Raw genomic sequence first — 72,089 nt, forward strand, 5'->3', positions numbered from 1 at the left:
TTGGGTTTTTGTCTACATCTTGTAGTCAGGAAGACTTGTAGAGCTGGTGTTGGAGCAGTGTTTTGTTCAGCTATTCGTTAGTCTATGAGGTGAGTTTTCCTCACTGTACTAACAGGGTCGAAGGCACCAATGTCGACCCTTTTGGATTGTTATCCTGGTTTATCGTATGCTCGTATGTTGCAGTGATCTATTAGATCGGTATCCTAGTAGATAGGATGATGATATGCTGAGTGATCTGTTAGATCTACATGTTATCTATTCTGGCTATATGTTTCTAGTAGCATGTGTTGATGTAGTGTGATTGGGTTGAGACTGTGTTGCCGGTCAACAAACCCAGTAATATTTATATCGATATGATATATGCCTGCTTATCTGCTATGTTTATGTCGACATATGTTGAAACGACCCAAAATACAACCCAAAATTTTCAATTTTTATTATAACAAAACCATGAAACTGAGTATCACATAATAAAACCATACGTTGCGTGTTTCAAAAAACCATAATAAAATACTGTGAGAAAAACTGTAACACAACTGTTTCCAAACATATCAAGAAAACTGAATCAACTCCCAGGACAAAATTGAAGTTGTGGTGTGTGCGATGCCATCATCCCGAGCTCTTCCCTTTGCTTGCGGAAGTACCTGAAACCAAAACTGAAACTGTAAGCACGAAGCTTAGTGAGCTCCCCCAAACTACCACATACCATACAATACATAAAAAGCACATACTGGGCCTTGCCCACTGACTGGGACCCCGTCCCCTGCATCGGACCGAAGTCCGGACTAACTATCTGGGACCCCGTCCCCTGCATCGGACCGAAGTCCGAAAACTGACTGGGACCCCGTCCCCTACATTGGACTGAAGTCCGAAACTGACTGGGACCCCGTCCCCTACATCGGACCGAAGTCCGAAACTGACTAGGACCCCGTCCCCTGCATCAGACCGAAGTCCGGACTAACTGAACACGGCATAGCATAACATATCATCTAGCATAACACATAAATCCTGTCTGAGCCACGGAGGCGTCAAACATACTAATTACTGCATTGGACCGAAGTCCAGAAACTACTGCTAACTGAACGGGTCGGCATTGTGGCCTTAGACCCGTTCCTACTGGAAGGAAACTCACCTCGTGAACTGGCTGCTGTGTGTATGGCTCTGGAAGCTAACTGCTGCAGCTCCGATATCTCCCCGACTACAAATCCATAAACACACTCAATCAGATGCTAATCACTGCATTGGGTAAATGACACTTTTACCCCTGGTCATAGTCAACTCTCCCGGTCAAAGTCAACCTATAGTTGATCTGACTCGCCGAGTTGGGCCGCCAACTCGCCGAGTCCCTAGTCTCACTTCTCAACCCTACTCGTGGCTACTCGTCGAGCATGGCATCGACTCGACGAGTACCCTCTTGATTCAAAAGCTCAGGCAATCTACATCCGACTCGCCGAGTCATATGAACAACTCGACGAGTTGTTCTTCGATCTAAGAAGATTGTCTTGGACTCGCCGAGTTGTATGAACAACTCGTCGAGTCCCACCATTACTGAGTCTACCCTCCGACTCACTGAGTCCATCCTACTGCTCACTGGCCTCCACTCGGAATCACTCAAAGGGTAAAGATCGGGGACTAGCGGCCTGACTCGCCGAGTCACATGCATGCAGATCCTAAAAACTCGATTCTGATCAAAACCACCGCATACAATATATAGATCTGAGTTTCTAAGGCTGATTTACCACGTAAAGTTTCCAACTTTACGTGTACACATGCATGAAAAAGGAGATAAAGGCTAAAAAGGCACTTAGAAGAGTAGATCTAGGGTTATCATGCAAAATGGCTCCATAAAGGTGATGGATCTACGGTTTTGGAACTAAAACATGGCTAGATCCGAAGGCTAATCAATCTAATGTGATCTCTCTACCAAGAACAAGCTAAGAAATGGCTAAAAGAGGCTAAATATGCTTGTTAAAGAGAAATCAATCATAGAAACAGAAGGAATTCGGTTAATACCTCAATAAACTCTGAAATGGGTGCAAGACCTTGAATCTTCTTCTTCTCCTTTGGATCTAGCCTCCTTCTTCTCTTCAAAACTTCAAGATTCACACAAGAAATGCTCACTTACTCAAGGAAACGATTAGGGTTTGCTAAATGATGCTCTGAGGGTGAAGGGGACGAGTTTGGGGGCTCATAAGGTGGTTTAAATAGGATGCAAACCCAGGGATTTAGGGTTTCTACCTGGCAGGCAGACTCGCCGAGTCCCGAATATAGACTCGCCGAGTCCCGAATATAGACTCGCCGAGTCGCCGACTAACACGTGCTCGAAATCTCGTCCCTACTCGACGAGTCAGGCCATAGACTCGTCGAGTCCCTCTCAAAAACTTCTAAATAAATGCCACGGAAGCAACGTACCAGGAATGGGGCGTTACAATTCTCCCCCACTTGTCTCAGACTTCGTCCTCGAAGTCTGCTACGGCTGAATCTGCAAATAACTCCGGGTAGTGCTCTCTCATTTCCTCCTCAGTCTCCCACGTCCACTCAGACCCCTTCCGGTGCTGCCACTGCACCTTCACTAACTGAATTGCCTTGTTCCTCAAGGTCTTTGTCTTCCGGTCCAGAATCGCGACCGGCATCTCAATATAATTCAAGCTGCTATCAACCTGAATATCCTCTAGGGGAACAACTACTGACTCATCCACCAAACACTTCCTCAACTGAGACACATGGAAAGTGTTGTGGATCTGGCTAAGCTCTACTGGAAGATCCAACCGATAAGCAACCCGACCCACCTGGACCAAAACCCTAAAAGGACCAATGAACCTAGGGCCCAGCTTTCCCCTCTTCCGAAACCTGATGACACCCTTCCAGGGTGAGACCATCAGAAGGACCATATCGCCCACCCGAAACTCCAAGTCTGAACGCCTCCTGTCGGCGTAGCTCTTCTGCCGACTCTGCGCAGTCTGCAGTCTACTACAGACCTGCTAAATCAACTCGGTCGTCTTGAGCACCACCTCTGTGCTCCCAACGACTCGCTGACCGACCTCGCCCCAACAAATCGGGGTCCTACACTTCCTCCCATAAAGCATCTCAAAGGGAGGTCGATCAATGCTCGCATGATAACTGTTGTTATACGAAAATTCCGCTAACGGAAGATACGTATCCCAACTGCCACCGAAGTCTAGAACACATGCCCTGAGCATGTCCTCGAGAGTCTGAATCGTCCTCTCGCTCTGCCCGTCCGTCTGAGGGTGGAAAGCGGTGCTGAAATGGAGACGAGTACCCATCTCGTCGTGAAACCGCTTCCAGAATCTGGATGTAAAACGGACATCTCGGTCTGAGACCACCGATACCGGCACTCCATGACGTGCCATGATCTCACGCACATAGATATCGGCTAACTTTTCTGCCGATATACTCTCCAGGATCGGGATAAAATGAGCACTCTTCGTCAATCGATCCACTACTACCCAAATCGAATCTACCCCTCGTGCGGTCCTAGGAAGCTTGGTGATAAAATCCATGGTGATGTCCTCCTATTTCCACACAGGAATATCTAACGACTGCATCTTGCCATGAGGCCTCTGGTGCTCCGCCTTGACCTTCCTGCAGGTCAGGCACCTCTTAACATACCAGGCGACATCCCGCTTCATGCAGGGCCACCAATAATCGGGTCGAAGATCTCTATACATCTTCATCGCCCCTGGGTGGATAGAAAATCGAGACTTATGAGCCTCATCCATCAACACCTGCCGTACCCCACCCCAGTACGGTACCCACACTCTCCCATGAAGCATCAGCAATCCCCGACTGTCATAATCAAACGAAGCTACTCGGCCCACTATCCTCTCACACTTTTGCCTCTCCTCCTTGAGGCCCTCAACCTGAGCCTCCCTGATTCGTTCCAACAACAGAGTAATCACTGTCATCCTCAAACACAAATCTCTGATAGGGGCTGCCGACACCTTGCGGCTTAGGGCGTCGGCCACCACGTTGGCCTTCCCTGGATGGTAAAGGATCTCACAATCATAATCCTTCAGCACATCCAACCACCTCCTCTGCCTCATGTTCAGACTCGGCTGATCCATAAGGTACCTCAAACTCTTGTGATCCGTGTAGATAGTACAACGGACCCCATAAAGATAATGTCTCCAAATCTTGAGGGCAAACACAACCGCCCCCAGCTCTAAATCATGGGTAGGATAGTTAGCCTCGTGAGGCTTCAACTGTCTCGAGGCGTAAGTTATCACATGGCCTCACTGCATCAACACTGCTCCCATACCTGTGATTGAGGCATGACAGTAGACTACGAAGTCCTCTACTCCCTCTGGCAAGGTAAGGATCGGAGCCTCGCACAATCTCTGCCTGAGAGTCTCGAACGTTGCCTGCTGCTCAAGCCCCCAACGAAATACCACCGACTTTTTGGTCAGTCGGGTGAGCGGCACTGCTATCTTGTAGAAATCCTGAATGAACCTCCGGTAATACCCTGCCAACCCTAGGAAGCTCCGAATCTTGGATGGAGACTTCGGGACCTCCCACTGCATCACGGCCTCTATCTTGGCCGGATCCACCAAAATACCCTCCTGGTTGACGAGGTGACCAAGGAACTGCACCTCGCGCAACCAGAACTCGCACTTGGAGAACTTTGCGAAAAGTCTCTCCCTCCTCAAGACTTCCAGCACCTCCCTCAGGTGCTCCTCGTGCTGCTCCTGCGTCTTGGAATACACCAAGATATCATCTATGAATACTATCACTGACCGATCCAGCATCGGTCTACACACACGATTCGTGAGGTCCATGAACGCGGCTGGAGCATTGGTGAGCCCAAATGGCATCACCACAAACTCATAATGACCATACCTGGTCCTGAAAGCAGTCTTCTGCACATCCTCATCCCTAACCCGCATCTGATGATATCCGGAGCGTAGATCAATCTTGGAGAACCAAGACGCTCCCTGAAGCTGGTCAAACAAATCATCTATCTCGGAAGTGGGTAACGGTTCTTCACCGTTACCTTATTCAACTCCCGGTAATCTATACACATATGGTGCGACCCATCCTTCTTCCTCACAAACAGGATCGGCGCTCCCCAAGGCGAACTGCTCGACCGAATGAAACCCTTGTCTAGCAGCTCCTGCAGCTGCGTAGACAACTCCTGCATCTCAGGGGGAGCTAGACGGTACGGTGCCTTGGCTATCGAAGTCGCACCAGGAATCAGGTCGATCCTAAACTCAACCTGCCTCTCAGGAGGTATTCCCGGTAAATCCTCGGGAAATACATCCGGGAAGTCTCGCACTACCGGAACATCATCAACTGTCGTCTTGCCCTTCTCCCGGGCATCCAAAACATAAGCTACATAACCAGCGCAACCCTGCTGAAAATAGCGTCTCGGTCTCGCGGCGGAACAAAAGGTTGGTCCGCGCTGTGGCCTCTCGCCCTGAATCACTAACTCTCCCCCACTGGGAGTGCGAACCCTCACTAGCTGCAGCTCACAATCAATCACCGCCCCATTGGGACTCAGCCAACCCATGCCTACTATAACCTTATTCCCTCGCAGGGGAATAGGAACCAGGTCCACCGAAAACTGCTCGTCAAACAACTGAAGAGAACACCCTCTATGCACTCTGGCGACCCTCACGGTCCTGTCATCTGCTATCTCAACCTCTAGTGGACAATCCAGCTTCCCTGGAGCTTTACTAAATCTCTTGCTAAGCGCTAGCGATACAAACGATCGGGTAGCCCCCGAATCAAATAATACCATAGCAGAAATGCCGTTCACAGAGAACGACCCTATATAAAAACATATAATCATAAGTAATAATCAATCAATAATAATAAAGAGATTAAGGGAAAATACATACCCGTCACCACATCAGGAGTCGCTCGTGCCTCCTCTGCTGTCATCTGAAAAGCCATACTCTTCGCCACTAGCGCCTCAGCTCGGCCCTGCCGGCCATCTGTAATCCTCAAAGTAGCAGGGGTAGGTGCAACCACCTTCCCTACTGCGGCTAAACTCGGGCACTGGGACTTTTTATGTCCCCTCTGATTGCACTGAAAGCAAATCAGATCTGATGCCGTGATGGCAGTAGCAGGGGTCGTACAATCCCTGCTCAAATGCCCATTCCGATCGCACTTGAAGCAGTCGGAACTCCCTGCCTTGCACACCCCATCGTGCATCCTCCCACACTTGCCACATCGACCGTGGCTCGGCTGAATCCTGGATCTGTGATCTGAAACCTTGGGCTTTTTGCCCGAACCTCCTGAACCCGAAACTGCCTCCGGTTTCCTCTTCTTCTCCATCTCGAGATCAATCTCCCTCTCTCGGGCCCTAGCAATCATGTCATCTAGCGTTTTACAGTTGGACCGACTCACAAACTGGCGGATATCGCTCCGCAACATCTCATGATAATGGGCTTTCTTCATCTCCTCATCGGCTGCATACTGAGGGACAAGAAGAGCCCTCTCCCTGAACTTGGCGGTGATCTCCGCCACGGTCTCTGTAGTCTAGGTGAGGTCCTGAAACTCTCTGGCTAACTGCTGCACCTCAATAACCGGTGCAAACTCCGCCCTGAACCTGGTAGAGAAATCAGCCCAGGTCATGGCATCTAACGCTGCATCATCTCCAATGGTATGTCCGACCTCTTCCCACCAATCCCGTGCCCTGTCCTTCAGAAGACAGGACGCCAATCTAACCTTGTCCCCATCGGGACACCTGCTCGTGCGGAACACGTTAGCCACATCTGCCAACCATCTAGTACTCGCTATGGGGTCCCGCGCCTCGTGATAGTCTGGAGCTCCACATGCCCTGAACTCCCTGAACGTAAGTGTGTGCGACCCCATCATGGCCGCCACCTCGGCACGGAAGGTGCCCAACCTCTCATCCATCAGCTCTAGGATACCCTCCTTGATCGAACCGAAGATCACAGGAGTCTGCTCCAAAATGATACGGGTAATCTCTGAAGAAAGAAACTCTCTGGTCTGCTCATCCATGCGCTCGTCCCCCGAACCTGATCCCGATCCCTCCCCGGCACCTCCACTGTCGGCTGCTGGTCTAGAACGCAAAACCACCATTCTGAAACACATCATAGCAACATCAGAAAACTGAAATATCTCAAGGGATCATTGATACTACTACTAGCTCCCTGGTCTTGTCTCAGCCTTCCTTGATTCGAGTACGGATCCTCTGCTTTCAGTAGTACGGGCCCATACTATCTTCCACATTTATCCGTACTTTCCTCAAGAACTGCCTTGACTCCACCAAGTCACTTCTACTACTACTGATCTCTTCTACTCTCATCCTAGGCTTGCCCTAGGGAAATCTCTGACTCCACTCAAACCAATCCTCATCTGCTGAAGGCCTCCCTGCAATGCTAATTAGCCATCACTTGAATACCATCACATGTGATGAGGCTCGGATAATCCTTCGAGTAAAAGGCTCATCCCTACAACGGTTGGACTCAAACAAGAGCTGCACAATAGGTCCAAATCTAACACTCTGAGATTATTCAACCCTGATCACATGTGACGTGACGTATTCACCTAACGGCTAACTCTCATCACCAAGAGTTCTACAAAGCACGAAGCAAGCAGCATTCGGACACCGGAAACTACTCAAGCAAATCTACTCTCATAACGAGGAACTGTACTAGCATACAATGCTAAGCTCGTGCTACCAGGCATAACCTAAACAGGCTATCCTACTGCTGTCTATTCAATACTAGCATGCAATTCTCATAAAGCTGAAACACATATAGCAGGCACATAAGGCATCCTCCTAGATCCTTAGTCCTATACTAGCATGCTGTTCTACTGAAACTGGAACAATTAATCATAATAAAACTTGTATGGGTAATTTGGGAGTACTTACTTGAGCTCGGCTGATCGCATGCACCACACCCTTATCTTGTTTAAAAATTCTTTTCTTTCTAAGTGCTTTTCAAAATCTTTTTCTTTTTTTTTTTTAAAAAACATTTTACCACTTCCTTAGTTTGAGTTCAGACACACTCGGGAGTGCGCCCGAATCCCTCAAACCAAGGCTCTGATACCAACTTGAAACGACCCAAAATACGACCCAAAAATTTCAATTTTTATTATAACAAAACCATGAAACTGAGTATCACATAATAAAACCATACGTTGTGTGTATCAAAAAACCATAATAAAATACTGTGAGAAAAACTGTAACACAACTGTATCCAAACATATCAAGAAAACTGAATCAACTCCCAGGACAAAACTGAAGCTGTGGTGTGTGCGATGCCATCATCCCGAGCTCTTCCCTTTGCTTGCGGAAGTACCTGAAACCAAAACTGAAACTGTAAGCACGAAGCTTAGTGAGCTCCCCCAAACTACCACATACCATACAATACATAAAAAGCACATACTGGGACCCCGTCCCCTGCATCGGACCGAAGTCCGGACTAACTATCTGGGACCCCGTCCCCTGCATCGGACCGAAGTCCGAAAACTGACTGGGACCCCATCCCCTACATTGGACCGAAGTCCGAAACTGACTGGGACCACGTCCCCTACATCGGACCGAAGTTCGAAACTGACTAGGACCCCGTCCCCTGCATCGGACCGAAGTCCGGACTAACTAAACACGACATAGCATAACATATCATCTAGCATAACACATAAATCCTGTCTGAGCCACGGAGGCGTCAAACATACTAATTATTGCATTGGACCGAAGTCCAGAAACTACTGCTAACTGAACGGGCCGGCATTGTGGCCTTAGACCCGTTCCTACTGGAAGGAAACTCACCTTGTGAACTGGTTGTTGTGTGTATGGCTCTGGAAGCTAACTGTTGCAGCTCCGGTATCTCCCCGGCTACAAATCCATAAACACACTCAATCAGATGCTAATCATTGCATTGGGTAAATGACTATTTTACCCCTGGTCAAAGTCAACTCTCCCGGTCAAAGTCAACCTACAGTTGATCTGACTCACCGAGTTGGGCCGCCAACTCGCCGAGTCCCTAGTCTCACTTCTCAACCCTACTCGTGGCTACTCGTCGAGCATGGCATCGACTCGACGAGTACCCTCTTGATTCAAAAGCTCAGGCAATCTACATCCGACTCGCCGAGTCATATGAACAACTCGACGAGTTGTTCTTCGATCTAAGAAGATTGTCTTGGACTCGTCGAGTTGTATGAACAACTCGTCGAGTCCCACCATTACTGAGTCTACCCTCCGACTCACTGAGTCCATCCTACTGCTCACTGGCCTCCACTTGGAATCACTCAAAGGGTAAAGATCGGGGACTTGCGGCCTGACTCGCCGAGTCCGAAGAACGACTCGCCGAGTCACATGCATGCAGATCCTAAAAATTCGATTCTGATCAAAACCATCGCATACAATATATGGATCTGAGTTTCTAGGGCTGATTTACCACGTAAGGTTTCCAACTTTACGTGTACACATGCATGAAAAAGGAGATAAAGGCTAAAAAGGCACTTAGAAGAGTAGATCTAGGGTTATCATGCAAAATGGCTCCATAAAGGTGATAGATCTACGGTTTTGGAACTGAAACATGGCTAGATCCGAAGGCTAATCAATCTAATGTGATCTCTCTACCAAGAACACGCTAAGAAATGGCTAAAAGAGGCTAAATATGCTTGTTAAAGAGAAATCAATCATAGAAACAGAAGGAATTCGATTAATACCTCAATAAACTCTGAAATGGGTGCAAGACCTTGGATCTTCTTCTTCTCCTTTGGATCTAGCCTCCTTCTTCTCTTCAAAACTTCAAGATTCACACAAGAAATGCTCACTTACTCAAGGAAACGATTAGGGTTTGCTAAATGATGCTCTGAGGGTGAAGGGGACGAGTTTGGGGGCTCATAAGGTGGTTTAAATAGGGTGCAAACCCGGGGATTTAGGGTTTCTACCTGGCAGGCAGACTCGCCGAGTCCCGAATATAGACTCGCCGAGTCGCCGACTAACACGTGCTCGAAATCTCGTCCCTACTCGACGAGTCGGGCCATAGACTCGTCGAGTCCCTCTCAAAAACTTCTAAATAAATGCCATGGAAGCAACGTACCAGGAATGGGGCGTTACATATGTGTGTGTGGTCGGGTTGAGGCGGTCCTGCGTTGTGTTGAAGGCTAACAGACCCATGGCGGCCTAGATAGACTGAAAGCCGTGAGAGGTGGACCAGTCAGGCCGAAGGCCCGACGAGCGGTCCGTATAGACTGTAGTCCCTGCGAGGCGGTCCAGTCATGCCGAAGACTTAGGTGTGGTCCAAATAGGCTTTAGGACATGCGAGGCGGTCTATTCATGCCGAAGGTTGGCATAAATTGTCCCTTGATTATAGTTTATATTGCAGTTTGGGATTGTTTTTGGTATACGGGTATTTTATGGAAGCAATTATATTGTCTATACACGTGTTGCTCATCGTGGCTGGTCTGTCACTGTATTTCATGTTTATCTGTTTTCATTTCGTATTGTCCGTCTTCGTCTCCATTCTCTTCCTTTTCATTTCTTCTTTTCATCACAGGTAAAATTCTCTCGCTGATGTTTTTTGTTAATTTTTTTTGCCTGTCTTTGTTTGTGTTGTTCGGATTGTTTTGCGTATACGTCTTCTTCGTATAGTTGGTCGTCGTAAGAGGCCTTATGTCGATGTTGGATCGTCTTTTATTGGAGCTGGAGTTGGTGCATCTTCTGTTGGGTAATGTCTTTGGTCGTGGTCGGACGTCTTGACGAATGCAGTCTTCCGATGTTCTTCCTCAGTATGTGGACTGTGGTGACTGTCATCGCGTCTGTCAATTTTGTAGTGCGTATTTCTAATTTGCCTAAAGGTTTGTGAAGTTATCAATTGTTCAGCATCCTAGACATCATCATTGTTGCAAAGGGGGTTTGGTTTTCCTTCCTTATCCATCTAGACTACCTGGGGAATTCTTTGCACTTTTCGATAAGGATACTTTTTTGCAGGACATTAGGGCTTATAACAATATGTTCTCCATGATGTCTTTTGGTGAAAATGTGGATAAGGATGTGAATGATAATCGTAGTCCATATGTGTTGATGATTTCTAGACAGATTAGCCACAAAATTATTATTATTATTCACTGATGCCAAAGATGGGTGGTGATATGCCGCTTAACTTAGAAGGAATCATGAACAAAACCATCGATATGGTACATAGGTCTTTCTTTTATTCACCTCCTTCTTCCTAAACTCAAAATTAATGTTAGCTCAAATCAAATATCGATTGAGATTCATAAATGTTTTTCAATTTCAGTTGTGATTCAAAATCATCAACTTCTACAATACCTAGAGTTCGAATTATCAAATATTCCCAATGCTTACATGGATGTAGAGAAATGAAATGTTATAAATGTGTATGTAACAAAATCAAGTCACATTGCGACATTCTTTATTTATTTAAACATTAGGGTTTTCCTCCATTTGTCTAATTCCTTTTAATTTTATGAGATTGTTGTTTCTTATATTTTCAGATAAAATTCCCAAGTTTTACTAACCTTATTTGATCATTTCGTGTGTTGGATAAGGGGTTAGGGGTCAAATTTTTGGTGTTTCCTTTCTTACTTTCAGTTTACACATGCCAACTGTTTGACATAATGTTTGTGTGAAGGTTAGACTTTCTTTTCACCGGATGTTTTAAATGTCCATATACGTAATGTTCTTTTTTGTCGCATGAGTTAATGTTATCAAGAATGAACATAATGACAAGCCCCATGATTTCTTTGTATGTTTGCTTCATTAAAAGTCAACTGTAAGCACATTGACTCTATTTTATTTTCTTTAGGTCAAAACATCGCTCCAGAGTGAAAAAGACACATTGGAAAACTGTTGAAATTGAAATATTGAATACCTTTCAGTTGCTAACTGCAAAACCTATTATTTGTTTAGTAAAATCATTTGTCCTTGAATGTCTATTGTTCGTGTAGTATAAATGTTTTTTCAACTTTCTAAGGGAAAAAGAACAACAAAGACTGATTAAACCATGGCTTTTAGGAATTTTTTAGTAATTCATATTAGCTGTTATAAATCCATCAGTGTTTTCTCTATTTGATATGCAAATGTATCTATTTAAGATATGAAATAGCTTTTCTGTGATACATGTTAACCTTTTATGAAATAAAGATGATCTAAAAGACATAACCTAAACATTTTCTTGAGAAATAGTGGGAGAAATGGATAAGTTATGTTACTCAAAACAAGACAGGTGGGACAAATGATGGATCATCTTTAGATTATCATGATTTAGCTGGTTCAAATACTCCAAAAAGGCCATCGACCATTCTCAATTATGATTTAATATATGAAACAACATCTACAAATTCAACCATGGGTATCGAGCTCCATGATACATTGGTAGAACACACTGGTTACATTTTTCTCCCTAAAGAAACTTGGAATCAATTATGTGCATGGTTAGTTTTAGCTTACATTTTGTTCCAAAATTTGTCTCGATGTGCTGAAATATTATACACAATAAAGTATTCATAATTTTATTATTATCTGTCTTACAAGAAATACACATATGCAGGTATGGAGGGGGGCCTAAATTGGATACAAAATTGATAAGTTGTGGTCAAAGTCAAACCGAATTATTTGTAGAAGTATACCCATTACGCTTTCGAATTCATTTCATCCCAAAAGATGACCAATGTGACATAAGTATTAGCAAAAAGGTTAAAAAAAACTTTATTTTTTTATGTATTACAAATAATTCACGCCCTTAATTAAGATGATAAGATTTGAAGTATTATGAGCAGCAAACCATTGGACCGCTACACAAAAAGGCTTGTGAGATGTTTCAACTTAATCCAGGTCAAGTGAAAAATTATATATTTTGTAAAAAAAATTGAAACAAGGATATTGAATATTTATAATTCTTTTTTCTTTTTCCATGTGGTATGTCAGGTCAGCATTTGGGATTACTACAACAATAGAAAACATGTTTTGATGAACGGCCTGGATATAACCCTTGATGATGCCAACATACAAATGGGTCAGGATGATTATTACTATATTCATATCTTTACATACATTACATAACATGTTTTAGTTGATGTTATTTATGTGTTTTCTGAATACAAATATTGGTGGAAGCCATTAACAATGGTGGTGTATGTACAAATGATGTTAAAGAAAACATGTTTGCTAAAAACAAGTCAACAGGACTTGTAGAGCATTTTAAAACTAACTATGTAGTTTCTTTTGCAAACAAAGGTGTGCCAAAAAACAACAATTAGGAATTGCCACAACTTAAGACTTGTCTTCTACAATTAAAGAATTGGAAGACAAGATATCAAAGTTGAAAAACTTAAAACAATGGATTTATGCAAATGTTACATATTAAAGTTGCAAATACTTGAATGTGTTTTTGTTTCTTTTGGTTATGATTTTTATGACTAAAAATGTATAATCTTTTATTTGCTTTTACTATAGGAATGCATTATAGGAACCTTAGATGGAAAATGCAGTTTCTCGAACATCATTGGTATAAGGTGTGGGACTTAGTATATTCAAAGGATGGTTCAGTGAAAGATGTGACAAGAGATAAGTAACTTATTTATATCTATTTTTATATTATATCATCTTACGTTGATGAATATTGTGTTATATTTATATGTTTAAATGAGAAAGTGATGTGGATTTTTTTCTCCAGGTCTGTGCAGTAAGACAAAGAGACTAAAAGGAGATTAAAACTGTGATTACAGTTTCTGTTTGAACTAATGCATTCAATTTAAAAATTACTCCTCTCTTAGTCATTGTGAAATTTTATGTATATATGAATGATTTATATTCATTAAAAACTATTAATATTACAAAACATGATAACTAAGCCTCAAGATTTTTTTATCTGAATAAGTTGAGTGTCTTGGTGAGATGGTGGGGCTATGTGTGGCTAACGTTATAGAAAGCGAGGGAATTCTTGTTCTAAAATCTTTGTTAATGTATGATGAACAGCTGGCAAATTTATATTCAGTTTCGAACAGTTTTGTTCTATATATTACACCTAAAAGTCAAAAAATAAAATAAAAGTAGTTTGTCATTTCCTGCATTTAGCCTATACTTCGGCTAAATACCATTCTCTGCCCCATGCGAAGCATGAGTTTCCATCTAGTTAATATTAAAGAAGTTAAAAGTTAGGAATAGTCAACTTACATGTTTTTTGTCAACTTTGTCTCTCATTCTTTAGCCATTTTGAAATTTTTGGTCCTTGCAATCAAATTTTTTTATGTTTTAAGGAACCTTTTAATATTCAAAGTTTGGTCCCTTTTCTAAAAACTTTCTAATTTCAACCATTTTAATTCTTTATCCGTTTTGATACTTTTGGTCCTTGCAATCAAAACTTTTACATTTTTTCATAAAAAACACAAAAAAACGGTCCGGGACTTTCTGTCGTCTATCATTTTCTTCTTTTTGGTATATTTTTTCTATATTGGTCCTCATATTTAATTTTTTTGTTTTTTCCTGCCTTCTAGCTATCCGTCTTTATCTGTGAAAATTAGGAGTCGAATTATCCCACATGCATCTTTTACCAAAAACGACACTCAAATCAAACACAAACGATCATGCGGAGCATGGGCAACATATCTAGTTAACTATACCAATATGCATACACCCATTATACCTAAATTATATATATATATATATATATATATATATATATATATAAAGAGAGAGAGAGAGAGAGAGAGAGAGAGAGAGTTCAATAGAGAACCACAATTATTGATTCTACAAGGAACCAATTTTTTTCTTCAAGTTTTAGAGCTTTTTGTTTATCGAAAAAATTACAAAATTTCTAAATTAATAACTTTACAATGTGCATGCTAAAAAATATAATATATATTTTTCGAATTCACCTTGTGAATTTGAAATTTTTTTTATTAAATTTCATATAATTAGAAAAAGGATAATAAGTTATGAATACTTATACTTTTAATTTTTTTTATAAAAAAAAAACAAGTTCTAAATGTTGAAAACAAGATTGGATCCTTGTTTTCTTGATTATTTATGGTTCTCTATTACACATATATATATATATATATATATATATATATATATATATAGAGAGAGAGAGAGAGAGAGAAAGGTAGGTTCAAATGTTTCTTACATCTATTACATATATATATATATATATATATATATAGAGAGAGAGAGAGAGAGAGAGAGAGAGAGAGAGAGAGAAAGGTAGGTTCAAATGTTTCTTACATCTATTATGTGCTAGAATGTACCAATAAAACTTTTGTAATAAATATGTATATTAAATGCTATCCATACTTATAACTTATTTTTATGGAAACTAATTAAATTCGTCATTAATGTCAACAATAATATTCTTTCAGAATGAATTCATATCTAGAAGAATGAGAGTGTATTATAGTAGAATACACTCTCGTTCTTCATATTCTATTCAGCTTTATTGTATTTTAAGTGAGTGAGTTTTGAAACAAAATGCGAACTCATATATAAAACTTAGATCTGAATTTATTCCAAAAGAATGTTATTGCTGACATTAATGACTGATTTAATTAGGTTCTATATAAAGAGAATTATAATTATGGATATCATTTAATATACATATAATTAAAAAATCATTTAATATTTATATTTATTTAATTAAATAATTATTTAATTACTAAATTCTTATTGTTGTATTTTAGCACACAATAAATATAAGAAACAAAATAACCAACCCCTATATATATATATATATATATATATATATATATATATATATATATATATATATATATATATATATATATATATATATATATATATATATATATATATATATATCGGAAAAGTGAATATGTGACTGTCATGTATGTAATATTAGGTATAGAATCATCAAATTTGACTTCATTTTGATTAAAAAAACATATTTTTTTCGTTGTTATCTTCTTTCTATTGCTTTTAAGTTCATATTATTTCTGAAGAATTTATCGCTACATCTATGTATTTTGAATGTGTTGTTTATATTAGACCTCTAGTAGGCTTCATAACTTTCTTTGACACCTACCATATGTATACTTGCATGGTTCTTTTTGATGTGTTATGGGAAGAAGTTTATTGGGTTTTAATGAATAATTTGAATCTTTCACTGTAGTTTTCTATATTAAATTTGAATATGAAGACTTATAGGTAATTGATAATGTATTCTTTGTACATGGTTTGTGGTGCAAAATTAAATATTTAAAACTCGGTCATAATATGTACAAAGCCTATCAACTAGTCTTATAGAGGATAAAGAAGGATGGTAGAAAGATTTGATTGTATTTTGTTAAAACTATGTATTTTTTGATGGTTCTATACCTAATATTAGGTACATAACAGCCATATATTCCCTAAGCCCTATATATATATATATATATATATATATATATATACACACACACACACACACACACATTGTGAGGTTCAATAGAGAACCATAATTAATCAAAGAACCAAGGAGCCAATCGTGAGCGTCGTAAATCATAACGATCAACGACTTAGGAAATAGACGTACACTTTTACATTGGACCCACACGCATCGGATTATACCAAAAAAAATCCACCTTTATAAAAAAACCTATCACTTTTTTTCGTTAAAAAAAATTTTTAGGGCATGTTTTTTATCGAAAAAAAAAACCAAATATACCGGTGTTCACGATTTTTTGTCCTCTTACCATAGAGATCAATGATGATATATAAAAAATAAACTTTTTTTTTTCGAAAAAAACTCACTTCATTTTCTTTGATGAAAAAAGTTAAGGTCTACTTTTTTATAGAAAAAAAATTAATAAATATATCAAAATTCATATTTTTTTGTACTTTTTAAACATGGATTCATATTCATGTTAAAACACGATATTTCAGTTTAGATTCATATTGTAACCTGTTCAGATTCACATTGTTAACCTCCTCAGATTCACAGTATGCATAATAATAAGTCAGATTCATAGTGTGAATCTGAATTGATCAGAACTTTTTTATATTGTGAATGTTAAAATTTAAAATATTTACAGTTTAGATTCACAGTGTAAATTTACACTGATCGAGGTTTTTTTTTTGTGAACTTTCTTAGATTCACAGTGTGCATAATAGTAATTCAGATTCACAATGTGAATCAGAACTGTTAGAGATTTTTCATATTGTGAATGTTAAAAATTGAAATATTTACAGTTTAGATTAACAATGTAAATCCCCACTGTTCGAGGAATTTTTTTTTAAATCAGTGTTGATGTTTATTAATAGAGTAGAAAAAATTAATATTTTTCGTATAATTAGTTTTTTTTTTATAAAAATAAATTTAAATATTGAAAAAACTAAGAAAATTAAGTGGGTTTTTTTCGAAAAAAATCATTTTTTATTTATATCATCATGGATCTCTATAGAAAGAGCACGAAAAATCGTGAAGAACAGTATATTGGGTTTTTTTTCGATAGAAAACTTGACCTAAAAAAAATTTAAATGAAAAAAAGGAAGTGAGTTTTGTTATAATCCGATACATATGCGTTCATTATAAAAGTTAAATCTTTTCATTTTGCTTTGCTGTTGATCATTTTATATTTCGATGTTTTGGATTGGTTATTTGGTTTCTTAAATTAATAATGGTTCTTTACTGAACTTTTCTATATATATATATATATATATATATATATATATATATATATATATATATATATATATATATATATATATATATATATATATATATATATATATATATATTCGAAGTCGTGAGAAGTTGTTTACTTTACATTGGTTAAGCACGTTTTGTACGTACGTATAAATTCGAAACTACATTAGGCTACTGGTCCACGTAAACACCTCCATACTTGTTGAGGTTTGCATGAATAATTTCTTTCCTTAGTTTGCTAACTACAAAAAACTCCTACAACCAATAAAAAAAATGAAATGTTCTTAGTAAATTCATAGACATCGTATTATGGGTGACATTTTTGCAGATATCATATTCTTTCTTAGTAAATTCATAGACATCGTATTATTGGTGACATTTTTGCAGATATCATATGCTATGTGACATATTAATAGATATCATTTCATAAATATATTTTCTCATTTAAAAATTCATTGAAAATATTATTTTTCACATATATCATATTCGAAAAATGACTTTCTCATTGAATTTTCGCTGAGAAATAAAGCTTTTGCTACTTATATGCTGTAAAATAGGGGAACAGCTAAAAGGGTAATATAGTTTTTATTTCTTAAACATTTAGTTGACATTGTTTTTTTTTTTTTATTTTGTAAAATAAGTCTTGAACTTATAATGTGTATATACATTCAATTCAATTTTTATATCTGATTAGTCTAAGTTTATATACATTTAGTTCTTTATATATATATATATATATATATATATATATATATATATATATATATATATATATATATATATATATATATATATATTTCAAAATAAATGTTTGCTGTTTTTATACATATTTAACATTTATTATGAATCTTTATAGATTGTGCTCACATGATATCCTATGTGGAAACATCATTAATGAGGTGTTCTCGTGGCATACCTAGGCTTGGAATCATGTGTTATTTCTCTTCATTTTGTTAATAACATTGTATTTTTTATATTAATAATTATTATACTACAATATCAACTACATTTAATATCAAAACATATTCCATTTAATAGTAATACCAACTACGTTACATCAGAAAATTTATATTGGAAAACTACATTATTTTTGTGATTTTCAAATGTATAGGAATCTCTTTAATCCCGACTAAAAAAAATTATACATATCTATTATTTTTCCTCGAAAAAGAAATAGCTTACACTTATACAAAAAATGTGGACGTAATCCACGTTTAAATACATATGATGTTTTTTCACTTTTCTTTATAGACATGATAAAACATACCGTACGACACTTGAACATGGCCATATACTTTTGTTATTATTTATTTTGATTTAAGTGAAAACTGAATTCATAAATGAAAAGGAAAAAAAAACGTAGTCTTTTCATTCTTTTTAGGAAACAGGATCTCAACCGAATCAAAAAGGGGTAGATACATATTGATAGAAAATATATTCATAGAATTGACCACGCGATTATTGAGAATTAAAGTAACGATCTATCTTTTAAAACGTAGTATCAAATTAACTACCGAGTCCAAAAAACAATCATTTTGGATTTCAAACTCATTATATAAATACTAGAGTATATAAATACTAGGTGTGAGACCCATGTATTACATAGGTTTATTTTAAAAAAAAAAACATGAAATTTTAACAATTTGAAAGATTTGAATTTGTAAGAAAAAAATTTTTTTTTTTTGAATTATTAAAATTAATGCAGCTTTAATGTATTGAATACATTATATATATACATCATTTTAATAAATACCTTAAATATATATTACGTTACATATTAAATGTGTAATTTTAATTTAATAAAATGAAAAATACAATAAAGTGACAACTGGAAAATAGAAAATTTAAAATTTCTACAAAATGTCATGTGTACAAGTAAATGAGAAGATGAGATGTTGCAAAAAAACTCCATTTATTAGAGTAGATTTTGTTTAAAATTTTCTCTTATTTGTACTGAAAATTGGAACCCAAAACCTATTCTTCTTGGACTTTAAAATGTTACTTTATAGGATTTTAGAACCACAAACTCTTTTGCAACATCATTTGAGCAATAAATTGGGCGTTTGCACATTTGAGCCATAAATTGTGAGATTCGAAAAACAAAAAGTAACTTAGAAATTTGAAGAACATATTAGGATTATGAAATTTTAGTTAAAATGTAACATTTGTCCATAATATGTATAATATATTTTAAATATTACATAAAACTAGTTTGAAAGAAATAAACAAAACTCTCAAATGATCTTATTTCGGAATAAATGACCATTTTGTTCCTCATGGGAGCCTGGTGTCTGATTTACAAACTTTTATACAAGTAGCCAATGGTTCAAATGTTGATATGCTTAAATTATTGTTTTTGTTTTACGATTGATATTTTATGTGAACTGCGTGACAATTAAATATGAGCCATTCAAATGGTAGAATTTTTTTTTCAAAAACATGAGGCTAATGACATTAATCATTTTGGTATTTTGATGAATATCCCTAAAAATGCAAGCAAACGGTATGGACTAATTAATAAGCTCAAAGGTTAACAAAAAAATATTATTTCAAACAAATGAAACCATCCCATATGGCTTTGTCATGTCTATCTATCTTTTCAAAGTAGAGAAAAAACAAATATAACCAAAGATATAGAACAATTTTTAAGATTTAGACAAAACCTAAGGCATTTTCCAAACTAGCATCAAATTGGTGTAAAACAAGATCGGATCGGAAAATAGAATAGTCGCAAATAAGTTTTGAAAAAAGATTGAAACCGAACCGGTCTAAAACAAGACCGGGCTGAAAACGGTCAGACCGAGGACGGTCTAAAAAAACAGACTGTATAAAGACCAGTCCCAAAAGCACTGAAAAACACTGAAATAGAAAAGAAAAAACACTAAAACCGTACCGAAAAAGACACGCAAAACAGTGGCGTAGCCAATATTTTATTTTATGGTTGGCCACATAATTTATAAAATATGAACAATAGCAAAATACTTACAATGATAAGAAAACTATAACAATGAATGTAGTAAAAGGTATTCTTTTCGTATAGAATTTGAAATTTGTAATGGACGGGTCATATGACAATTCATGTTCCTAGTCTTTTGTGTGTGTGTGTGTGTGTATATATATATATATATATATATATATATATATATATATATATATATATATACACTCAAATTTATGTAGGTGGGAGAAGGTAGTAATATGGCTACACCATTAACACAAAGACCATGCGACCGGACGAAAAAGTTCGAGACCAGTCCCAAAAAGACTCGTAATGTGACCATCCGGGATCGAACAATTTCAAGACATGTCCTTAAAAGACCGGATTGTTTCAAGACCAGATCGTAAAAAGCCAATGTGCATCACTTATGTAGCAAACCCAAATGAATCGAAAGTGGTCGGTCATACTTTCGCAATCAGAAACATTCTAAATAGCATTACCGTAATAGGACAATATATAGATTTTTTTTAGAGAATTTAGTTTGTTTTTATAATGTTATTAAATTATGCTCATATAATATGCAAAAAAAAAAAAAAAAAAAAAAAAAAAAACTTTTTTTATATTTTTGCAAAATAATGTTATTAAGTTATACTCCATATTCATATAAATTATTTGCTTTTGCCATTGTTCCCATGTTTTAGTAAAGAAAAGAAAGAAAAAAAAAGTAAAGAAAATAAAAGAAATTTGTCTTTTGTGTTCTTGAGTTTAAAAGAAATGAAAGAAAAAATAAACATTTTATTATTTCTTTTTAAATCCTTCCAAATTAGAAAGAAAATTAGAAAAGAAAGTGATCATTCAATTCCCTTTCACTTTTTTTCTTTAATGAACCCGAGAATAAAAAAGAATTTACTTTGTTTTCACTTCCACTAATTTTTTTTTTCTCTGTTAAGTTGAACTTGAAAACTGAATCTTAAACTCGAACAATTGACGGAAAAAAAAAAGATCCATTTTGTTGGACTCTGTGCGAAAATGAGTTTTTACATAATTTTGTTGTGTCTAAACGGGTTTTTGGGATTTTTTGTTATTATTTCTTCTATATTTATTGAAAAATGATTGTTGGCTATATTTAGATAACTTATGGTATTTTGTAGGTTGTACTGTGCATACCATAAAACACATGCCTACCAAGTATTTTTTACAGGTACCTTTAGGTATTTTTGCATGTATGACATATACATAAATACATATTTTATGCATTTTCACAATCTAGGTACCAAAAATGGCTTAAAAAAATAGCATAAATGAATATTTTGTTTAAGATAACTTTCTATCATTGGTATCTCATAGAACGTTGTTAGTATTAACTTTTGTTGTTTGTTTTGCTACAACATGTTGCTAACAAGGACCGAATAACACCAAACGAAAACAAATTAAAATGACCGAATAACACCAAACAGAGGACAAATGCAAGCAATAAACATACACATATAATAAAAGCATATATACTAAATCCTGCAGAAAGTTGGTCAGTAGATCTCAAAGAAAATACATGCAATAAGGGTGGAGCGAATGGACCACTCCCAACCTATTTGTCATATCAATTGTCTTTTTTTTTTTTTAATTTTTAATTTGTAATTTTTTTTCTCAACCTTTAACGTATATAAATTCATTATTTTCCAATTTAGTCAATTAAAAACATACAAAACAACATACGATACAAGTAAACAAGGACAATGAGAGAGAGAGAGAGAGAGAGAGAGAGAGAGAGAGAGAGAGAGAGAAGCAACGACCTAAAGAACCCGCTGAAGACCATTCCACCGGAACCGGTCTCTACTCGGATTTGATTTTTGGACAGTACCACCAACCCAAAACCTCCAAAGTATATCGACTTTGTCCATCCTAACGAGAAGTAAAAAAAAAAAATATTAAAGATGTAAATGTTGTATGGAAAGGAAAACAATGACCAAGATTACTCCAACGCCTTAATTTTATGTTTTCGCCAACTATTTGTTAATTAGAAGTAATATTTTCAACTCATGAACATTAGAATAAATTATGATCCAAAGATAAAAGAACATACGGTTTCTCACAAACAATCCAATATTAAAAATAAAGTGACATTATATTTGTTATCATCATTTGTTTGGGGTGATTTGAAACGAATCTTTTGGTTTGTTTTTCATTGTTTTTTGGTGTTTTGTATGATGTCATGAGATTTAGTGTTTGTTACGAAGAAGTACAAGTCGCCCAACCATCATCATCACTCTAGCTCGTTTTTAGGTTTTATTCATTTGCCCAATACTACACTCATAATGTTATTGCAATATTATGAAATTTTATGCGATTTGTGTTTAGATTATATTACGTTTTCATTCCTATATATAACTATAACTATATAAGTAATTTCCCTAATTGAAATGTAAATATAAGTTTGGAACAACTTAGATTCAAACGTCAAACGTGTGTCAATTATGTTGGGATATTTATTCTAATAAATAAAGATATTTTTTACATGTCATAATTTCATATATTTTACAACATGATATCCCAACATATAATTTTATGATTATTTTAAATTAATTTTTTTCAACATAATATTTTATTAAAATACACATAGTAATTATATGTAATAATTGTAATAAGCGTCATAATATATAGACCTCAATTTCATTAATGTTTTCATTCGAGTTTCAAAATTCATAAATTAGTTTAATGACATAATTTGTTACAACTCACTAGTACTACCTATGACATGGTAAAATTTAATTTTGATTTTGATTTTATGTTATGTACAAACAAGTTCCTAAACAATTAACTTAATGACATAATTTACTATAAATTATATCGAGTTATAACATGTAATTTTTTTTTTTAATATTTTAAGAGTTGCAAAGTATCTTAATGACTTAATATTAATAGATATTTAATTTGTTTTACTTTTATATTATCTTCGTTGCTTCAAATGAAGACGAAGTATTAGCTTTAGATATACATGAAATAGAGAAATGTTAAATGTTGTTTTAAAAACATTAAGGTCCCATTTGTTGTATCTAAAAAATGATATTGAGTAAACCAACCATTATAAATGAGTTTTTTAAAAGAAAGTAACCATTTTATTGGTTTTGAAAAAATAACCATTAACTACCGAATGTCTCATTTCGGATTTGATCTTCAAATTTCGAAGGTTTTTTTTCAAAGAATTCTTTCTGTTTATGTTTGAATGCCTATTTCGAATTGTTTAATGTTACAGTTTTAAATCTAATATTTTGATTTTATGCCCTAATATTGTATACAATTCACATTCACTATATTATTTTAACATTTTTTGTTAGATTTAAGTACAAAATTAAATTTTTGCTAGAAATTCCAGAACTGTTAATCGGTTTTCAGATTTGTTCTTCAAATTTCGGAGTTTTTTAGACAACCAATATTCACGCATTGATAGTTATATGTTGCGTTGTCCAGAGTTAAAACTAAAGATGGATTAAAAATAATAATTTTAAACAATGATGCTAAACTTAGCAATAGGACATCCAATTTTGAATTACTTATTCATCATTTTTTTTAAAATATGTCAATAGTACTTCAATCTTTCATTAATATAGATTGAAGTACTATCTTATTTTACCTTTTGGGTCGTATGTATTCCAGAATTTTACTTTAAAAATGTTTAATATTTAGACCTTTATAATTAACGTTTTTTAATTAACACGTATAGTATATAAGTCTCACAACTAGTTAGCTATTAAATAATCACCATTGGACTATCTTAACGGTGATTCTTAAATACAAGTAATAAGACATACGTATCAAAAGAGAAGAGTATCCGTTGACAATCACAACGCTAGCCACTACTCGTGTTGGTCACTAGTTTGATTATCAATTATGCTTGTTTATTTTCAAGTATTTTCTTTTTCTTTCTTGTTGTATCTTTCAGTTATGACGTATAACTGTATAAGGCTAATCAATTTGAAAGACATCATGGGTTGATGGTGGTTATAGGCGAAATGGGAGGTGGATTAAAAATGTTGGGGTCTTTGCAAGATTAGGATAACGTGCCCATCCCTTTTATTCGAATTTAAAATGACGTAAATAAGCCTTTAAGTATGTATTATTTCATAAGTTTCTCGACAGAATGGGATAATCAACCACTATCGACATTGTTTGAGAATTATGGGATCACGAGTCGTGTTTTGGCCCAAAGGAGAAATAACGTTGGATTTTGTTTTTCTTCTATTTGTCTTGAATTTATCACCAGATTAGGAGAATCGGTCATTATGGGCATTAATTGAGAATTTTGGGGTCGAGAATGATGTGTTTTGGCACACATAAGGAATAAATTTTGACTTTTTTTTGCTTTAATTTGGTTTATGAAGGTGGCTAATGTTACAGATTTGGTGAAGCGTTTGAACAATAATCAGATTGATTCAATTCTTGTACCTATTTCCTCAATGAGGTTCGATCACCAAATTCCAAACAATATGCATGGGTACCAAATGGGACATAATGTACATATAACTATTTTATAATATGCCAAAAGTGGGGTAAAGCACTTGCTACACAATTTGACAACTCAAATCATCTTTCGACTAGAAGAGCTTTTGTTAATACTTTGTGTATGCGTATTATTCGGGAGTCAAAGACAATTTTTGATGATAAATGGTATGCCTGTTATGATCTATCAGTGACTCGTCAACCTCAATAAGAATAACCCATAAAATTCAGGTGCATGACGTACTCCATCAGATCTTCGGACATGATTTGGAGGTATGTCAGATTCATCAACAACCCTTTGTTGAGTCAAAATGGGATTTTATACCTCTAGCTAAGAACTAGTGCCAACATAAGGTCCTTAGTTATTTGGCTCTTTAATTTCTTAGAGATCAACTTGGATTCTAATTTCCTCTTTGGATACCATCGATATTTATTTAGTGGTGGTGAACCAATACTGTGATAAAATGATGTTTCAGAATATTGATTATGAAAACTTTATTGAGTGGTGGTGACCATCAAGATATTCATTATCATTAATGTGGTTGTCTTGAAATGTATCAACATAATCATGATCAAAGTTGTTGTCTTGGGCTATAGTCACAACTTGTAACATTTGGATTTTTATTCAAGAATAGTTTAAAAAACATAAGATTTTAGCAACGGGAGAACATAAAAATTGAATAAACATAAAACTAGTTTATACCCATTACGGATCTTCTTGCAAAGTTTAGAAAGAAAAAAAAAACCAAACATGAAGAAGAAGAAGAAGAAGAAGAAGAAGAAGATGATGATGATGATGATGACGATGATGATGATGATGAAGAAGAAAAAGAAGATAACAACCTTTATCATCTTTGAGTCCTCAAGGAGAGGTTTGGAAGTTGTAGAAGAATGTGAGTAGAACTCTTCGCTTTGTTGACACCAACAATACTTCAACTTGATGTAGATTCTATTCCATAAACTCATATACTCTTAAGCTTTAAGTTCATAACCAAGTATGAACTTAAAGAGAACAAAAATGCAAGTGTTCTTTCAACTGTAAAGCAAGACTATATATATATATATATATATATATATATATATATATATATATATATATATATATAGAGAGAGAGAGAGAGAGAGAGGGTGAGGGAGGGAGGGAGCTTGTGTGTCTTATGCATGTTATGGCTCACAAGAATGAATGAAAGAAAAATTAAATCCTTTCTCATAACGCCTAATCTTTATCCAAGAGTTCTTAACCCTTCTAGCACTTATGAATCTACAAGTACATGTTCCCTACACTTCCAAGCCATGCCTTAAAAAGACCATAACATGTTTTCTGGAAGCATGCTACAGTTCTAAGCAAGAGAAAGAGCCAAAAATTATAAATCTTTTATAATAGTTTATAAGTTATAAAATTTGTCTTTTTGCTAAAAGACAAAAGAGTCTTCATAGTCCAAAATGTTGTAATGACTTAATAAATCATACCAAATGATATACTATGTTACTTGCTAATGAAAATTATTTATATCCAAGAAATAAATAATTTCCAATTAATTATAAGAGTTTATTGAATATTTATTAAAATCAATTTCTAATAAATAATCAATTATATCAAATTGTTGTTAGTGTGACCCTTTAGGATCATATATTATCTAGAAATTGTTGGGTTTTTGAGCATTCTAACACTCCTATGGTGTACATGCAACCCTATAAACCTTGGATCTATGTTTTCTCAATTATACATGCAAATAAGAACTTTCCAAGGCTTTAATCCTAACTAGCATATTATGATGTTCTTAATCTACAAAGTACTAGTTAGATGACATACCTTTTGATGCAACTTGATGTCTTCAAGCTTTAAGATCCTAGCCCCAATAGTGTGGAAGCCTCAAGTGGAATCACAAATCACCAAGACACCTTGGAAGACTTTAGAGAATATGGATACTTGGTTCTCTCTAGTGAAATTGGCTAGCCCTTCTTAGTGTACCACACTAGTGCCAATTTCACCAACCAAGGACATCTTTATATAGTGTGGAGGATTAGGGTTAAACCCTAATACCCATGACCTTTCATTTCCTAGGATCCATGGGTTAAACACTCCATGGACTATCCATGAAAGCTTAGCCCAACCTAAATGAACTTGGCCCATTCCATATATATAAGAGTTCATATTTAATTAGTTCCTTTTGATCACTTAATTAATTATAAATTAATTCTTGATCAATACTAATTAAATAATATGATTCCATATTAATATATTAGAACTTATAATAGATTAATATTAATCATAAACATACTATTCTCAAAAGATTATCCATATAAATTGTGTCGGTGAAGTGCAACCCAAATGGACCATGCCAGGTCGGGTCAAGTACATACCAAATATAGTTATGCACTTAGACATTAATCCAACAGTCTCCCACTTGGATAAGTCTAAAACTATTATTGCGTATGACTTCAAACCTAACTGGCAATCGTAGCTCTTAAAGCCACTGTCGAACTCTGATCTTGTCAATGAACTTGTCCATTAGATAAGGGATCATATATTCCTCCATTCTAGATATAATATGGACTGAGACATGGATTATAATCATTCTCTCTGTCCATTTGTTGTTTCCCGATTTCCGATTTATGACGACTGACTAATTGAACAAATCAAATCAGTCCTGGCCCGGCCGAGCACTTCCATTTGTCATCATCAAATCATCGAGGGGCCCACAGATATCGCTTTTATCCCGAAGGTAAAAGGAATGGATAAACTTCGACTCATATGGCTTCTTCTACTACTTGTTGAATTATACACAAAGGCACGTTTTATAGCACCGAGTTACCAAATGCGTTTTCGTGCAATCAATGTACAACCAACTCATAGTAACAACTCATATCTCTAGGTTTGAAGAATATAAGATATTATCGTCTCATGATCACTCGTGATAAAATCCATGAAGTGATTCCAATGAGCGCGGGTTGACTCCAATACTCAGAACTTATGAGCACTCATGAGTGTTGTAGCCCTTTGTCCAACACCTTAGACCTCTACAAGCCAACCCATGATAGTCTTAATTCATATCTACTTCCAACATATGACCGACTGTGGATGGTTTGAATAACTTAGTCATTCCGGAAGAATAACCCAGTTTATTCGGGAAGTCAAAACATGCAAAGTGAAACACAATAATAATTGAATCCAATATGGTATCAAACCCTATGAACATAAATAAAACACCTTTTATTTATCACCATATGATTACACATTATTCATTGTATACTGTTTCAGCTATCAACTTTATTCTTGAATTTAAAACAATAGTTGTCCCATGCTCCAAGCATGTACACTATGTTTTTTCAAAACACTAGTCATGCCACACACCAAGTATGCATACTATGTTTGTCTATGATCTTTACTTTGTGAAATAGATCAATTGAACTTAACTTCAATGATTCTCTTTTCACACTCCCAAATCCTTACTGCAAATGCAAGAATTCGAAATTCATGCAATTTACTGAAATCTGTTAGATTCTAAACTTATATGCATTGATCCTCTTGTAATGATTATGCACAAAGTCAGAAAGACTTGACAACAATCATTACAGAGTATTCCAAAGGAGATCAGCTCCTTGGAAACATCCTTCTTGCATTAAGTTTCCTTAATCTTACACAGATTGAAAATTCTAACTTTGAAACATTTCCAGATTCCATTTTGACTATCACTTCTGACCAAGAGTTGCCTCCTTACAGATTATGTCAATATGGTCCTTCCAGAAGTATCACTATACTTCCAACTATCCTTGAGCAATCAATCTTTGGTAAACCTTAGATTGTCCTCGACAATTGTTTAATCCTTTTAGTCATATCCAGTTCTAAATCTTTTCCCTTCTTAATGCCCCAGGCATTTGGAAAATTTTAGAAAGGATAAATATAGCACATGTAATCGATCCTATATCTGAAGCATATGAGAATCAATTCATGATGTCTCACATAAAGACTAAACCAGTCTTTTGCTATAACATTTCCATTTCAATTTGCCAAGTTCTCATAATTCAGATTATGAAAAGGGATGCCGTAATCATAAAACATTTCCATTTCAATTTGCCAAGTTCTCATAATTCAGATTATGAAAAGGGATGCCGTAATCATAATTGAATTTTAGAACGTAAATAATGGACTCATATACAAAATTTCCTTATGTTGAGCCATTCTAACATGAAATTCATATATATCCTTGACTAAATGATTAAAACCTCACGATCTAAGCTTATAGATTTGAGATGAAGTATAATGGACTCATATACAAAATTTCCTTATGTTGAGCCATTCCAACATGAAATTCATATATATCCTTGACTAAATGACTAAAACCTCACGATCTAAGCTTATAGATTTGAGATGAAGTATAATTTCCTCTCCCTTAATTATAGCAAAACAACTCTTTCCCAATTGAAACTTTTGTTTTCTATAATTAACATTGCTAACTTGCAATACTTATCATAATTATCATGCTCCCACTAACATGATGATTATTAGCATAACACTTATGCTCCCACTAGCTTTGACATGTACTCAGAAATCAGCTGACTTTCTTACCAAAGTTCATATTTCTGATACTAGATTGTTTTGATAAAACTTAATCAAAAGCATACACCTTCCCTTAGATAACACACTTGTGTGTCTAAAAAATTATGAAGAGGGATGCCGTAATCATAATGGTTAGACCTTTTTGCTACTTCTCACAAGTCCAGGTTAGTGTGCCAGTAAACCACACACGCTCCACTAACGACTTTGAGAATGCAAATATCACAATTGCTATCTAGCTAAATTCTACTTAGTGAAAGTGTTTCCTCACCATCATTTTCATGAATCGGAGAGAAACCTTATGACACTTAGATTTAATGGTGTATGTGTTCTTATCCATGTGAATTATCAAAACCATACTCACAAGACAGGGATAATGACAAATCCAAACTCATATGGACTGAACTCATTCTTAATTTATTGCCACCTGGCAGCTCAAGGGCCTGCCATTGCTTCCAAGAAGTTGTGCAACAAATTGAGAACTCTAAGAACTCATATGCAAAGCCAACTTTAACTGGAATGGGCACAAAATATGTCAACACGATAGGTTATAAACCTCAAGTCGTGTGCTAGTAAAGAACTTCAGGTTTATTCTTGATTAGTTCTTGAGACTTTCAAGACCTTTAAGACTCCCACTGTCCTCTTGACATATAAGACTCCCTTGTCAAACATCCAAGAGATAGTGCGGATTCTAATCAAGACAAACACTTCACACAATTGGCCTTAGTTGGTCTTTGTTTTATCCAAAACATCACAACTTACCAATTTCAAATGTACAAGAGTTTTAAACCTTCTTTAAGACATGTCACTCAAGTTACAATCTTAGAGTATAACTCTAAGAATTGTTTTTAGAACGAAGTATGAATCATCTTCTTGATTTAACCACTTCAACAATTCAAGTTCCTCTTCTTATCTATAAGAAGGCTCTTAGAGGATGAATTGTGATAAGGTCTAAATCATTAAGATGATCACAAAACTGATACGAAAGTACTCTCTCCCATCTTTTCAGATTTGAGAAACTTTTATCCTTCTACCTAATTTGATTCTTCTTATTCGCTCTGCCATACATTGAAACTTTTCCAATGTCTCAGAATTACACTTTAGCCTGTAAGTATAACCATATTTACTAAACTTTAGTAAATTATGACGAATAATCTTATCGATCTTTTGTGGTGGACTTAATCAGTGCACAAGAATGTGTACTCGATCCCTTAGTCTTTTACTTGACTCACACATCCATGTGACCGAGTAATTAGTCTTAATTTTTCCAATACTTGAAAGTTCTCATTCATCATGCTATACACCTTGCATGATTCCAAGTCCCCGTCCAATTGAAACTTGGGTGATGAGAATCTTTCCTTATTTGGTAAATTTAGACATTACCACAAATGAAAGAATCAATTTCATACTTCCACTCTTGCTATTAATGGAATCTTATAAACAACAAAAATTTCCACAGATGCCATTGTAAGGATATTTTAAAATAAATAAAATCAAAAATTTTCCTTTTATTTTAAAAACTTTGCGGAAGAACTTGTCCTTACAATCCATATGAAAACTTGTTGTTATCTATTCCTAAGCAATATCTCATAACTCCTAAGGAGTAGCTCAAGAATCCGATCTTCAAACTATGCGATAGAAATCCATCTACGCCATCATATTCAACATATTCTTTCTTTAAGTTTCTTCACTTTTCTTTGATTCTTAAAACATCACCATGTGACCCAGTCACATCATGTATCAGGAATCTCAGAATAGAAACTTAGCAGAGTTAGATAGTGGAATTTACCTGAAGTAGAGTCAAACTTATTGACTTTAACATCCTTAGGTAAATTTGGCAGCTTCGCAACTAATGCCCCTTCCTTTGGCAATATAAACATATGGAGCCTTTGATAATGGTACACGGGACTATCATAGACTTAGCTTTTCTTTTTACCATTTGGTCAACCGAGTTGACTATGGCCGATCCCTTTCCATTGGGAAGAGAATGCTTTCCTGGATTTCCTGTGTCACTATTGTCAATGTCCATCAAGTTTTAAGGAAGTTGATCTTAACAAATAGATAAGATCATTAAGGGTCTTGTCATAGTCTGTTTCATAGGTTTCCCAAAGGAACTCACTATGTGACTTAGAAAGTGATTGAACCACCAACTTTCTCAGGACTTTGACACCCAACTCTCCCGGCTTGTCAATATGTGACTACATCTCCAAGATGTGATCACACCTAGACCTTGCCTTGCCAATAGGACTTGAGTGACCTTGAACTTGTGGGTTAGGGAGAATAATTGAAGGAGGTGAAAGAAGTATGATTTCCAAGGGACATCATCTTCATTTAGGAAAGCTTGTTTCAAGAGATTTGGGAAGATCATAAATGTCTAAACCAGACATCTTTTGGGAGATATTCAAGATAGTTGATTTTAAAGTCCTTAATATGACACCCAATATGAAATATTAAGGCTAGGACCCAACAAACTATTTTATAACTCAGAAGAGGGATGCCGTAATCCAAGCTATAAAATATTTGAAGGTAGGTGAATGACGATTCACCAATTTCCACCAAGATAAACGAAATGTATTATTAGGTTTTAATTGGTTTTGAAACTCCTAGATCTTTGAGATTCATTGACTGTTCAAAGGCATGTTTCAATCTCGAGTGTGCCCTTCAGGTTTTGTGACTGGGATGCCGAGGATCACAAAACAAGGTGTGAAGTAACCATGCAAATTACTTGGTACCCTTAAGTGTTTACCCCTCAATCGATGTGCCGGTTAACCACACACGCTCCATCGATACTATGATAAACATTAAGTTACCCTTTACCTACCTTGTTAAATACGAGTTAGTGTGCCGGTTATTCACATTTTCCTAAGTAACTAAGATTGGGTATTATTAAGAGTTTAGTTACTTAGTATTTATCATTAATATTTTTAATGAAGGGAGAATTATAGTCCTGTCAAACCCGTTCGGCTAACGACCCTCCACCAGTCAAGCAAGCGGTGGGTGAGAGTGGACGCCCATTAAGTTGCCATTTTATAGGCAACAACCTTATACCCACCTTATAGACCGGCTTCGTGAATGAGGCGTACTAGCGGTAAGACTGACTTTACTCTTATACATACATATATATATATATATATATATATATATATATATATATATATATATATTATTAACTTATAATATTATAAAGTATAAGGGTTGAATTTTAACTCTTTAAAATTCTAAGGGCTAAATTGGAATTAAAGTATTCATAAGAGAAAACTTTACAAATTCCAAAACTTGAGGACAAGTTTTGAAACTATTCAAAACTAATTAATTCCATAACTTATGTGTTTAAAGTAGTTTTAATCCAAAACTCTTCAAGTTCCATAACTTGAGGACAAGTTATGGAAGACTTTAAACTAATAAAAGAATTAACTTTTTCTTTATTTTATAACTTATGGAATTAATTAAGGTTACACTTTTTTTTTAATTTATTATTTAATAAAGAGACTCTTGGTCCTCCATAACTTGAGGACAAATTATGGAGTCATAACACCTTTTAATTAGAACTAGACTCTTCATTTTTGTAACCTTTGCCAACTTTTATGAGTTTTAAGATTCATAAATGTGACTTATAAGTTACATAAACACATTTTATGAACTTCTTTTAGATTAATTTGGATTAAAACCAACTATCACATAATTTTATTCATTAATCTAAATTCACTCATAAAACAAGGTAAAACAAAAAACTTTTGGTGATCCATAACTTATTCTTAAGTTATGGAATCCTTTAAAACATTAACACCAAATTTTGTAACTCCATAAAAACTTTGAATCAATTTTTTTTTAAAACCTTCTCATATCCATAACTTATGGAGGTTTCAAAAAATAAAACTCTTTAGATCAAACTTTTAAAACTAATAAAATAATCATATCATTTTATCTTTTATTAAATTTGACCTAATTCAACTCATAAAACAAATTATTCAAATTTTACAAATAATTAGTTTTTACAAGAACAAGTAATTATCTTAAAATTTGACGAACTTCATGTTTTTTTCTTTTTTTTTTCAACTTTGAAAATAAAATATTTGCATCAATATAATAGAAAACAACCCTTGGCTCTGATACCACTGTTGGGTTTTTGAGCATTCTAACACTCCTATGGTGTACATGCAACCCTATAAACCTTGGATCTATGTTTTCTCTATTATACATGCAAATAAGAACTTTCCAAGGCTTTAATCCTAACTAGCATATTATGATGTTCTTAATCTACAAAGTACTAGTTAGATGACATACCTTTTGATGCAACTTGATGTCTTCAAGCTTTAAGATCCTAGCCCCAATAGTGTGGAAGCCTCAAGTGGAATCACAAATCACCAAGACACCTTGGAAGACTTTAGAGAATATGGATACTTGGTTCTCTCTAGTGAAATTGGCTAGCCCTTCTTAGTGTACCACACTAGTGCCAATTTCACCAACCAAGGACATCTTTATATAGTGTGGAGGATTAGGGTTAAACCCTAATACCCATGACCTTTCATTTCCTAGGATCCATGGGTTAAACACTCCATGGACTATCCATGAAAGCTTAGCCCAACCTAAATGAACTTGGCCCATTCCATATATATAAGAGTTCATATTTAATTAGTTCCTTTTGATCACTTAATTAATTATAAATTAATTCTTGATCAATACTAATTAAATAATATGATTCCATATTAATATATTAGAACTTATAATATATTAATATTAATCATAAACATACTATTCTCAAAAGATTATCCATATAAATTGTGTCGGTGAAGTGCAACCCAAATGGACCATGCCGGGTCGGGTCAAGTACATACCAAATATAGTTATGGACTTAGACATTAATCCAACAGAAATATCATTTCATAATGACTCTTTGGCATATATATATATATATATATATATATATATATATATATATATATATATATATATATATATATATCTTTCAATTTACCACTTTCACAAGACTCGTTATAAAGTGATATAGATAGTGGTGAATGTCTAACAACTATTCACTACCCCTAGTAATATATGACCTTGTGTCATTCTATAAACATCCAATTCCTTAGAAGATCAAAGCTTCAATTGGTGTATAAGGTAAGTTATCAATTATCCCTTTGTCACATACATCATGTTGAACATGAGAAGAATAAATCTAATCTTGATTACATAAGCCCTTTGCATAGTTCATACGATACCTAAATATGGCTTTTATAATTTCCTGCTTAAGGATCACTATTTGGCCATATCAAAGCATATCACTCCCTACACTTAAGACCCACTATGTAGCTCAAGTGCTAAGGATACAAAGATTGTACCTTTTATCAAGTATCACTCATGACAACACTCCATTAGTGATTTTGATGTGGGCCAGTTCAATATTAGTTCTCTAACAAGTACCTACGAAACTTGTTTACAACCATTTGCCTACTTTCATCTAGTGAGAGTCAAAGAATCCAATTCATATAGTCTTACTTCATAATTTCTCCCATAATTATAACCAACTACAAACTTTTAGAATAATAAAATTACTCAAGGATTAAACATGCTAATATATAACACAACAAGTATTGATGTCATGATCATATCCAAATATATCAAAATATTATGTAATAGATGTTATCATAATGCTCTAATATCCAAATACTAAATCCAAATTAGAATCTCATTTCTATAATAATGAAGTCCTATAATTGAAGTGTGACCATTCATACTTAGCTTACCATAAGGACTTTATTAATGGGTCTGACTAAATTTAATTTGTGTAAATTTTTTGAATACTATCCTTTCCATATTTGATTTTACTCTAAGTATAGTGAAATATCTTGGAGAATATGATTGGTGTTCTTATGTGGTATGGAGTCTTTTAGCTTGATTAAGTATACTCTCGAAGCCACAATGATTTCTATGTGATCCTTGAATGGCAGAAATCAACATCACTTGTAACATCCAAAATTTCAAATTTTAAATTAATAATTATAAAACCAATTATCTAAAAACATCCATAGTATCAACTCATATCAAAACCAATGTATCGATAGTCAAAACATGTTATGATAAAACAAAATCAGAATATAACTCCCAAAGATCTCGTGTGCGGAAATCATGGTGTGATACGTTGTAGTCATGACGACTCATTTCCTTTTTAAGAAGAAGTACCTAAAATCAAAACTTAAAACCATAAGCAAAATGCTTAATGAGTTCCCCCATCATACCACATACCATACAATCACATACTGCCTAGCATATCCGGGTGCTCACCTACCCCTTTGGTCTCTTTCAACCGGTAACCGCCTAACATATCAGGGTGTTGGCCTACCCCTTTGGTCTCTTTCAACCGGTAACTGACTAGCATATATGGGTGCTAGCCTACCCCTTCGATCTCTTTTAACCGGTAACTACCACATATCATCCTAGTACATAAACACATAAGTCACATACTGCCTACCGCATATAGGTGCTAGCCTACCCCTTCGGTCCTTCCAACCGGCTACAGGGACTATTTCACCCCCTACCACTACCACGTAATAATATAGCATACGAGCACATAAATCTAAATAGATCATGGCATAGCAGACAACTATCACAAAGACAACCATCTCTACTGCAAACAACAACTAGTGGGCTGGCATTGGTGCCTTCGACCCACTTATACCGAGAAGGTAACTCACCTCAAATGTTGTAAAGTAGCTAAACAGTCTCCGAATTTGAAACCAACCCCACTCAAACTCCTAAAAATAAAAGATTTCCTTTAATTAGCCTTTCATACTCATAACCCCTTAAGGGTCAACTTTGGTCAAAGTCAAAGTCAAAGTCAAAACCCCGGTTAAAGTCAAAGTCAACATTCCGAGTTGACCCAACTCGCCGAGTTGCTCTTCAAATCGTCGAGTTTCCATAATCATGAAATCATGAAATTGCGATTCGACTCGTTGAGTTCTTTCATGAACTCGTCGAGTTCCTCCCATTAACAGAATCAGGACTTTCCAAATCAACCTGTCGAGTCTGTCCTTGAACTCGTCAAGTCCTTCCTTTTAACATAATTGGGACACTTCGACTCAACTCTCCGAGTTCCTCTATGAACTCGTCGAGTTCTTCAGTCTGTTAAGCCTTCTTAATGCATTGAGCCATTATTCTTCGAATCTAAGTCCCATATTCCAGATTTGGGCCAAATACACATCTAGGAGGGTAAAGTTTCCGACTTTACCCATTAAGACCCATACTAGAAGAAATAAGCTCTAACCCTAACTCAAAATGGCTTAGATCCAACCCTAAAAGCCATAAAAACTTCAAGATTAGCCATGGGGTCATAGATCTGGACTCTAGGGACAGTTTGGTCACATAAAGTTCCCATCTTTACTTGCATGCATGACCTACTTGTCTCAAATGACCAAAACGATGGTCTAAAAGTTGCATGGGACTTCCATGGCCATGAATTTGGCACCTTTATGCCATGAAGTCCCCTCAAGACCCTAGATCTAAAGGGTTTGCCCACATAGGGCATCCAAATCCCAAAAACAACCACACTTGGACCAAAGCATGAAGAAAGCATCCTAAAACTAGATCTAAGCATGCTATAGACAAGATAGGAACTTAATACCTCAGATGAACAAGAAATGAAGCCTAACTTCTAGATCTACTCTCCTCCTACACGTCCATGCTCCCTCCTCTAGTACCTTCTTCTTCAAAATCACCAAGAATGCACAAAAGTTGGCTCAAACCTCTCAAAAATGATTAGGGTTTCGAGGCTAGGGTTTGGGACAATGGAGACTGGAAATGAGGCCAGCTTATGGGGGTTAAGGTGTTTAAATAGGGTGCAAAACCCTGAAAATTAGGGTTTTATTCTGCCAACCTACTCATCGAGTTGAGGCTTCTCAACTCGTCGAGTTTGGGGCCTCCAAATTGTTGAGTTTCTATACAAAAATGAATAATTATGTATTAAATACATACCGGGAACCAGACATTACAAATCTCCCCCGCTTATCTCAGACTTCGTCCTCGAATTCTGATGCGGTTGGAAATAGTTGTAGGCATTGCTCCCTCATCTCATCCTCCGGCTCCCACGTCCATTTCGAGCCCTTGTGGTGCTGCCTCTGCACCTTCACCAACTCTACTCTCTTATTCCTCAGATCTCTTGTCTTCTTATCTAGAATGGCTATTGGCATCTCGATGTAGTTCAAGCTGTCATCCACCTGAATATCCTCTAAGGGCACAACTGCAAAGTCATCGCTAGGAGACATGAAAAGTGTTGTGGATCTGGCTAAGCTCGGTTGGCAGATCCAGTCGATACGTAACCCGACCCACCCGAGGCAAGACCCTGAACGAACCAATGTATCTATGGCGCAACTTGCCCCGCTTCCTGAGCCGGATGACACCATTCCAAGGGGAAACCTTCATGTAAGTCCCAAATTTGCTTGACGTATCAATCAGATCCAATTGATGGTGCAGCATTCCAATCAATTGGATGATGCAAGATCAAAATATAGAAGAAGAAGAAAAAAAGAAGAAGAAAAGAAGAAGAAGAAGAAGAAGAAGAAGAAAGAGATGAACTTGATGAATCTTCAATGTTCATATGATTAGAATGATGTTCCAACACAAGATTCACATACACATATACAAGTTGTCTCACTTTCTCTCTTTAGCACACCTTGAATTACAAACACTTAGTCACCTCCTCTAGCCGTGTACTCTTATGACTCCACTAACACTATATATATATATATATATATATATATATATATATATATATATATATATATATATATATATATATATATATATATATGGATCTAAGACCAAGCCCAAAATACAAGGCCTTGACTAGAGATGGCAACGGGGGCGGGGAACACAGGGGACCCCAATCCCCATCCCCATCCCCGAATCCTCATTCCAATCCCCATCCACATCCCTATCCCCATCGGGGAATATAAATAAACCACCATTCCCACCCCCAACGGGGACTGGGGATCCCCAACGGGGAAACGGGGATTTTTTTTCTCTTTTAACATGCAAACTTTTACGTAAGAAAAAACTCTATATTTCAATTTTACCAGCATAAGTTTAAAGATTTTATAAAATATATAAGTACCCATAAATTGCAGAAAAAATATAAATAAATTTTCTACCAAATTTAAATACATACATCAAAAATCAAGTAAAAAAATTATCAGATTGATATTTAAGGTAAAATAGATCAACCAAAGAGAAAAAAATATATATACATGAGTTTAAATTAGATAAAAGAAAAAGCAAAAAGTATAATTTCAACCAAGTAATTACTAATGAGTTAGGTTACTTAGCTCAAATTTTATGTATTATAAACTATACTAAATATATATGTTCTGTATTGTTTTTATATATAATATATGTCGGGGACGAGTCCAGGGTCGGGGATTAAGGGTATCCCCATCCCCATCCCCATCCCCACTTTTTTTAATCGGGTATTCCCCATCCCCGTCCCCATCTCTGGTCAACCTGGGGATTCCTCAGTCAAAACGGGTGCAGGTTTCGGGTTCCCCATTGGGTATGGGGATTTTTGCCATCCTTAGCCTTGACCAAAAACCCATTAGCTGGCCGAAAACACGTTCACAACCGTAAACAGGTTCACGACCATGAACACCCATACAGCCGTAAACGCCAGGCTGTTTACGATCCTAGACTGAAAAATATAGTTTCCTAGAAAACTAAAGTATAAACCATATTTTTGACCCAACAATCTCCCCCTTGGTTTATAGCTTTCTTTTCTTTGTCCCAACAAACTGCCCCTAAAAATGTAGCTAGCTTTTCTTGTCAATCTTCATTTGGAGCTTGGCTTCAGCTTTAATCTTCAATTTCTTCACAACTTCAAGATGAACAACTGAATATTCTAGTTGAATGACTTCATCTTGAATGGATGGGCATTTATTTAGAATTTTGCTTTGAGCAAACGTTTGATGAGGAGGCTTCATGTAGAGATTCTTGAAAAATGGTGCTTTCAGCTTGAGAATCTTTCAAGAAAATATCAGAGAGAACAAATCTTCTAGATCACATCAGCAAGTACATAGATAGCATCAAATTGATTGAGGAGGCTTCAATGCAATCTGTCACATAATCTTCAAGTCAACTTCACCTTGCTTCTGGGGTTGAAAGATTGAATGTTGAAAGAATAATCTTCATTTCTTGTTCATTCGAATGGTAATTCTTCAATGATCATGGATGAAGCTTTGGCTCAGAAATTTTCGATACAGTCTCCATGAGTCTTATCTACATTTGAATTCACTTTTCAAGAAAAAGAAAATTTGAGATAAAAACAAAACTAAAAGAAATCTTAGCACACAATATTTTTGGATTTTTCATATTTTCTTAAAAAAGTAAAACAGAAACAAAAGATATTTTTGGATTTTTGATTTTTCTGAAAAAAGTAAAACATAAATAACAATATTTTTGAATTTTTGGTTTTCTGATTTTTTTTTTAAATTTTTAATTCTCCCCTAAATTTGTGCATAGAGGAAAACTGTGATCAAATTTAATAAAAACAAAAATATTTGGGATCAATGTTATCAAGCAATTCAATCTTGATTATCAGCACACGCCTGCATGTCTAGATCTGGTCAATCACTGGTATTGTGGTCCACTTAAACACAAAAGATGTTGACAAATTGCACAATTTATAAGTGACAAGTCATTGTGATATATATTCCAAAATGGACCATTTGGCTGATGACGACCACAGATATTGTTGTCCACTTAAATTCAGCAACAAGATTTACAGACAACCTATTAAATGGTTTAATTTTAGATGTACTAGAACGTGCTTCCCCACTTCCCGATATACCCCGGTAATCAAGAACTTCCAAAGAACTCTTTACTTTAGGTGAGTATTCAATCATTCAGAAAGAAGTCAGATATAGAAACGCATATGTTGTATCCCAGGTCGGATGTCTTCCAATCACACAGAGGAAACAACATATGACTAACATAGATAGAGGATTAGGGAGATAGTAGGGTGCATATGCTGTGTCCCAGGTCGGATCTTCTGATCACGCAGAGGGGACATCATATGACTAACAGATAGAAAGAATTTCATATAGAAGGAGATACATAGAGATAGAGTTGCATATGTTCCAGTCCAGGTTGGATATGTTCCAATCACGCAAAGGAAGCAAAATATCACTGACAGAAAAAAAAATATTTTTCTACATACCTACTTTATCAGAACTCCCTAGTTGCTCTATCACTACTGGAATTAAGGACATAAATCCATATATCAGGGAAATGTTGAGCCACAGTTCTAGATAATTAACTTTTAATGTATGTCGCAGGTTTCCATGTTTATCTCATTGCTTAATCTACCCGTGCGTCGTATGGTCAGTCCAAATGAAACTATCTAAGTCCATATTGTCTAGTCCTTTCATGGTCAATCAATGTCTAGTCCTTTTGTATCCTTTGTTCCTACCAGCACATTGAACACAGAGTCTTAACAATTCGGCTTCAGTGCATTACACGAATCATAAATTTCCCTTTAGCACTAGGCTTCATATCACTTCCCAATTAACAAAACTTTCAAACGAAAAAATAAAAGAAAATAAAATATTGTCTTCAAAAAGAATCATTTTAAGATAATCTCAGGAGTATCAACAAGAAAACTCAAACCGTAAGTCACCGATTGAATTTGCATCCAGAAGGTCTGAGAATAGCATGCATAATCTCATAACAGATCTGGAAATTCTTCATATCGATAAGCACAAACCCATGTGTGATCCTTTCCTTTCTTCCCTTCCCGCAAAGGACACATACTCTCAAACAAAGTTTTGAATGTTTTACAATTGAGAGATGTCCCCTATCATGTGCCTGAAGCAGCCACTATCAACAAACCGAAGTCTGATGATATGCCTCCATAGCTGCTCCAACACAGAGCGGGATCAGTTGGTCTTTGAAACCCAGTCCATTTTGAAACTGGGTCGAACTTTGTAATCCTTGCAATGTACTCTCTCCCACGACATATCCTGCATATCACAAACAGAAAATGAAGAATTGTTAGAATCATTAGACGATTTGGGAGATTGAACCTTTGGTACCCATCTGTAGTTGGGTTTAACCCATTTCTTGTTCGATCGGATGGGTGGCTCAGTACTTGCTTTTGAACTTGAAGTCGACCGTCGAGATGGCTTTGACCTAACCAGTCTTGGCTTCACCGGAGCATCTCTTGAGCTTGGGTTCTTGGTCGAAATTCCCTTATTGTTGTTGGGTGTTGATTTCTTGGTCTTTTGCGCGTTCCAATCACTATTGCGCAATTGTGACCTTGAAGGGCTTCTTTTGGGGTATCCCCTTCTTGGCGCGTTCCGCCATCCTTATGCGTAATAGGGAACGTATGCGCGATTAGGACAATTTCTGGCAATGAAAAACATGTCTTTTTCTTCACGTAGGAATTATTTCTGCTTGCCCCTGGTGGCGTGACCTTCCCTTGTCTCTAATTGTTCCCACAAGCACACTTGTAACAGACACTATGTTTAGCTTGAATTGGCGGCGTGTATTTACCAACAGCAGGTTAATTAGAAGCAACATATTCAAATTTGAAGGAGTCATTTTTTTGTTCAATAGTATTCTCCTTGTTCTCATCTTCCACTACTTTCCTTGCAAAAGAAATAGAATCATCAAAAATGCTCACCTCAATATTCTCAGTTGGCCCAGATGATTTAGTATTAACTGAAGCTTGTTCAGGGAGTGGGCCAAACTGAGCAGGAACTTCTTCCTCATTGGTCTCAAGGGGTAGGTTATAGTTGTCATTAAAAGGAGGAGGAACACTATGACACCCTAGAACCTTAGATTGGTTATCTTTGAATTTTAACTGCTTTTTCAATCATGGACGCAACTACATCACTTGATACATCAAATTTCTTAAAGGTAAAGTCTGCATATTTATATTTAGCTATCAATGCATCAAGTTCGTCAGTTAATGTAGCCATTTCCCTTTAAACATAGTTGTAATTTTCACATTTATTGCTATATTCTTCTTGAAGTTTTCGGAAGTCCTTGATTTTGGCATCTAGTTGTTCTTTTAGAGGTTTTTGGGCCTTCCTAAGTGTATATCCTTCATATTTTAGGTCCTCAATTTCTCTTTTTAGCAAATCATTTTGTTCACAAAGAAATTTAATCGTAGCTTCACACGATTGAGAACATGAAACTTCCTTGACCGGAATGTTTGAAGAACTCATTGTTTATCAAAAATTCCCTTTGACTAAAAACTCAAAAGTCAAACTTAAAAGTCAAATTTAAAAGTCAAACCGAATAGCTAAATTTGAAAATCTAAAAGTTAAACGAGAAAGTCAAAGTTTAAAGTCAAAGGTCAAACTTAAAAGTCAAAGTTAATTTTTTAAGGTCAAAAGTCAATTTGGGAAGTCAAAAATTAAAAGTCAAAGTTTTGGGTAGAAAATGGAATTTTAAAATTAAAAAAAATTGAATTTTCGGCTAAAATTGTAAAAATTGCGATATTTGGAGTGAAACAGTGAGTCTTTTTGAATTAAATCGGGAAGCAAAATAACACCAGGGTTGCTAGATGAGTTAGTTGGTAAGGCGTTGGTTGAGGAGGTAAGAGACCCAGGTTCAAAACATTGCACCCCGAATATTTTTGAATTACTACTGCTACCAAGAACTCGCACCAATGCTGCTGATCGCGAGGGAACCGACAACCTGCGAGCCAAACACGTGCTGGAGTCGCACCGCAGACCGATTGCGGCTGAGAATGAGACGCGCCACCGCAAACCTGCCAGACCGAACATGTGTCTCCGGACCGTAAACTTGCGAGGCCTCGGAACGTAACTCATTTCCTGCCGCAAACGCTTCGGAAACCCAAACCGTTGGGCGTACATGCCGCCACCCCTCACTGGCTACGACCAAAAACAACGTTTTTCGACTTTGTAGCTCAAAAACTCGTTTTTATGAAAAACTCGAGGAACAAACCCCCAATATTTTTCAAAAAAATATCCAAAAACAAAAAAATCCTTCACGAAAAATATCAAAAACGCCCCAAATCTTCCAAAATGATTGACACAATCCAAGCTCTGATACCAACTGTAAGTCCCAAATTTGCATGACGTATCAATCAGATCCAATTGATGGTGCGAAATCTCAAACAATTGGATGGTGCAAGATCAAAATAGAGAAGAAGGAGAATAAGAAGATGAAGATGAACTTGATGAATCTTCAATGTTTATATGATTAGAATGATGTTCCAACACAAGATTCACACACACATATACAAGTTCTCTCACTTTTTCTCTCTAGCACACCTTGAATTACACACTTAGTCACCTCCTCTAGCCGTGTACTCTTATGACTCCACTATCACTATATATATATATATATATATATATATATATATATATATATATATATATAAGACCAAGCCCAAAATACAAGGCTTTGACTGAAAACCCATTAGTTTACCGAAAACACGTTCACGGTCGTAAACAGGTTCCCGGCCATGAACACCCATACAACCGTAAAAACCATGTTGTTTATGGTCCTAGACTGAAAAATATAGTTGCCTAGAAAAGTAAAGTATAAACCATATTTTTGACCCAACACTTCAGGAGGACCAAATCCCGTACATGAAACTCTAGGTCTGATCGACGTCTGTTGGCGTAGCTCTTCTGCTGACTCAGGGTCGTCTAGAGTCTACTCTGGACCTGTTGGATCTTCTCCGTCGTCTTGAATACCACTTCGGTAGTCCCCATGACCCTCTATCCAACTTCACCCTAGTATATCGGGATCTTACACTTCCTCCTATAAAGCCTCTCGAAGGGAGGACGATCGATGATGGCGTGGTAGCTATTATTGTAGGAAAACTCTGCCAAGGGAAGGTAGGTATCCCAGCTACCATCGAAGTCTAGGGCGCACACTCGCAGCATATACTCTAAGGTATGGATGGTCCGCTCACTCTAACCATCCGTCTGCGGGTGAAAAGTCGTGCTAAAATGCAAACGAGTACCCAACTTGTTAGGAAATTTCTTCTAGAACCTGGAAGTGAACCGCACCTCTCGATCAGAAATAATGGAAACTAGCACCCCGTGTTGAGCTACTACCTCCCTGATGTACATGTCAGCCAGCTTCTCGACCGAAATGTTCTCCTGAATCGGAATGAAATGGGTACTCTTGGTGAACTGATCCATGATGACCCAAATCGAATCCAGTCCCCGTCCGGTCCTGGGAAGCTTCGTGATGAAATCCATGCTAATATCCTCCCATTTCCACACAAGGATATCCAACGACTGTTTTGATGTGAGGTCTCTAGTGTTCGGCCTTGACCTTCCTATTGGTCAAGCACTTCTCGACATACTAGTGTTTTGTTGTGAGGTCTCTGGTGTTCGGCCTTGACCTTCCTGCTGGTCAAGCACCTATCGACATACCAATCTAGATAATGCTTCATGCAGGGCCACCATTAATCAGGACATACATCTCTATTTATCTTTGTCGCCCCGAGAAGGATGAAAAATATGGATTTGTGTGCCTCCTCCATCAGGATTTGGTGCAAACCGCCCGCGTACAGAACCTACAGTCTACGATGGAGTGTCAATAGCTCATGGCTATCATAGTCAAAGGAGGAAATTTGACCCATGATATGCTCACTCTTCCAGTGTTCCTCTTTCATAACCTCCTGCTGGGCCTCCCGAATCCGCTCCAAAAGCGGGGTTACTACTGTCATAATCAGGTAGATGTCTCTAATCGGGGCTACAAATACCTTGCGGCTAAGTGCATCAGCCACAATATTGGCCTTCTCCGGATGGTAGAGGATCTCACAATCGTAATCCTTCACCACATCCAACCACCATCACTGCCTCATGTTGAGATTTGGCTGGTCCATCAAGTACCTAAAACTCTTGTGATTCGTGTAAATGGTACAAAGGACCCAATATAGGTAGTTTTGCCAAATCTTGAGGGCAAAAACAACCGCCCCCAACTCCAGGTCGTGCGTCAAGTAATTTTCCTTGTGAGGCTTCAACTGAATCAAGGCGTAAGCGATGACATGCCCTCTCTGCATCGAAACTGTGCCCAAATCTGAGATAGACGCGTCACAATATACTACGAAATTCTCAATGCCCTCTGGCAGGATTAAGATCGGTGCCTCGCACAACCTCTGCCTCAGTCTCGAACGCTTCCTGCTGCTCAAGCCCCCAGCGAAAGACAACAACCTTCTTTGTTAGCCGGGTCAGGGGTACCACTATCTTGGAGAAATCCTGAATGAATTTCTGATAATAGCCTGCTAAACTGAGGAATATCTGAATCTCATATGGAGACCTCAGGACCACCCGTCTCATCACGACCTCCACTTTGGCCAGGTCGACCAGAATACCATTTCGGTTGACAAGGTGACCTAGAAACTGCACCTCGTGCAACCAGAACTCACACTTGGAGAAATTGGCGTACAAGCTCTCCCTCCTCAGGGTATGTAACAACTCTCGTAAGTGCTCCTTAAACTGCTTATGCATCTTGGAATAAACCAGAATATCATCGATAAAAACTATCACAGACCGATCCAACATCGGTTTGCATATGCGGTTCATGAGATCGATGAATGCGGAAGGAGCATTGGTGAGCCCAAATGGCATCACCACAAACTCATAGTGGCCATAGCAAGTCCGAAATGCTGTCTTCTGCACATCCTCGTCTCTGACTCTCATTTGATGGTAGCCTGATCGCAAATCAATCTTGGAAAACCAAGATGCTCCCTGAAGCTGGTCGAAGAGATCGTCAATCCTCGGGAGTCGATAACGGTTCTTTACCGTTACCTTATTCAGCTTCCGGTAGTTTATACACATCCGACGTGACCCGTTCTTCTTCTTCACAAACAGAATCAAGGCTCCCCATGGCAAACTGCTCAGCCTAATAAATCCCTTGTCTAACAGCTCCTGCATGTGTGTACATAACTAATGCATCTCAGGAAGAGCCAACTAACATGGTGCCTTGGCTATCGGAGCCGCACCCGGAACTAGGTCAATCCCGAACTCCACCTGTCTCTCTGGAGGTATCCCATGCAACTCCTCCGGAAACACATCTGGATACTCCCACACAACTGGTACATCACTAACAGTCGCCTTACCCCCATCCCGGGTATCCATAACATAGGCGACATAACCTACGCAACCATGTTGAAGGTAGCACCTAGCTCTCGCTGCTGAACATAAAGTTGGCCCACGTTGTGGCCTCTCGCCCTGAATCACCAACTCTCCCTACTTGGGGTCCTGACACTCACAATCGATCACCACCCCATTAGGGCTCAACCAATCCATGTCTATGATAACCTTGTTCCCACGCAAAGGAATAAGAACCAAATCCATGAGGTAACGCTCATTATACATCCTCAAGATATAATCAATGTAAACCTCTGACACCCTGAAGGATCGGTCGTCTGCAATCTCGACCTCTAAAGGACAGTCCAACAAGCCTGAAGACTTAGCACAACTCTTGCTGAGTTTAAAAGATACGAATGATCAGGTAGCCCCTGCGTCAAATAATACATGTACTGGGATGCCGTTCACATGGAACGATCCTAAAAAAAACATAGACTATAAATATCAAAACTGACATATAATGAAAGCTAGGGAGAAGAAAACATATCTGTCACCACATCCGGTGTGGCACACGCCTCCTTGGTGGTCAGCTGGAAGGCTCGGCTCCTCACCACAGGAGCATCTGTCTAGCCTTGGCGGCTATCTGTGATCCGGAGGGTCGCTGGACCTGGCACTGCTACTGGTGCACTTGATACCAATCTCTGAAAATTCGCCTTTTTATGGCCCCTCTGATTGCAATGAAAGCAAATCAGGTATGATGTTTGAATGGTGGGGGTAGGGGCAGTACAATCCCAGCTAAAGTGCCCCAACTTGCCGCACTTATAGCAGCCCGATCCCCCTAATATGCAAAATCCCTCATGCGCTTGCTGCATTTCCCACAGCAGCTCTGGCCCTACTGGCCCTTCGACCTTAAGTCGAATCCCTTGGGTTTCTTCCCAGAAACCCCACTCGTCTACCCAGTCTCCATTTTCCTCTTCCTGATGTGCTCTATATCAATCTCCCTCTCCCGTGCCCTGGCTATCACATCATCCAAGGTTGGGCATGTCGAGTAGCTAACATATTTTCGAATGTCAACTCTCAACATATCATGGTACCGGGTTTACTTCATCTCCTCATTACCCGCATACCGAGGTACCAACAAAGTCCTCTCCCTAAACTTGGCGGTAATCTCCACCACTGTCACAGTAGTTTGTTTCATATCCAAAAACTCTCTAGCTAGCTGCTGAACCTCTACAGCTGGCACAAACTCTGCCCGGAATCTGGTCACAAATTCTGACCAAGTCATAGCCTCAATGGCTAGGGCTCCCAAAGTATCACTGACTGCCTCCCATCAGTCTCTAGCCCGCTCTCTCAAACAACTAGCAGCAAACCTAACCTTCGATCCCTCAGTACAGAAGCTCGTCAGCTTCGCATACTCAATGTCTGCGATCCCTCGTCTCGCCACAATGGGTTCCATCACCCCGCTGAAGTCTGATGCTCTGCATCCCTTGAAATCATTGAAGGAGAGCGTGCAAGTCCTTGACTGGAAGGTGCCATGAGCTCAATGATACCCTCCATGATCAACCCAAACATTATCGAGGTCGCCTCAAGGATGCCTCTCGTGATCTCGGATGCAATGAATTCGCACAATATGTCATTTAATGGCTCGGAACCCGTACCCGAACCTGACCCAGACCCTGGTCGTCCTGCTCTATGACATGTCATCACCATTCTGAAACAAACCACATAATCATCAGATTCATACATAATATTGACAGACCTCATACTCACCACAAGTTCCTTGGTTTAATCTCAGGTCTCCTTGATTCGAGTACGAATCCTCTGTTTTCAGTAGTATGGGTCCATACTACCTTCCACATCTAATCTCCTTGATTCGAGAACGAATCCTCTGTTTCAGGTACCTAGGGTAATCTCCGACCCACTCTCCACCATCAGCTGCATAAGAAGTCCCTGCTATCTCTCCCAGCCTAGCTTGCGAATACCATTTCATATTACTAAGACCAAACAATTCTTCGAATGAGAGGTCCTACCCGACAATGGTTGGACTCAGACAATGGCTATGAAATAGGGCTAGACCTAACCTTATGAGATTATTTAGTCCTCATAATATGTAACTTAACGTATTCGTTTACTAGTTAATTAAAGATAACTAGAACTCCTAAAGCACAAAGAAAGCAACATTCAAGCATTGAGTAACCAAACCAATAATTATTACAAAATTTGATTTCAATATAGTTTATTTTTAGAGTATCCCAGGATCAAATCATGAAAATGTAAGGAGTTGTACGATCACGCCTTCATCTTCCCATGACCATCATAAGTACCTGAAACAAAATCAACAACTATAAGCCCGAAGCTTAGTGAGTTCCCCCAAAATACCACCTCCATACAATCATAATCATATCATATAAACAAACAGCATACATAATGAGCCATTAGCATGATTGGACCGCCTTGTAGGCCATCAGTGTATCTGGACTACTCTCTACGCATGCGACACGTCTGGATTGCCTCTCAGGGCCTTTAGCCTATCCAGAGCGCTCGCTGGGCCTTCAACCTGACTAATATGCCCTCTTGAGTCTGCATTCTATCCGTTCCGCCCAGGGTATGTTGGCCTTCAGCACAAAGCAGGTCCGCCTCAACCCAACTCCAATCAAACAATCATTTGCCCATAAATATCATATGCTACCATGTATATAATAGTCAAACAAATCTAACAGATCACTAATCATAGCAACATCTTATAACCATGATACTGACCTAACCGATCACTAACATATCATTATCCTATATACCAGGATACCGACCTAAGCGGTCATTAATATAGCATTATCCTATATACAAGGATATCGACCTAACCAGGTCACGAAGCATATCACCATCCTAACTACCATGATGTAATCAATAAGCATATCATGCAATGAACCCATATACAAATCTGAAAAAGGCTGGCCTTTGTGCCTTAGACCTTGTTGATATAGTGAGGAGAAGTCACCTCACAACTAGCTCGTAATTATAATGTCAAACTCTTCCAAATACAACTCTAACCCCAACACCTACATCCACCAATGATCCACTTTCATAAATTCCCAAAGTACTAAAATACCCCCCAGAAGTCAATCTGGTCAACCGTTAGTCAAAGTCAAAGTCAACGATCAAGGTCAACAGTCCATGTTGACCCAACTGTCGATTGTAGCTTACTGACTCGTCGAGTCCTTCCAGAACTCGAGAAATTATGAAAACCCTAGTTGACTCACTAAGTTTCCAGACAACTCATTGAGTCTATGCGTGTCTAAATGTCGGTAAAATCCTAACTGACTCGTCGAGTCGTCTCACTGACTCACCGAGTCCATGCAGAAACTCACAACGGCCAATCTTCATCTGACTCTTCGAGTTGACTACGCAACTCTATGAGTCGCTTCAATCCATTTCTCATTTAGACGATTCTAAGCTACCCTAAAGCTCCAAATTGCAGATCTAACCTCCTAGGGCATGGTTTCCATGTAAAGTTGCAAACTTTTCATACATGCAAGGTTCTAAATGCCAAAATCAAGTTAAGGGAAAGCTTTAAACCGAGGAGAAGGACCAAGGCTTGCTAAATCCGATAACTTTATGACTATAGGGACTTAGAGGAGTCTAGATCTGAAGTTACAACTTCAGATCATGCCCAATACCCATAATAACCCACAACCAACTAGAAAATGGCCCTAAACCTTTGCATAAAGTGATCTAGCTAAAGATAAGTCAAGGTAACGACTTGTTACATTCAAAATGATGCCAAGATGAAGTAGAGTTAGATCTATAAGCTTCTCTTTGCTCCAAGCTCCTTAGATTTCAAGCCTTCTTCACAAAATCCACCTTCCAAGCTTATTAACACACATAATTGGAGAGTAGGCGAGATTTGGGTTTTCTGTGCTCAGGAGGGATGGTAAGGGAGGATAATGACCCTTTAAATAGGGGCTAAACCCTAGAAATTAAGGTTTCACTCTCTAGTTCCTACTCATCGAGTTGGGGTCCTCCAACTCGTCGAGTAGAACCCTTAAATTGAAGCGGCCTGAATCATTTATCCACGACGAGTTGGGGGCATCCAACTCGTTGAGTAGGTCTAAGAATATTACTATAAGCTTCAAATTTTTATACCTCGGAGTCGGGGTGTTACAATTCCCCCCCCCCCCTCCCAATTGAACTAGAAATCGTCCTCGAAGTCTGTTGTGGTAAACAAATCGGGGTAATGCTCCCGTATCTCTGCCTCAGGCTCCCACTTCCACTCGGATCCTCACTGGTGCTGCCACTGTACCTTTACCAAAGGTACTTCCCTTTTTCGTAGAACCTTTACCTTCCTCTCAAGAATGGCCATGGGCTCTCCATGTAAATTAGGCACTCATCGACCTGAGTATCATCTAACAACACTACCGCCTCCTCATTCAGTATGCACTTTCGCAACTACGAAATGTGAAAAGTGTTGTGAATCTGACTGAGCTCCTTTGGCATGTGTCACACCCCCAAACCAGAACGGCGAAAACGATGGGGGGCGGATGACATCGTGTACTGTATCACAACAATTGAATAATTATAATTAAAGTACAACAACCATCATATTGATAATGTATAGTTTTTACATTTGTGTTTAAATCAATGTATACTTGACACCAAAATGTATAGCAAAAACTAAAAGACGTTACTCTATAAAGCTTTGTCTTCTCAAAACCTGTATGGATACCTGTCTACTGATTTCCTGAGAATAAAAGTGATTTTGAAAAGAGTGTCAACATTTAAGTTGGTGAGTTCATAAGCATACTTGTATGAAAAATCGGTCATTTGTTCCTTGAAAATGTAATTGTGTTCCTTAAGAAAATCCTATATTTTCTGTTGTAAATGAAGTTTAGTCTTATTACTCTAAGACCAAAATGTGTAAATGTTGTCGTATTCTGAAATAGTATGATGTAGTTTTAATTCACATAGAACCATGAAATGAATGTTTCTAGAAATGTAAGTTTCTTTGTATTGAAAAATAGTATATTGTAGTTGTGCTTGTGCTTGTATCAAACTTTGTGAATGTATATGCATGGATCCACCACCTGTACTGCAAAATACTATATCATATTATAGTTTTATTATTAAATAAAACTATTTGAAGTTATGTATGTATTCGTACACTAATCGTATTGTTCAATACACAATTGTGAGTTATTATAACCATGCTTGATGACCTAAAAGGGCCTGAATACGACGTTCTTTAGGCGCTGGAATTGGTACGACATTTTGCACCCCAGGCCTGCCAGCCTAACTCTAGCTAACAGTTTAGGTGTGGGATTGTCAGTCCCGTATAGATCTATACACAAGTGTCACGATCTCCCTCCAGGAGACTCTGGTATTAATTTTAGGTCTTTTGTTGGTACTTAGATAAGTACTTGAAGTGTGTCTCACAAATCTATATTGACCGTTACATGTAAAATAATGAAAAGCCCTTTTGAAATGAATAAAATGTATGTATGTCTCATAAACTATACCTATTATAGTTTATATGTATGTTTCCGTATTGTATCCCGAATTTGGTAAAATGCTATGTAAGTTCCATAAACTGTACCTATTATAGTTTATAGTGTGTGTTCTATTTAAATGAAAACCTTTAAATTTTCAACCGCTATGTATGTTTATAATCATAAATATGTGATAAAGATATTCCATGAAATTTAACGTTTTTGTATGAGTGGAACTGAAATAAGTTACGAAAATATTTTGTTTGTTTAACGCTTTGAAATAAATAACTATACTTATATATAAGGCATCTATAATTAAGATTGAAAAGACAGTCGAATAAATAATTCTACTCTAAGCCCACAATAAAATAAGGAACATAAAATAAGGCAGAATTAGCAATTTTAATGGACGTGTCAGAGTTCGACAGTGGCTTTTGAGAGCTACGATTGCTGATTGGATTTTGAAGTCATACGTGCATTTATAATTATTAAACTTATCCAAGTGGGAGATTGTTGCATTAGTGTCTAAGCCAATAATTATATTTGGTATGCACTTGACCCGGTTGTAGCATGGTCCTTTTGGGTTGCCTTCATCGGAGCAACTTGACTTGATGAATAATGGAGAAAGAGGTTATTATGGTTTATTAATATATTATATGAATAATATATTAAAGGAGAAATCATATTATTTAATTAACATTGGTCAAGAATTAACTTGGAATTAATTTTATGGCCAAAAGAGGTTAATTGAATTAAGGGGACTGATATTGTAATTATAAGATAGTTGCAATATGGGCTGTGGATCCCTTAAGAAAGGGATGGAAAATTTTATATGGGAGCCCATATAGAAATCGTCAAAGATAGGGATTCTAGAAGGATCTTGTGGGCTGCTTGGAGCCTAAGAAAATTAATTAGGTCTTTGACTGAAACTCTAACTCTACAGCTATATAAAGGACCCTTGGGCACTAGAATTCGGCTACCCCCAACCCTAAAAAGAGTTCAAGATCCGATTTTAGCCTTCCCCTCTCTTCCTATGATTCTCCAACTTGCTTTGGTGTTTGTGATCTATTAGAGGCACAACATTTGAGGTGCTAAGGTTCTTAAAAGCTCAAGATCTTCAAGCAACAATCAAGGTAACTTTCTAACTTGTTTATTAGATGTTATTTTTCGTTTTTGTTGTATACTAGAATAGGGTTTGCAAGTCTTGGACAATTGTTGCATGTACAAATAGAAAAACTAGATCCAAGCATTACGGTTTGCATGAACACCATAGGAATGTTGTTTTGCTCATAACCCAACAGTGGTATATGATCCTAGGATGTTCTCCATTGTATTTGATGCCTTATTAATTGTTCATAGCAGAAATAAGAAAAAAAAAATCGTTTTTTGGGTTTCTGACTCGACTCACGACGTGACACAATGCATGTCACGACATGACTTCAGTGATATGCTGAATCTCGAATTTTTTGCCCTAATTTGGTTTAGATAATTACCGTAAATTGTTTTTCAAATTTAAAAACTAGATTTTCTGTTATGATAATTTATATCTTAATCAATTTAATGGATAATTGTCAAAAATAAGATAATAACTTGTTTTATAAGATAAATTTAATTATTTGTGTTTTTGATTTGAATTATCTTGTAAAGGAAAAGATTAGGTCAAATTATGTGATAAATATTAATAATATTATTAATTAATAATTTTCAAATTTGATCTAACAGATGTTTTGAAAAGTTTCAAAGCTTACCCTTAAATTTTGGAATTTAAAATTTTGATTAAAAGTTTAATTTTGAACTATTTATATTCTATACTCTCGAATTTTACAAGTTTAAAATTCAACCCTTATACTATTATAATATTATAAGATTAATATATATATATATATATATATATATATATATATATATATATATATATACTTGTATGTATGCTTATATATATATATATATATATATATATATATATATATATATATATATAATTAAGCTAGTCTAACCGTTAGTAGGCCTTATTCACGAAGCCGGTCTATAAGGGGGGGTATAAGCAACCTATAAATGGCAGTTCAATGGGTGTCTACTCTCCCCCAATGCTTCCTTGATTGGTGGAGGGTCGTTAGCCGAACGGGTAGGATAGAGCAATTAATTCCTCATTAAAAGTGCAATGATTAATAAAGTAACTAAATGTTTTTATAAAAAATTCCCAATCTTAGTTACTTTAGGAAAAATGTAAAATGGTGCTATTCCATGACATGACACTTTGCATCCTGCCAAGTCGTTGGTTGAGCGTGCATGGATAACCGACACACTAATTTGGGACTAACAAAGGTTGCAAAGGGTGGTTTGATGTTTATCATAGATCAATGGAGCATGTGAGGTTAACCGGCACATTGATTAGGTGGTAAATGACATCGAGAGGACCAAGTACATTTGCATGGTTTTTCACTCCTTGTTTGTGATCCTCGGTATCGCAGTCTCAAACATGAAGGGAATATCGAGATTTAAACATGCAATTGAAAAGTTCAATGAATCTCAAAAGATCTAGGAATTTCAATACATTTACAACTTAATTTTCTTTTTAGTTCTTCATGGTGCAAATTTGTAAGTAGTCATTTACCTACCTTCAAATTATTTGTAGTTTGGATTATGGCATCCATCTTCTAAATTGTAAATAATGTTGTTGGATCCTAGCACTAATTTCTCATTTAGGTGTTTAATTGGGGATTCTTATCTCATCTAAACTTTGTTCCTTCTCTATTTCAGATGTGTACTTCGAACAACAACAACGCTTCTGGCTCGACCCCTTCCGGCTCATTCTCACTTGTGAACTTGTGTGGGAGGGTGATATTTGGTGGGACCAATTTTAATGATTGGATCCACAACATCCACATGGTCACCCGCTACGAGGATAAGGTTTATGTTCTCGATAAGGAGCTGAAAGAGGTTAATCTCAACACTGGTACTCTCGAAGAAATCATTGCTTTAGAAACTCACGAGCGAGATTCTACGAAGGTTCATTGCATCATGCTCGCAACAATGACTGCTGGAATGCAGAAGTCCTACGAGGACTACTATCCCTACGAGATCAACCAATATTTGATGGAAATGTACCATCAAAGTGCTTGGCAGGAACGGTGTGACAACCCGAAATTTCCATTTTGTACAAACTATATCACTTCAATAGAAGTTATAGCAGTCACAGTTAATTTTCAGACTTTTTCGTGTAAGTTTGAGTAATTCAGGGTTTACACTTCAGGAGATATCAGGAGAGTGGATGCACTAGGGTTTAGTGCAACTGTTATTCCAACACTCTGTTATATGAGAAATCATTTCAGGAATAAAAATATTTTCTGCCAAAAATATCTCAGGACTATAAATAGAATTCTGAACCAAATTCATTCATTATTCGCATTTCCATCTAGAGAAAAGCCATTTTCTCTCTCACTGATCTTTGGGTTTTTATCCCAAATCGTGAGTACCTCTTTCTAGTAGTGTTAGAAAGCTTAATATGTGTTTATAACATGATTTAGATGGCTAAATCACTAGATTTAGGAGTTTACTCCCCAAGGTGTTCTTGGGCGGTAAACTCCCGAAACAATGCCTAGACCTTCCCTTGTGATATGATACTACCTTGGACTTGTATAGGAGTGTATTAGGGACAAGGAAACATCAAAGAATCACCCAAGTTTAGGAGTTCACGGCCCAAGATGATCTTGGACCGTGAACTCCAAAATCATGCACAAAAGGGTGCTTTTAAGGCACCTAACGCCTTGGACATTTACTAGGAATTGTTCCCACTTAAATCAAGGACCAAAACACATCAAAATAACCTTCCAAAGTGAGTTTACAACCATGACATGGTTCTTGGGCCGTAAACATGAATGAAGGGCACCAAAGTGTGCCTAATGCCTTCATATGCTTTAGGTAAAAGTCTAGAACCTATCCTACGTATGCAAGAGACTTGAAAGCAACAAAAACACCATTCCAAGGGAGTTTACGACCGTAAACTGCAAAGGAAATGGCCTTGGGGCCGTAAACTCCTCTAAGGAGTGTTTCTAGGCCTTAAACCCTTCCAAGGATTTAACCACCAAGTTGAAATAATTCTAGGAATCATTTAGAACTTCAAAACACAAAATACCACCAAGGTTGGGAGTTTACGGCCGTAAACTCCATGTGTGATGCTATATGGAGAGTAAACTCATATATGGGGTCCTTTGGAACCCTAAACCCAAGTACCTTGTCCCAAAATAGCTTAGATGCAATCCTTAGGGCTTAAAACACTTATATAAAGTGTTTATTATGTTCTAGGATGTCTTAACATTATCAATTAGTAATTTAAGACTATTTGAGTGCATATATGTGTGATTATATGTTCATTAGGATCGTAGTGTGTGTACAAGTCCTCACTTGACACCTAACAATCCTACACCGTCCAGTTCATCCAAATCACCATCTACAGGTGAGTTCATACCCCTAATCAATGTTTCAAATAATTTTAAATTCTTTAATAGGGGGGATACAAGTAGAAACCAACATGTTATTAAATCATCTATATGTATTTTATAACTGTGTTTTCATTCAACAGATTTCACATACAACAAAATGTGATGCATTAAATGGTTTTCTATCTTTAAAGTACTTTGTTATCAAATGTATTACTTTTGAAACGTTTATCAAAATGACATCAAGTCACTTTTATATTTGTTCAAAACCCTTAGATATCTTACAAAACAATTTTACATTCTTGAACTAAACTATGCATATACACTTATATTCTTATATGTGTATTGATGTTATAGTTTACATCTTTCATTTAGTTTCCTACACCCTTGAGTAGTAAGAGTGTATAAACCTACTTGATCAACCAATTACATTTCAGTAAATTATCATAGGGATAATTTGAAGATATCAAACACTATTCCTATTACAAGGAATCACACAAGAGTCAGTTCATTCATGAGTCTACACCAGTACATTACCTGATACATGAGTACATATACATATGCTTACCTGAATACATGAATATGTTTACATATACTTATCTGTTACATGAACACACTTACATGAATACCATACATGAACACTGTTACATAGGTGCATTATCTTGTATTCACTTACCTGGATACTTGTACTTAGAACTACGAGGATGATTTATTAGTACTTTCTGTGTAAATTATCTTTCCTATCCCGGTTCAATGGGATATCTCGGCGGGACTAACCATTCCGAACCCCGCTGATTAGCACCAGTGGTCGATGACCATCTACGGAGGTCTATGGTTACTATTTATATTAGGTAGGTCAATATCTAGGCGGGACTAACCATTCCGAATCCCATCTGATTAACACTAGTGGTCGATGACCATCTACGGAGGTCTATGGTTACTATCTATATTAGGTAGATCGATAGCAGGGGCTCACCCCTCCACCCACCTGCTGCAGCTACAGAGGACAAGTGGACAATCTTCAGAATGTTCATTAGGTTATACTTTTCGCTTATTGCGATGTTGCGTTAGTCCTAGTACCCAGTGACAGCACTTACACGAGAACATTTTTCCTGTTTACTTTATTTTGTGATATATTCACATAAACGATGAGTTAGACTAATTACTGTTTGTAGTAGTCAAAAAGAAGGAAAAACTATCATTTTACCTACAAAACATTCGGGTCTTGGTAGAAGACTACATTCTCATAACAAAACATTCGGGTCTTGGTAGAAGACTACATTGTCATAACAAAACATTCGGGTCTTGGTAAAAGACTACATCTCAAACTAATAGAAAATAAGGGATTTTCTAGGGCTTTTCATACTTACAACAATATTTTCATTTAAAGGTTTACATGACTTTCAAAACAGCTTTTCAAAGCAAGACAATGACACTTAAATACTTATGAATTCACCAGCTTTAAAGCTGATACCCTCTTTCAAAATAACTTGTATTCTCAGGTCATCAGTAGACAGGTACGGCGGCCAGGTTTTGAGAAGACGGAGCAGACAAGTCTCGTCTTTTATTTTGATTGTATATTTTTGGTGTCTTATTATAATGAAAGAACACACATGTATTAAAACTTTACTTATAATGCAATGGATGATGTTGTTGCTTGTTTACTATTTTACACTGTTGTGATACTGTACATGACGTCCTCCACCCCGGAACATTTCCGCCATTCTTGGTTTTGGGGTGTGACAAACAGTATGAGATCATTGTTGCAATGATCACCACCAAAATGAAGGACGAAGAGTCTGTCACGGCCTACTTGCAAAAATTGAAAAGATACGTGGACCGCTTGCTGAAGTTAAATGTTAACTTCGATGAGGAGCTGGCCAAAGATATTATTCTACACTCTAAGCAAGCTTCAAGGCCTGCTAAGGACTGCTGAGAGTAGTCTGAAAGGCAAATCTATTGCATCTACTCCTACTATTGTTGCCCCTATTTTGGCTATTGGGCAAGGAAAAGGAAAGAATATGAAGGCTCCTTTTAAAAGCCACAAGGGAAAGTCTCATGATGGTACCCCTTCTAGTGGAACCAAAGTTGGTCTTGTTGCTACCTCTTCCAACCCGAAGGATGCAGAGTGCTTCCACTGCAACGACAAAGAGCATTGGAAATGAAGCTGCCCGAAGTACCTGCAAGACATTAAGGATGGGAAGATAAAGCCACCCTTCCCAAGTATTTATACTATTCAATCTAATAAGTCATCACATGCTAAGTCTTGGGTCCTCGATATAGTATGTGGTTTTCACATTTCTTCTGATTTGTAGGGTCTAAGAAGGAGTAAGGATGTGGAGCATGGGAAGATAATCTTGATCTTGGGGAATAGGAAAGAGTCGCCTGTCACCAAGATTGGAGTTTACTCTTTAGTGATTAGTAGTGGGTTAGGTTTAAATTTGAATAACTTTTACTACTCGTCAGAAATGACACGAAACATTATTTCTTTTCATGCTTTGTATAGACAAGGTTTTAGATTTTCTTTTAATAATGAAAATGTTTCTATTGATGATTTCTTGAATGGTACTTTCTATTTTGAAGCATTACCTTGTAATGGAATATATGAAACTGTGATGGTTGTAGACAACTTAGGAAATGATGTGTTGCATATCGATCATTCAAATAGTTTGGACAAATCATGCTTGTGACATTATCGTCTTGGACATGTCAACAAGAAATGCATAGCCCAACTCCACAAGGATGGAGTGTTGGAGTCATTCTACCTTAGGGACGATGACATGTGTGAGTCTTGTTTGCTTGGAAAGATGACCAAGTCACCCTTCACTGGCACTTGTGAAAGGGGGTGAGGGTTTATTGGATCTCATACATATCAATGTATGTGGGCCCTTTAGATCCATCACAAGGGATGCAAATCGCTTCTATGTGACTTTCACCAAGGATTATAGCAGATATGGGTATATCTACTTAATCAAGCACAAGTTAGAAACCTTTGAAAGGTTCAAAGAGTTTAAGCAAGAAGTGGAAAATCAGCTGGGCAGAAAAATTAAGATGCTCCGATCCGATCCAGGAGGTGAGTACCTTAGTCTAGAATTCCATGACTACCTCAAGGAATGCGGAATTGTTTCACAATTGACGCCGCCTAGGACACCGCAATTGAATGGTGTGGCTGAGAGGTGCAATCGAACCTTGTTGGACTTGGTTCATTCAATAATGAGTCTTGCTTCATTACCTATCTCATTTTGGGGGGTATGCGTTAAAGACTACCAACTCATATCCTTAATCTAGTCCCAACTAAGAAGGTTGCCAAAACACCTCACGAGATGTGGACAGGGAAGGCTCCCTTAATGGCACATACCAAGGTTTGGCGTGGTGAGGTTATCATAAGACGAGAGACTCATGACAAGCTCGAACCACGTAGTGAGGGGTGTATTTTCATCGACTATCCGTAGAAGTCCTTTGGATATCTCTTCTATAGACCGAGTGACAATGTTGTCTTCGTTGCGAGGAGATGTGTTTTCCTTGAGAGAGAACTCATATGCCAAGAGGACAGTGGGAGGCAAATCGATCTTAAAGTGCTTCAAGAATCAAGGGATGAAGGAACCTCTAACACTGGTGCTCAACCCGAGGTGGAAACACTAGTTAAACCGATTGACGAGTCCCTACCTCTTAGACGCTCCAGTAGAGTCAGTGTTCCAACCGTATTATATAGTTTCCATATAAATGCTGAGGGTGATATGTTTATTAGTGATAGTACACTAATAAATTTGGATGAACCTAACACCTACAAGGAAGCCATGACAGGCCCGGAGTCTGCAAAATGGAAAGAGGTTATGTACAACAAGATTTAGTCCATGTATGACAATGAAGTATGGAACTTGGTTGACAATGTAGCGGGTCGTAAGATGGTTGGGTGCAAATGGATCTTCAAGAAGAAGACCGAAATGTTTGGGAAAGTACACACGCATAAGGCACGATTGGTTGCGAAGCACTTTACACAAACTCCTAATGTTAACTATGATGAGACCTTCTCACCAGTTGCGAAGATAAAATCTATAAGGGTTATGCTGGCCATAGCTGCGTTTCATGATTATGAAATATGTCAGATGGATGTCAAACCCACTTCCCTTAATGGGAAGTCGGTTGAGGATGTTTAAATGAGTCAGCCAGCGGGTTTTGTCAATGCAAAGCACCCTAATAGAGTGTGTAAGCTTGAGAAATCCATTTATGGATTGAAACAAGCATCTCGCAGATGGAATCTTTGTTTCGATGAGAAAGTCAAAGAGTTTGCTTTTTCAAGAAGTGAGGATGAGTCATGAGTATATGTCAAAGCCAGTTGAAGTATAGTTAGCTTTCTTGTTCTGTATGTGGATGACATCTTGTTTCAGCACGGAAAATTCCAAGAAAGGGGAGTTACCAATCCAAAGCAATACCAAGTTGAGTAAGACTCAAAGCCCGAGTACCGATGCCGAGATAGCAAAGATGAGCAGAGTACCTTATGCTTCTGTATTTGGCTCAATCATGTATGCTATGACATGTACTCGCACTAATGTGGCCTTCGCTTTGAGCATGGTCAACAGATATCAAGGGAACCCTGGTAGAGCACATTGGACCACAGTGAAGAATATTCTCAAGTAATTTCGGAGGACTAAGGAATCGTTTCTTATCCTCGGTGGGAGTGATGACTTGAAAGTATGAGGGTATATTGACGCTAGTTTTCAGACTGGCCGGGATAATTTTCGCTCGCAGTCGGGCTGGGTCTTTACCCTAAATGGAGGAGCAGTGACTTGGAAAAGTTACAAGTAGGAGACCGTAGCTAATTTAACATGTGAATCAGAGTACATAACATCGAGCGAAGCGTCAAAGGAGGAAATATGGCTAAAGAACTTCATTGGAGACCTTGGAGTTGTACCTATCATAAAGGAGCCTATGGAGATTTTCTGCAGTAATGAAGGTGTGGTTACCTTAACCAAGAACCGAGGGATCATGGCAGATCTAGACATATCGAAAGGAAATATCTTTTCATTATACATCGGGTAGAAGAGGGACTCCTCGTGGTTAAGAGGATATCATCAGAGGATAACCCAACAGATCTCCTTATGAAGGGACTGAGTAGGGTTAAGCACTTGCAACATGCTAGGAGCATTTGTCACACCCCAAACCAGACGGCGGAAACGTCCGGGGTTAGATGACTTCCTTTGTAGTATCACAACATAGACATTATAATAATCAAAGTAAAAACAACCATTGCATTAATAAGTATAAGTTTTTACATGTGATCAATCAATGTATATTGACACCAAAAATAGTTTTATCAAATGATAAAAGATATGACTCATAACAGCTCCATCTTCTCAAAAGCTTGGGGAGTACCTGTCTACTGAATCCCTAAGAATACAATTAATTTGAAAAGAGAGTATCAACATAAAGCTGAGTGAGTGTATAAGTATTTATGTTTAAAAGTATGTTTTCTATTCTTTGAATACGTAAACTGTTCTAGAAAATCCTATATTTACTGTTGTATACGAAAATTAGTTTTAATCTCATAAAACCATTCTGTTTGTAAACCAATGTTCTGTATTTCTATTCCTTTGTAAACCCTACAAAAGTGAGTGTGCTTGGTTTCACTAGCTATTATTGTAAGATGTAATGTAATACTGTAATTTGTATCCCTGTAAACTAGTACTTTAAAAATGTACTCATGTTTAGTTAATTATACACTAACTGTATTGTTAATATCTTTTTAATGAGTTATTATAACCATACTGAGACTAGATAGCCTGAAACAACGCTTTGAAGGTGTCAAAACTATTAATAAGAACTGTCAATCGTAGGCGTGTATACCCGGTTGTAGCTAGCAGTCTGAGTGCGGGGTTGTCAATCCTAATATAGATTTACACACACTTGCTTCGATCCTTGTCTGGAGATTCTGGTTATAATGTCAGGACTTTAACTATGTTTTTTAAATGAATAAACAACCTGAATCTTTTGACTCATAAAAAGCATATAGACGTTACATGTATAACAAAAGTGAACCCAATCATTCTGAAATAAATGATTGATAGTGTGTTCCTGAATTAGTATTCTTAACATGTATTTGAAAGATGTATACCCTTGATTAGTTTTGAATCAAACCCTTGTTCTTGTAAAATGGTGTACTCTAGTATACTTGAATCGTGAATTAATGTTCTATGAATCATAAATTATACCTATTATAATTTATATGTAATTTCTGAATTGATACTAAATGTTCACGAATGCAACCCCTTGCTCGACATCTTACAAAGGGTAATGAAACTGAGTGAAATAACCTTGAAATTTATATACATATATAAATATATATAACTAAAATTTAAACGACAGTCGGACAAATAACCGATACTCTAAGCCCACATCCAAACAAGGAAAATGAAATAAAATGAGTTATCAGTCCTAAGCCCTTTAAATCTTATATATATATATATATATATATATATATATATATATATATATATATATATATATATATATATATATATATATATATATGGTTTTTTTGGGGGAAAATATAAGTTTATAAAATTATTTAAAGAGTTTAACATTTTGAAATACTTTTGATGACTTGATGTCATTTTAACACAATTTGAAACCATTTGATGTGATGATAATTAAAATCCATATAGATGAGATATTTTGAAACTATTTGGTTGTAACAAAAATTCTTGTATTAGACTTGTATTCCCCCCCCCCCCCCCCCTTTAAAACTATAAAAATTATGAAAATACGGGGGTATGAACTCACATTTGTGTGAGGGAATTGGATGATAGATTGATATAGGATGCTTGGTATGCCAAGTGAACTCCCGAGCTCAAATAGATCATGTTTAGCATATATTAACACACACACACACACACACACACACACATATATATATATATATATATATATATATATATGTACGAAATTAAGGCCTATAATAGCTAATATGTAAAGGAAACATCCTTAATAATTAGGAAACACTTACAATAAAGTGTTAGAATAAAAAATTAGGGGCTGAAAGATGTTCACGGCCACCTAAGACGGGTTCACGACCCTTGATGAGTTCACGATCCAAGAACACTTGAAGTGTTCACAGTCCAAATGAAGGGTTTATGGCCCAATTAGGTGTTCACGAGCCTGAGTTCTTGATAAAGATGAACACTTGATGATCCTAAGCAAGTTCCTAAGAAGATTCAAAGGTTTTTGGATGAGTGTTCTTTGTGAAAACTAGTGAAATTCATGGATTTTTATCTAGTATAAGAAGATTAAAGGTTGTTATTGAAATGATAACAAGAATCAAGAATTGATACCTATTAGACCTTAGGAATAACTAGTGATTATCACTTGAATATGGTGAGAAAGGATGAGTTTAGCATGTTCTTGAGGAGAGAGGTTGTTCTTGGCTGATGATACTTGAGGGAAAAAGGTTGGAATTCTATTTGGAAGTGTAGAAATGAGCTAAAAGTCGGCTGAAATATATATATATATATATATATATATATATATATATATATATATATATATATATATATATGCGAGGGTTCACGATCCGAAGGGGTTCACAACTGTGAACTTTGTTTGCGGTCCTATGGCGGTATGCCAGATTGCGGTCTGAAGCCTGATGACAGCCCGAAGCCGTTCATGGCCTCGTTCACGGTCTGAGGTTCTTGGTCCTGTTCACAGCTGCAAGGCTGGTGTCCGAAGGGAAAAGAAAGAATGGTCTTCGGACTTCAAGCTTTCACTTCTTAAACATATAACTTTTATAAAGCGTTGATCTAATCCGTTTACGATAGAATAAGATTAAGTTGACTTTAGTTTACCCAAGTTTGTCTTTACAAGAAGAAAATAACGGGATGTTACAGCATTGGGTTGAAGGACGATATTAGTTTTAGTGATTAGATAGCCATAGAAACTTGTAATAGATAAATTGTAATTAACATTTGATGATTTAATATAGGAGTTTTATTTATAAGTAAAGTTACTGTCTTGTGTTAATTATTTACTATTCTTTCACTTTACATGTTTTGACTTCCAAAATAATAAGATTATTTAAACTATCCACACTTGATCATACTTTGGAAGTAGGTACGAAAGAAGATTGTCATGAATTGGTTTGTAGATTGTCTAAGTGTTTAGACATAACAAATGTTTGCTGCAACGTTCATGAGTACTTATGAAATATGATTTGAGTAGTGGATTAAACCTGCACTCACATGAATCACTTCATGGTATTTAATCATTAGTGATTGTGAGATGATAATATCATATAGTCTTTAAACCTAGATATATGAGTTGTTGTTTATGAGTCAGTTGTGCATTGATATTGCATAAACACATCAGTAACTTGATGTTAAAAAACGCATTGTCGTGTACGATTTGATGAGTAAACAGTACAAGCATATAAGTCGAAGTTTATCTGTTCGTTTTATCCTCGAGTCTAAAAGCGATATCTTGGGCCCCTCGATGATTTGGTTTGACTTATGTGTTGGGCCCGGTGAGGACTGAATTGATGTGTTCAATTAAGTTCCATGTCAGACGAATCAGACATTGAGAAACAAACAGCTGGACAATCAGTATGACTATGTTCAATGTAATTGTCCACACAATATCTTGAGATCAGAGGACAATGCGATCTCTTATCTAAAGGACGTGTCAGATTCAACAGCGGCTTCTGAGAGCTACGATTGCTAATCAAATTTTGAAGTCGTACGTGCATTTATAGTTATTAGACTTATCCAAGTGAGAGACTGTTGTATTATTGTCTAAGCTCATAACTATATTTGGTATGTACTTGACCTGGTTGTAGCACGGTCCTTCTCGGTTGCCTTCACTGGAGCAACTTGACTGGATGAATAATGGAGAAAGAGGTTATTATGGTTAATTAATATATTATATGAATAATATATTAAAGGAGAAATCATATTATTTAATTAACATTGGTCAAGAATTAATTTAGAATTAATTTTATGGTTAACATAGATTAATTGAATTAAGGGGACTAATATTCTAATTATAAGATACTTGCAATATGGGTTGTCGATCCCTTAAGAAAGGGATGGACGATTTTATATGGGAGCCCATATAGAAATCTTCCAGGCTAGGCATTGTAGAAGGATCTTGTGGGTTTCTTGGAGCCTAAGCAATCTAATTAGGTCTTTGACTGAAACCCTAACTCTGCAACTATATAAAGGACCCTTGGGCACTAGAATTCGACTACCCCAACCCTAAGAAGAGTTCAAGAGCTGTTTTTTTTCCTTCCCCTCTCTCCCTGTTATTGTCCAACTTGGTTTGGTGTTTGTGATCTATTAAAGGCACAACATTTGAGGTGCTAAGGTTCTCAAAAGCTCAAGATCTTCAAGCAACAATCAAGGTAACTTTCTAACTTGTTTATTAGATGTTATTTTCGTTTTTGTTTTATACTAGAATAGGGTTTGCAAGTCTTGGACAATTGTTGCATGTACAAATGGAAAAACTAGATCTCAGCATTAGGGTTTTCATGAACACCATAGGAATGTTTTTTTGCTCATAAACCAACAAAGATTTCTTGTGTTTTACTTGTATTCTCACCCCCCCCCCCCCAAAACAATGAAAAATTGTAAAAACATAGGGGTATGAACTCACCTCGAGTGTGTGTTCTTGGTTGGGCACGACTGGTTTGTGATAATCCTCGGGTTAGAACACGTGTATATAATCATAATTCTAATAGTATTTATACATGATATTGTATTATATTAGTGAAATACTCAATTAAAATGTTAGACAACACTAGATTATGTACTAAATACTTACAATAATCTTTGGTAATATTTGAAAGTGTTCTTGAGTAAGTTTGAAGATTTGAAGGTTTTCTGGGAAACTGCTTGAAGATATGAAGGTGTTCTTGAGTGAAATATGAAGATTGGATGATGATCTGGGCAAATCTTATGAACATATGGAGTTTACAGATGAGTTTTGAGAGCAAAATTAAGAAGGATTTCGGTCTAGGAAATGAGAAATGAAGAGTGTTTGCGATTATAAATATGTATATATATATATATATATATATATATATATATATATATATATATATATATATATATATATGAGTAGATTTCGGCCTTAATGGGCCTTGAATAAAGTGTTTTCGGCCCTATAGCTTGGCTCCTAGGGTGTTTTCGGTCCTATACTTCACACAGGGAGTTGATTTCGGTCCAAGGGATAAACAATAGAGAGTTTTCGGTCTTGACATTCCGCATGAAGAGATTTCAGTTTTTGGCTTCCATAAAGGAAGTGATTTTGGTTTTGGTATGGAATTAGATTCCCAAAACCGAAAACCATGCATATATTATGAAATATCACGACTTACTTTAAGTGTTAGACTTTTGTTTGAACAAGTGTGACCTTTACTGACTTTTATTGACCCGAAATAACCGGCTGTAACATTATTCCCCCGTTAGAGGGAATTTCGCCCCGGAATTGTTTCTATAGTGAGTATTCATGAACTAGGGAAAAGATGCGGGTACTTTTGTTTTGTCTGATCTTCTCGTTCCATAGTGAATTCAGGTCCCCGCTTGGCATTCCAACGAACCTTCATTATTGCTATACGGATTTGTTTTGTTCTCTTTATTTCCCTATCCATGATTTCCATCGGTTCTTCTACGAAGGATAGACTCTCTTTTATCTCGATTTCATTGAGTGGGATTACAAGAGTCTCGTCAAATAGACACTTCTTTACATTGGATACATGAAAAGTGGGATGTATGTTACTGAGTTCATGCGCTAGTTTGAGTTTATAAGCAACCGGACCGATTCTAGCAAGAATATCAAATGGTCCCATGTATCTTACCTTTGGTTTTCCACATTTACCGAAATGTATCATTCCTTTCCAGGGTGAGACCTTTAACAGGATGCAGTCACCAACCTGGAATTACAAGGGTGTTCGTTGTTTGTCCGCATAACTCTTTTGTCTATCTCTAGAAGCTTTCAGTCGTTCTCGGATTTGGACGATCTTTTCAGTTGTTCTCGAATGATCTCAGGACCACTTAGAGTGTTGTCGGGTACTTGATTCTTGGCTAGTTGTGTTTCACCCACTTCAACCCAACGCAGAGGGGACCTGCACTTACGACCATAAAGGGCTTCAAATGGAGAAACTTTGATGCTAGTGTGATAGCTATTTTTGTACGAGAATTCAACGAGTGGTAAATGGGTATCCCAAGATTTACCAAAATCTATCACACAAGCTCTCAACATGTCTTCCAGCGTCCGTATGGTTCGCTTGCTTTGCCCATTAGTCTGGGGATGGTACGTTGTACATATGTCGAGTTTGGCTCCCAATAACTTTTGCAGTGATTGCCAAAACCGCAAGGTAAATCTACTATCTCTGTCAGAGATAATGGATATTGGAACACCATGCAATCGTACTATCTCTTTAATGTACGTCCTTGTTAACTACTCCATCTTGTCGGTTTCTTTTATTGGCAGGAAGTGTGCAAATTTGGTTAATCTATCGACGATTACTCAAATGGTGTAATGACCACCCGTTGTCTTGGGTAACTTGGTTATGAAATCCATGGTAATCCGCTACCACTTCCACTCAGGTATCTCTGGTTGTTATAGTAAACCTGAGGGCTTCTGGTATTCTACTTTAACTCTGGCGCAGGTCAGGCACTTGCCCACATAGGTAGCTTTTGGGTCGTATTTTGTGTTGCGTCTATTGGGCTCGTTAGCTAGTCTAATATGTCTCTCCGGTATGGGCCTGTCCATCCGTGAGTTTAGTAGGGTTTTGTATATATAGGTGCTTGCATGCATCTTAGAAAAGAGGACGATCAGTAACGTTTAGAGGTTTATTTGTTTAGCAGATTTATCGTTCTTGTTTTTGTAACCCTAAGTATCCTCTACAGCGGAAGTTCTTAGTCGAGCTCTACTGAGGATTGAGTAATCTAATCATTCGACACATCTTGATTCATTCTTGAGTTATTTACTGTTTTTATATTCATCGCTTACCTGTTACATAGATCTAATCGATCATCAAGTTAATTAATAACTTATCAATTGGTATCAGAGCAGGAGGGTGTGTAATTCATACACATCTTTTCTGTGAAAGAGTTTGCGATTAGGGTTATTCCGCATTAACTAATATTTATTGAGCCGTCATTCCATAATTGACGTAACTCAGCATTTATTTGTTTTGCCCTAATATTATTCATTACAAGTCTGATCTTTCAAACAGGTTAAACGATCAAGCATGGACGAGTCACAATCAAATCCCATCAATATCTCAAACAGCATCGGATCAACGACGAAGATTCCTATTCTTTACACCCAGGATTATGAAGTTTGGGCACATCGCTTCGAAGATTATGTCATTGGATCGGAAGACAATGGATACCTTATTTGGGAAGCAATAGTTTCTGGACCATTTGCTCATTCTACAATGTCAAAAATCATTAAAACTCAGAAAGAGTACAATGATCTGTTAAAAGACGTAAAGGATGTTGCTCAAGACGAAAAGGAAAAGTTTTAGTGCAACATTAAACCATTGAGACTGATTCGATTCGCTCTTCAATCCGATATATTCAAGCTAGTGAGTTCATGCAGCACTGCTAAAGAGATCTGGGATAGACTGCGAGAGTTATATTCCATAGATGAAGATCTGGAGCATTCCATTCAGACTTTACTCTTATCAGAGTTTGGCGAATTTAAGCAGAATTCCGATGAAACTGTTGCTCAGACGTTCGATCGCTTCAATCATCTTCTTAGTAAGATGATTAAACACGATATAGAAAGGAAGTTGATTGAACAAAAGGTTACCTTTCTGAATGGTCTTAGATCTGAGTGGAGAGCAGTTGTGTCCACTGTTAAAGCTCATGAGCAATTCAAATCTTATTCTTTGTCAAAGCTAGTAGGGATTCTGAAATCCGAAGAAAAGATAGTCTTACAAGAGAAAAGTGTGGTTTCAAGCTTGGGATCCTTGGCTCTTCTGTCCAAAAGCAAAAGTGTAGTAGAGGATGAAGATCTCAGCTTAGAAGACTATGATCTTACATCTGAAGATTATGCAATGATGGTGTCAAATCCAAAGAGGTTCATTAAGAAAAGATTCCCTACAAATAAGAATCGGAATTGGCAGGGAAGCTATAGTTCTGAAAAGGTGAGGGAGGAACCGAAGGCAGAAGAACCAAAGAAAGAGCCGAAAGTTGAAGGAGATTCTGGTGTGAACTGCTACTACTATGGAGGAAAGAACCACTATGCCAAAGACTGTGTCTTGAAGAAAATGGCAGAGAAGGACGAGGAAAATGATAAAGAGGCTGTGCTGATGAAAAAGCTGGAAGATATCAAGAGAAAGAAAGCTACTGCTAACCCTTCAATGAATGCTTTAATTGTGCAGGGTTTGGCAGCGGATGATGAGTTCGGTGGTGTGCAGGTCTGGTCAACCGACTCAGGGGATGATGAAGTCAGGAAGCCATCTCATGGAAAGGCGTATGTTGCTAGAGGTGAAGAAAGCAGTGGGAAGTGCTTGATGGTGACGGATGTATCTCAAATGAGGGGATACAATACAGACGGTGGGAATGAAGAAACGAAGGAGCGAGAGGACTTATGCTTCACAGCAAAACCTCTCAGCGTGCAATTCAATGAGCTTGATGAATTAATCAAGAAGGTACAATCCGTTTTTATTTCATATAAAGTCCCACAAAACTCATATGAAAAAGAATTGAAAAGCTTAAACTCAAGAATCTCAAATCTAGATAGCAGTTTAACTCAAACACGGGTCACCAATTCTAACCTAACTGACCAAATAAGCAGGGTATCATCAAAGAGTGAGGAACGGAGGATGTGGATAGAGCTGAAGGAGTCGGAGCTGATTAAATCCAAAGACGAAAACATTTATTTACAAAGAGACAATTTGAAACTTTTGAAACAAAGAAATGTGTTTTGTTTAATTGCTAAGCGTCTTTATTCTAACATCACCCAACTTCATTTGAACTGTGAAATAGGACAGAAATTTCATCGCATGATTTTGCCCTTCCTTGAATTCAAGGAGGATGAAATCGATGCTGAAGCATATAATTGCGAAAGTGTAGTTTCGTCTGATGATGTGAATCCAACCTACATGTATGGTCTAGACAAAATTGAATCTTTCATAAAATCCAAGGACCATAAGGACATGCTGAAAAACCTTTTGGATGAAAATGATAAACTAAACTAAGGACCGAAACCATACAAAAATTTGACACATTGAATGCCAACTTGAGCTCAGAAAATAAAATAGATGTTGAAAACGCGTCTGAGCTTAATGAGGATGATGATATGAGTGAAATTTCTGTAAAGGATGAAGTTGATTGTTCTGAGTTTATCAAGAGCGAACCCGAAAACCACAAAAATCTTATTTCTGAAAATTCTGTGGAGTTTGCTCGTTTGTCCCAAAATAAGTCCCCGACTCTAGAAGAAAAGGCTGTTGGGTACCAAAAGGTGAGAACAACACCAAATCAGGTATATAAGGTCACAGGAGTAACCGAACATCAGACAGCCGAACTCACAGCCATTGTAAACGAAGATAATGCAGATGGTTGTGATGAGTTTTTCTGGTGTGCTCCTATAGATAATGTAGAGGAAACTGTTGGTCTGTCAGAACGGACTTCCTGGAAAACCAAAGGCAGATATGTGCCGGAGCCGCTAAACAAGCCTGATAACTTCGACGTGCCAAGTACTAGTGGTACAAAAGAAGTTCCTGTAGAAGAAGTCACTCCTTTAAGCGAAACATCATCAGTTCAAAGTAAACTGGCTGGCAAAAAGCAAAAGCAAAAAGCCAACATCCACCGACAGCCGAAGCAAGTAAAGGATTAGAAGCAGCAAAGGAATCTGAGATACAAGAAGAATCTTTCTGAACGAAAACAGTTTTGGCGATTTCAAAACGCTCATTTCTCTTATCATGACAAAAATTCCAAGTCAGAAAAAATACTATGAGGACGCAAGAAAGTAGTTACAACCGAAAGGACATGTTCGGTTCTGAAAGGAATAACAACCGAAGGGAAAGGTTCGGTTCAGAGAACACCAGCTACCGAAAGCATAGGTTCGGTTCCGAGAGCAAAAGCAATGAAGGTTCAAGGTTCGGTCCCACTAATGACCAAAAACAAAAAGGGCACCTAGAACCTCAAGTCAAGAAAACTTCTCAGTCTAACTTCTCTCGTTCTAATTCTTCTTAACCCCATTCTAAATCCAATTCTGTTCAAACTCAAAATCCAAAACATTCAGCAGATTTGAAAGGAAAATCGAAGGTTTCCTCAGTCAAGAATGATCAAAAGCATTCCAAGGCCCAAACGCCTGAACCTAAGTCCAAACCAACTGTAACAAATCCCAACAAAATTAAAGTTTTCACCATTAAAAAGAAAGATGAAACAACTTTAATAAAAAGAACATATCTTGTTGACATCTCTCTTGCTATTCCTGTTCCTGTGAAAGGCTCACGTGGACCCAAGAAATTTTGGGTTCCTAAATCTGCTTGATTTTTGCAGGT

This window comes from Lactuca serriola, chromosome 8 (genome assembly GCF_051521515.1).
Source record: "Lactuca serriola cultivar US96UC23 chromosome 8, Lser_US96UC23_V15, whole genome shotgun sequence".
NCBI classification, from domain to species: Eukaryota; Viridiplantae; Streptophyta; class Magnoliopsida; order Asterales; family Asteraceae; genus Lactuca; species Lactuca serriola.